The 72,089-nt window shown below is 45.9% G+C and overlaps 2 long non-coding RNA genes across 3 annotated transcripts; one reads left to right on the plus strand and one right to left on the minus strand.

The window, feature by feature from the left end:
- The first annotated feature begins 9,030 nt into the window (after positions 1 to 9,030).
- LOC123386637 lies at positions 9,031 to 25,103 on the plus strand. Of its 2 annotated transcripts, XR_006600852.1 has the most exons (3): positions 9,031 to 9,168; positions 15,426 to 16,211; positions 18,183 to 25,103. It is a non-coding gene; the product is annotated as an uncharacterized LOC123386637 (long non-coding RNA). The 2 variants fall into 2 exon arrangements; XR_006600851.1 differs by lacking the exon at positions 9,031 to 9,168 and having other exon boundaries at positions 14,921 to 16,211.
- Positions 25,104 to 32,391: 7,288 nt separating this feature from the next.
- LOC123386641 lies at positions 32,392 to 37,087 on the minus strand. The gene is made up of 2 exons (XR_006600856.1): positions 36,680 to 37,087; positions 32,392 to 32,783 (listed from the first exon to the last, which is right to left on the minus strand). It is a non-coding gene; the product is annotated as an uncharacterized LOC123386641 (long non-coding RNA).
- Positions 37,088 to 72,089: the final 35,002 nt, after the last annotated feature.

Genomic DNA, 72,089 nt, shown 5'->3' on the forward strand with positions numbered 1-72,089 from the left:
AATGGAGCTCCTCAATAGTGACCCACGGGTTGTTGTCCCATTTTTGCTCCTGAGGACAAACCCTCTAGCCAGGCGACCCCCCCTTGCCCACACGCTCTGGTGGGCACTCTGAAAGTGCCACAGCCTTTACGCGACAGAGACACCAGAGTTTGTCAAACCGACAGGAATCACAGACATGTTGTCAAGCCGGGGCACAGGCTACCAGGGAGAATATTTGAACGTTTATTCACCAAGAGGAGCGCATGTGACTGTTTGCCCTGTGACAGCACCACAACCGGCCGCACACGCCCACGGCTTCTCACCCCAGCCCTCAGAAACCGGGCTCCACGTGTCACCCTAATTTTGCGGAGGAGGAAACTGAAGCTCCGAAGCCTCATCAGTCAATTCGCTTAAGGCTCGGAAACTCTGTAGCCGGTCTGGGGAAAGGGCCCGGGCAGCAGTCTGTTTTCAAAGCACTACCCGTGGGGTCTTGTGATCAAGAACTTCTTGACGGAGCCGGCACAAAGATCCTGTGACCCCATCATCACATAAAGCCTTGCTTCATGAACTGTTCCCCCCACAAATGTGCTTTTGGTGCCTGTTTCCCCTCCCCCCCCCCCACAAATGTTTTATGTCTCTGATCAGAGTATAAAGTCCCAGGAGTGATAAAAGACGTGAAGGCTTCAGACTAGGATTGCGCACAGTGATTGGACACTTCCCGTGTTTAAGGCAGGCTTTCCGTCAATTCTTCCATTTATTCCATGAAGTCAGTATTACTATGATTATTTCCATTTCACAGCCGAGGAAACACGGGCAGACAAGAGTCCAGGGACACAATACTAGTAAATGGCAGAGCTCTGAATTGAACACAGTCTGATTCCAGAGCATGGTCTAATTTATTATGATGTAATAGGAGTTGGGGAGAAGAGGGAGGGAAAAGGAGGGAGAGAGGGAAAAACCCTAAGTAGGAAGATGGAGAAAAACGTTAGCTTTCTAGGACTGCTGTATCCAAGCGCCACAGATTGGGTGGCCTAAACCACAGAAGTCTGTTGTCTCACAGACCTGGAGTCTAGAAGTCCAAGGTCAAGGTCCCTTGACCTAACGGGATCAAAGGTGGCAGCGTACTTTCTTCCCAGCCTGTGAGGAAGCATCTATTCCGGGCCTCTCACCCACTTCTAGCAGTGTGGTGGAAGTCTCTGGCGTTCCTTGGCATGTAGAAACATCATTTATCTTGCATTTATCTTCCTGATCTCTGCATTTATCTTCCACACGGATTCCGTCCTGTGTGTGGGTCAGTCTCCAAACTTCCCCTTGTTATAAGGATACCGGTCCCATTGGATTCGGGCCCACCCTCACGACCTCATTTTAACTTGATTACCTCTTATAAAGACCCTGTAGATGAGCAAAATTTGCCACCCTCAAATATGTCTCTCTGTCGTGTGGACTATTTTAGGCTGGTTATTTTTAAGAAACAAAATACTCAGGAAGAAACTTCAACTTTCCGCCTAACTGCCTGCAAGAACGTAGATAGAAGTCCTGCTCCAGGAAGAGAGCTATCACCACAGATATAAGTACAGTATAACATGAACTAGGGGCAGTAGACAGGGAGGAACATAGCAAAGTCGGTGAAAATTCCTCTCTTTGCCCCATTGTGTCTGTACGGCCCAGCCAACATTTGTTCACCAAACATTTACTCTTTTTCATCTTTCTGTGGATCGTCTTCCTTCCCAAATCCCTACACCCTTCTCTCCTTCTAAGCCTTAATTGCCTGACTGTCTGTGGGCCTTATATTCTTATGGAGCCCCTGCACATACCGAATTAAATTTCCTTTTCTCCTGTCAATCTGTTTGATGTCCATTTGATCCTTGGACCAGCCAGGAAACTCTTGAAGGGCAGGGACAATTTTTTCCTTTCCCAAAACCCTGTGTCCAAATAAAGTCACGATCTGAGGTCCTGGCAGTTAGGACTTCAACATAGGAATGTGGGAAGGGGACATAATTCATCCCATAACACAAGTTTCGGGCCACACGGCCCGTTGGTGAAGAAGCCAGAGCTCCACGGGAGTAGGGAGGAAATGAATTCCTGAGAGGTGAGACTCAGAGCTCCCTGGAGAACAGCTCTGGTGTCTTCAGATAAGGGTGGGTCAAACTTCAGCAGAGGCTGAAGGAAAGGCCTGCTCAGGCTTTCTCTGGCCCCAAGAATGAGCGCTCACCCACTGATTACTGGCATTTCCTGGCAGTGCCTTGGGCCCTGGGTTGCACAACCCTCTCATCAATGAAAACCAATAAGCTTTAAAAACGGAAAAAAAAAAAAAAAACACCGGAAAAAAAAAATCCTAAACAACAACAACAACAAAACCACACGCAAAAAAGGAGTAACTTTCTGTTGTCTGTGAAACCCTAAAAAAAAATGTCAACAAGTGCTGAGTCAGGAAATTCTCCCCTAATAGCTTTTGTTGGAAACGTTTAACATTTCAACTTTATCTCTTCTTGTCTTTCAGACAGCTTCTCAGAGGTATTCAAATGCAACAATACCATCATTCAGGACTTCTGGCTCCCAGAGGACTCTGGTCCTCCCAGAGGTCTGAGGCATGGCCAACACATACCCTTATGGGATCAGACCTGCTTAAACACCCGGAGGAGCTGTTTTCCTTCAGCCTTTCTGAGCTGGGGGAGGGGAGGACAATATGGCTGATACACCAGTGCCTTGTTGGATCTGGCCACCAAAGAGAGCATCCCCTACATAGGGACGCCTTAGCAGACACACACCCAAAGCTTAGGCATCGTCTCCGGCAGTGGGCAAATAATACCAGGGAACCTCCAGAATGGGCCTCTCCATACCACCCAGAAACTCGTGGTCACCCTCCCATCACAGATCAAAAGTTTAGCCAAGGAAGGACCACGGCGCTGATTAGCTTTCCTCACACCTCAGTCTTCCACGTGGGCTCCCAAGGCCACTCTGATATCACTGCCTCCCTATGCCACTTGCGACCCTGTGACTTTTAGCTTCCTGGCCACCTCCATGGTCTTCCCATTCACGTCTCACAGAAGTGGGGTGGCCATCTTCTTCTGAACCAAACAAGCAAATGGGGACAGAGGCAGAAGTGGTGAGTCACGTAGGCAGGGAGAGAATATCCAGCGGGAAGGGATGTAAGGCAATGTGTCCCCTCACAGAGCAGCTAGCGAGTTGGTGTGGCCTAAGCTGGTTGCTGCTGGCCCAATCAATATGTGCTCTGACACCACTTTCTGGTCAAAGGAGTCAAGAGGCATTTTCTTTTTTTTTTAATGCAGAGCAATGAACAGCAAGGAAAAGAGAAGCATATTCCCTTCCCACCACACTCAGGCCCAAAGGCACAGCCTGCTCGTAAAAGTGGATTCACGAACTTCCAGGTAGGCGTCCGGTGAGTCTTCCATGGAAAGTTCGTCCTTCCCACTAACTTGGATGGAAAAAATGAGCCCAATGTTCTCGACCTTGAGCTGAAAAGTAATATGTATGGAACAAAAGAGGTGCCAGTGTCAAAGGTAATCTTTGGCCATACGGTAATCGTGCTAAAATAAATACAACATCAACATACATTGATTAGGATATTTATTATCTAAATATGTGAGAGTTGAAGGAGGAAGCTGGGCTAGCAACCTTCGCCCTTTTCAGCATGAGCATAAGCCATCACTGAAGACACCGAGGAAAGGGCTGGGCTCGCCATCTACACACAGACTTGCGAGCTCAGCCCAGCAGTCAGTGGGCTGGAGCCACCCCAAGAAAGGCTGGGAGACTGAGTCACAGGCAATCACTCACGCAAAATTGAGAATTTTCACATTTTTTCTGACCGTGCCATGTTTTTACGCTCATTGGCCCGTAAAGAAAGGGCAGGGAAGTAAGTGTGTGCTGGGCGCCTGAGCATTTCCTAACCCCGTGAGCAGGTGCCATCATTCTCATCTTCAAGATGACGTTCAGAGAGGATGGTCCCATACTCAGAGACCAGTTACCAAGTCAACATCATTTTCCTTGCTGAAGAATGTTCGGGTAAGATTCAAGGCCAAGGCAAAGGGTTAGGAGTTTGGTGTTAGGTTGTCGTGAGCACAGAATCTCTGGCACATAAGCAGCCTCACGGACTCGTTGGAATATAAAAGAAATCCCGCTTATCCTTAGGCCAATCCAAGCTATCTGAGACCCCCTCGCCCCCATACAGCATCCTGGGTTCACCTTAGAACTTTCTGGGCTGCTTCCACCTCTATCAACAAGCCTCACGGTGGCACTTAAAATCTTTTCAGGTATTAAAGACAAAAGTTTTATTTAAGTCAAAACTTCTCTCTCCCTCCACACTGAAGCTTTCTTCTTCCTGTAGCGGAGGAGTGCTACCACTCAGGTCAGAAACGGCCGAGGAGAGGTGCCGGGGTGGCTCCAACCGTTGAGTGTCTGACTGTGGCTCAGGTCACGATCTCACGGTTTGTGAGTTCGAGCCCTGCCTTAGGCTCACTGCTCTCAGCACAGAGCCCGCTTCAGATCCTCTGTCTCCCTCTCTCTCTCTGCCCTTCCCCCACTTGCTCTCTCTCTCTCTCTCTCTCTCTCTCAAAAATAAACATTTAGGGGCGCCTGGGTGGCGCAGTCGGTTAAGCGTCCGACTTCAGCCAGGTCACAATCTCACGGTCCGTGAGTTCGAGCCCCGCGTAGGGCTCTGGGCTGATGGCTCAGAGCCTGGAGCCTGTTTCCGATTCTGTGTCTCCCTCTCTCTCTGCCCCTCCCCCGTTCATGCTCTGTCTCTCTCTGTCCCAAAAAGAAATAAAAACGTTGAAAAAAAAATAAAAAAATAAAAATAAAAAAAAATAAACATTTAAAAACAGATAATAAATGAATGAATGAATGAATGAATACTTTTTTAATGGCAAGGGATGCGAGAACGTTCTTCCCCTTATTCCAGCTAGCTTTCTGATTTCGGGGTGCTCCAGGCAAGCTCCAGGCTGTAGGGTCCCATATCCCCCCGAACTTTCACGGGGAAGTACAAACCTCTCCCAAGGTGCTGGGTGAACCTCTGCTCTTCTGTAGCTTAAAGTCAGCCAACCAGAGGACAAGGGGTGAGCCTCTCCTCCTGCAGGCCCCCAGGTCTCCTTGAGGCAGGCCCACCCCTAATGTTGCAGGGCCCAAGGCAAGAGCCCAGATGGAGGCCCACATACCAAATATCCAAATGTTTTAAAAAGTTACAGATGTAGCTAACAATACTGTTAAGTAAAAGTACCTTCTAGCCTCCTACCTTGACATGTACCCCTTCATGATGGCCTGGAAGGTCCGTTTGAATTTAGGATTCTCATTCTCCTTGGCATTTAAATCTGTGAGAGATGCGTCTCCCATCCCAGGGCCCTGCCCCTGGCCCATAGCCTGCTCTGTTTCTCTTCCTACCCTCAGCTGTGTCCCTTACCAGAAGCGTCTCACTTCGTAAGTGTCTCACACACTTATGGCCACCCAAGCTGCACATCCAGGATCCTCCCACGTCCCCCCAAAACTGCTGCCCCCTGGCCATGCTCAGGCCCAGGGCTGAGCACCTCCACCTTGGACTGATGGACCTCAACAGGCCCTGGAAGGCACTCTGGGAGAACTGGCTACTTGGAATGTGCTGGGGAGGGGCTCCAAGAGGACATGTCCCCTAATGCCACAGATTGCCTGCTCCATAAGGAGTGTGCTAGGGGAATTCCTGAGATCCTCTTTCTAAAATGTAGAGGTCAGGGCAGGGACCCCACTTTAGGGTGGTTCTGATAAGTGTTTTCTTGGCCTTCCCTCATGAGACTTGAGGGCACGCCATGGGAAGGGGAGGGAAAATCCACAGTCTTCTCCCCCAAAGCTCTTAGCCCACCACTCAGGGACTCCCCTTTCTATGACTCTGCTTGTATGGACCACATGGGATGGTGCAGGTGGAGGGCCCAAGGCCAGCTTGGTGGCCTCTGATAAAAGCCTAGAGGGAGCCGTTCTGCAACCCCTTGACTGATTTTGGTAGATTACGGACACAACTTTTCGCCTCCTGTCCTCAGCTTCGGGGCTTCAGCCACAAATCTGAGACCCCAGTTCCATCAGGTTACGGAACGGACAGGCACAGAGCACTAACGTGACACAGACTTGCAGTTAAGCAGAAGTGTTTTACACGCCTACATTTTAACACTATGTGAGGTGGGGGGGGGGGGGGGGGAAGAAAGCACGGTTCACATATGGGCAGCTTTAAAACCAAGCTCTATTCTGTGACAGAAATAAGTTTATGGAAATGTGTTCTGCAGTGAGGAAGGAGACACCAAGTTGCTGCTAAAGGAAACTGCACAAAGTCTTTGGGAGAGAAATTTGCTGTTTCCTTCCTCTCGAAGGGCCTGGTGACGTCCGGAGGCCCCGAGTCGATCACCGCCCTCACGCCCTAACGCCAACACTAGGTCAACAGCAGCACCCTCGAGCACCCTTACTTCCTCTGAGGAGAGGTGAGGCATAAGAAAGCATCATTTTCTTCCATCCAGTCCCCAGCCTCCCTGGCCTCAGCTTCCCACACTTAGGAATAGCCGGCCTGCTGCTATCTGTAGACTCAAACCTGGTCAAGGGAGAGTTGAGGACGTTAGCCTAGTAAATGCCTCAGCCCACAGAAGGGAGCAGAGAAAATAGAACTCATTAGGAATTGGAGGCCCTGGATTTAAGTTCCGATCTGTCTGCTTAGCCTTATTGGCTCTAAGATTTTTAGACGCTGGTGAATTTCCTAGGCTTCATCTGGAAATGGGGGCGATGATGAGTATCTGCTTGCCTTCCGTGGAGGTTGAAAGATCTAATAGTATCATTTGGAAACTGATAAATTCCGAATTATTAACGGTCCAGGATCGTGCTTTGGGGAGGGGTATCACGGTCTTTGTCTCTTAGAACCATGCTTCTGCCTAAACTGGCAGATCAAGTAATGTCAAGAACCTCTTGAAGAAGGAGAAATCTTTCATGCTACCCATAGTCTTTTGTCACTGCTGTAGTCCCTCCCTACGGAATGTGGTTAAAAAAAAAACCTCAAGACGCGGGAAGGCCACCTGGCTACGGGTGCATGCACAATATTCCTCACAACTCTGAAACGTAGACCGCGCGTTCAGACTGGATGTTACCATATACGGGAGACAAAGGAGGAAAAATTGTACGAAAGGCTACACCCCGCTGCGCTCAGGGCTCAGGTTTTCGGGTGTGAGCCCAGTAAACCCGAGCCGGCGCAACGAGTCAAGCGGCTTCCCGGGCAGAAAAGCCTCGGTGTCCCCTCTCCCCGTGCGACACTACTACAACCAGTACCTGGATTATTAGTGCTGCTGCTGCTTCTAGTCCCTTCCAGCTGAGCCCTGTTCCGGATGATTGCCACGCTGACCACAACAGACACACCGTCTTCCTAATCTACACCTGGCCAACTGAGAGAGCCCACTGCCACTCCCCCGTAGGCCCTTTAATGCCTCCTCCAACATCCATTCCAGCCTGAACTGACTTTGAGCTCCGTCAGTGGCCTTTGAGGGGGCACGTGTGTCATTGCTCCCTCCCAGGAGGGCAAGTCCCTTTGGCCACCGCTTCCTAAGAGCTCCAGCTTGATGCTGGCCTTGGCTCTCGTACCCCTTCCGAGTCAGCATGGAGCTATTTGTCTTACCCATTTATGCCACTGCATTTATGACACCCAGCGTGGGTCTCACCAAAGCAGTTGGGCCAATCTCTAGACTGCTCAGTACGACGACACTTCAACAGAGAATTCCAGGGCCTGGGCCAAGAGAGGACTCCGCTGTGTGATTTGCTAGCACTGTGAACTCTGGGCCTCCCTTCCCCTCTGAATTCCTGTGAGATGAAGTTAAGAGATTCTGCTGTGTTTGTTGCACAGGCTTATCCTCCGGCTCAAATTAGGTGTATTGTGAAAATGAGTGGAAGGCTGTAGCATGTAACATGTAGTCGCCATTGCTTACAGCTGCCCTCACGCCATTTCCGTATGCTCTTCCCCTGCCAAAATATGCCCTCTCGGCCACCCCACTCAAAGCCCAAGAGGTCACCGATTCCTTTTCCTCCTGTGCATCCCTGCAGTGAGACGGCTATAGTGGGCACCGTGCCGTCCCTCCTCTCACCGGTATGACACGGGCAGTGTCAGCCTCCTTGCCACACCCTACTAATGCCAACCAAGGATGAGGTGATCTCACACACGTGGACAGGCTACACTGTGAGCAGTCAGGCCATGGCAGGGCCTCCCACCATCTGGGCAGAGGGCTTGCTCCGCATCGTGTCCCCCACCCCCTCCAGTCCTGCCTCCTGGGGGGGGGGCGGGGCAGGTGGGAACCAAGACCGTGGGGACAGGCTAAGGCCACCAGGGCGACCACGAGTGCGTATAGATGAGGGAGCAGAGCCCAGTTATGTGCCTCGTTCCTCTCCCACGAGGCTCTCACGGGCCACGCCTGGGACCAATTCCCAAGAACACTGCATTTTCTGCCTGTGTGGACAACACCTGGCGGGAAGAAAGCCTTTTGAAGCTTCCGACTTGAGGCTTCTGGGCTCTCGGCTTTTTCCCTCGTCCTCATTTTTCCCACACAAGGAAGGGGGATGCTGGCCCAGCTCTCCAGATCTGGCATGGTTGTGGTATAAAAAGATTGATTCCCAGCTGCGGAAGTGCCAATCGTGCTGGAGGGCCTGAGAAAAAGATGATGGCACTGTTTATCTTTCCAGAAAACCCAGAGGGCAGAAACAGTCAAAAGATTAGACCGAGCAGCTGCGCCGCCAGAGACAGGAGGGCAGGAGGGAAACCTGCCTTAGAGGCCACCAGGATCCAAGGTTTTAAGACTTTTACAGACATGTGTCTTTCCTCCTCAAAGTAGCTTCAGGGAGAGGAAGAGTGGCTGTTGAATCTTTCTGTCCTTGCCAATCTGTATTTCCTGCTCCCAAACCACCCCCACTGCTGCCCACCCTCCCTAGAAGGGCCGCCTGGTGTCGACGAGGGCCAAGCGGTGGTTCATGAAAAACAGCTGGAGCACTGGCCACAGCTGACGCTTGCTTAACGTAAAGAACCTTGGGAGGTATTTAAATGGAAGCCAGTTGGCCGGCTCGTGGGCGATGGTGGATGTGTTGGGGGGGAAGGCGCAGCCTGGGGAGAGAAACCAGACAGAGATCCAAAACAAGTGAACAGGCTTGGAAGGATCGGGAGGGAAATGGCTAAAGCACACAAGCAGAGGGAAGGTGAAGAGCTATGCCCTAAAAGGAAAGACGGGCCGGCGGGGGGGGAAGGAGGAGGAGAGGTGAAGGGGAAGAAGAAAGTTCTCCTAAGGAGGGAAGAGGAAAAATAAGAAAAACGCTTGGGGTGGGAGGGGTTACAAAGAGATGTGACAATAAGAAACAAGCAAGGAGGGGAGAAATCTCCAAAGTGTAAGCGGGCTGAGGCCTGTGAGAAGCTTTTTCAGGCAAAGTTTAAAACTAAAAACTTGCGTCCGTCCGTAAACCTGGAATCACGGGTTGACTAACGCAACCCCCAAAACAGGGCCGATTTGCACCGTCGTGAAAGCGAGCACCTCCTTCAATTTGGCCCCCAGATGCCTCTGATGCCTCCCTCCGGTCTTGGCCTGGCTGCAAAAACCCAGGGCTCTTCCCGCCCCCCCCTCCCTCCGTCTGCGTTAGAATTTCCAGAGAAGATCGGGCGCCTGGGTGGCTCAGTCGGTTAAGCGGCCGATTTCGGCTCAGGTCATGATCTCGGGGTCCGTGGGCTCAAGCCCCGCGTCGGGCTCTGGGCTGACAGCTCAGAGCCTGGAGCTTGTTTCAGATTCTGTGTCTCCCTCTTTCTCTGACCTTCCCCTGTTTATGCTCTCTGTCTCAAAAATAAATAAATGTTAAAAAAAAATTAAAAAAAAAAATTTCCAGCGAAGCTTGTTAAAAGCACCTGTCCCAGGGCTTCTGCTAGGGGTGGTTGAGTCCGACTGTGGTGAAGGGCCCCAGGCAGGATTTAAACGCACCCCCAGGTGATTCTAATGTATAGTCATGGTCTAGAAACCACGAATGTAGCTTGTACTACAACGTTGAGCGCTGTGAAGGTAAAGGGGGCTTGCAGGCCTTCACAAGTAATACTGTTCTGTGGGAAAATGCATTTAGACTTCGCTTGTCAGACGCAAGCCAGCCCCCAGCCCACCCCCGTGTCGCACCCACCCACAGAGTCCAAAGCTTACTCAGCCAGTGAAGGTGGGGGACAAATAGGCCGGGGGATCTACCCCCCCCCCCTCCTGGGACCCAGTCCAGGGCCATTCAGTCACGTATGGGAAACCTCTCGTAAGCTGTTTACAAGTCAGGGGGGAGTTTGATTCGAGCTCCGCTCAAGCTGAGAAGAAAGGGGGGGGAACGTGTCAACAGAACGTAGGGATGGAGCTCTGTAAGAAATGGCAGAGTCTTCGAGTTAATAAATAAAGAAGACACATGCCTGGAAACGAAGCTGAAATGTGGCTTAACAGTTCTGTGCTCGGAAATTTGCCGAGCCAAAATGTCAGGGAAGCTAGTTCTTCAAGCTGTGTTCCCTGGTGTCACAGCTGCCAGACAGCACGAGATCCTCCCGAACAAATACCCCCATCTCTCCTGGGGGGTGGGGGGGGAGGAGGAAAGGAAGAAGCCAGAAGGAGAGCGCTAAATTCTGCAACTTGGGGGGCCCCTGAAGGGATTCCTGGGGATCCTCTGTGGCCCACACACCCCACCCACGTGCCTGCAGCTGAAGGGTTAGGTCCCTGTCCCACGTCCTAGGGATCCCTTGGAGATGGGCGCATGGGAAGCAGGATGCTGCTTGTGAAAAACACCCGGGGAGACCGTTGGCAGCGATGCAAAGCTTCGTGAAATCCTTAAAGCCAACAAGACCGAACAGAACAGGCCAGAGGGTACAGCCAAGAACCTGTTGTTTCTTCACCTCGTCCAGCCTCCCACAGTATGAAGTCAATCAAGTAATTGAACTACACAAGCAACAGCCTAGGAGGGATTATGTAAATGGAGCCAGGGTAGGGTGGCAAAGCGGGTCACTTGAATTCCCTTCCAACGAGACTCCTGGCCCATCGACAGGGGGCCGTGGGGCCCTGGGGCGCAGGCTGATGAGCCACTGGGACCGCACAAAACAGAATCTCCGCCCGTGCTTGCAGAGGTTTCTCCCACCGTGACTGTGGCTGTTCCATAACAGCCAACAGGTGTGGGAGAGGCTGTGCATTGGGCTCCCTCGCTCGTTCTCCGTTAGGAGCAGAATAGCACGCTTCTCCAAGTGCTTTGAATTCTTTGGTGAGCCAGGCTCAGCAGTTACAAGGGTTGGAGACTTTTGCAAGTTACCCAGACTGGGGGGGGGGGGCTGATAGAGGGACATGAGGGGAGCAAGGAAGGTGGTACCCGGCCAGGATACAATTGGAACAGGGCTCAGGACCCAGGGTAGCTCCAGCAACCTTGGATAAAGCAGCAGCTTCAGGTGTCTGATCTTCTTGTCCCTACAGTACCAGCTGCTGTTCCCATCACGCTAACTCGGCCCCTCTCTGTTCTGTTTCTACAGCTTCTGCAATGGCCTCAGCCATTTACCTCCTGGCTTGCACCTACTCATAGCTTCCGTTCCTCATGACCTCTGCTTACTTGTCCCCTCACTGGGCCCCTTAGCTTCTGTAGAACTCTAAAATCTTGCATTCAAGGAGTGACTCTAAGATAAAGGGCCTGGGACGCCTGGGGGTCTCAGTCGGTTAAGCGTCCCATTTCGGCTCCGGTCACAATCTCCCGGTTTGTGGGTTCCAGCCCCGCGCCAGGCTCTGTGCTGACAGCTCAGAGCCTGGGGCCTGCTTCGGATTCTGTGTCTCCCTCTCTCTCTGCTCCTCCCCGCCCCCCAACACTCTGTGTGTCTCTGTAAGAAATAAACACACAAAAAAAACATTTTTAAGATAGAGGGGCTGATGTAGGTCAGTTAATTCCTGAGCCGAGCATACACAGGAAAGTAATGATACTACCATAAGGGGATAGAAGTCAAACAGTACCAAACGTCCATGATTCCAGGTTTACACCTACGGTTGAAAATCACTGTGGTGAGGTTGAATCAGGTGCAAAGGAGAGGAGCTCTGGCTCCGTCTCCGTGCTAAGCCCTCAACTAGAATTCGCTGTGTTCCCCCTGTAACCTCCTGCCATCACGACGGGGCCGCGTGTCGCACCTGTTCGCTGGCCAACCCCGTGGCGCTCCCAACCACTGGTACAAAAGCTGAGAAAGACTTTGCCGCCTTCTCTCACAGAGGAGGGGCCTTGTGGCCCTGTTCTGGCCGATGAAATCGAAAGAGAAATCCTTTGGGAACTTCTGGGAAGCTTTTCTTGGAGGAAGCAGTCCTGAAATACCGACCTTTCCTCCATTTATACCATTTTTTCCCCTAAATCCTGCTACCACCACCCCCTGCTTCTTATGAAAGAAAAACCCTATCCGGAGAGACCTCCATTGTCTTCTAAAAGCAACAAATAGGCAGGAAAATTTTTTAAGATGGTCAAGTTGTCATAAAAAGCCTGGATCCCTAATAAGTCTCTAAGCCCCTGAATCGATAGCTGCTACATATCCAAACTGAAACAAGAAGTTATTACTCTCCCCAACTGACAGTAAAGGAAACTGAGGCACAGAATAAGCAAGTAAGAGTCTAAGATCTTAGCTACAAAAAGGCTTAGTCTGGATTCAAAAGCCAGCTTGCTGATGTCAGATTCCCAGTCATCAAGACCCACTACTCTCCAGCCAGAAGAAATCTTACAATTAAAAAGCCCATATTTGGAAAACCATTAAGGACTCTGTTGCTCCGTTCCTTTTAACTAATTGATAAAGCACATAGTGGTTAAATGCTGGGCCCAGGTCCTATTGGCTTTGCCCTCTCGCAGTATTGGGACTGAAGCCTGACTCCCCGGCCAGGGTTGTTCACATCAATTTATGCTTTACGTTGGTCTGTGCTTTCTCTCTGGAGAAAAACAACGGACTATAAATCCTGTATGGAACCATGGTAGCTTCTATGTTTCCCTCGCTAAGGATTTATCGTCTTGACTCCTCGTGGACTTTTGAGGCTACGGAAACCAGGATAGCCGTAAAGACCATAGCTTTGTATGTCAGAACACTATCGTGTTGACCACATTATAGTTCAGTGTGTTTAGACTATATGAATCCAAAATATTTTATGCCAGAAAATGTTACCTGAGAAGGACCATTATTAGTGGCTTTTATAATATTCACCCTGGAAGCCTGTGGCACAGCCCCTTAGGGGGGACAGTATTGCATGGCAAAGCAATGACAGACCCCATTTCTGAGGCAGTTTCTATTAAGTTGCTCAAAAAACAAAAAAAAAAACCTCTCCAATTTCCTAAGGGTCTCAAGAAAATGAAGAGTTCTGTTTACACGTCAATTTGCCATCTTTCCAAAGGGTGTTGGGCATGATGGAGACTCTGGTTTTGAAAACCAACTCTAACAATCTTTTTATTCTGTGCTCTGGCTTCTTTTCAAACATCCCTTAATGTTCCCAAAAGGCTGCCATCATCCCGTGATTGATGCGTTTCTGGAGATTCAGCTGAACTTGTCTGTTCACATTACCCAGCTGCTCAGCGCCTGTGGTTTTCACTCAGGCTCGTTACATTGGATCATTCCCTCCTTGCCCCTAAACTTCCTGGCAGTGCTCAGGAAAAATCTAGAAGGCCACTGGTACTGAGAGCCTTGCAAACTTAGCGAGGTTTGGGATAAGAAAAGGCCTCACCCTGGGAATAACATAGAATCAAGGGAGCAAATCAGAAGAACCATATGTTCATTTCTACTAGTATTCATTGAGCATTCCCACTGTGGTAAGCTCTGTGCTTAAAACTCGGATGCATTAGCCCATTTCACGATGCCTCAAATGAATGAGTTAAGCACTAATATTATACTAATTGTATTGATCCGGAAATAAGGCTGAGCAAGATGGAGTAAGCTATAATCTTAAAGAGAAAGCAGGTAAATGCACAACACATAGGCACATACAAACTCCAAAACAAAAAATAAATCCGATGATCCAGATGTCAGGGCTCAGAGAAAAGATTGCCTTCAGATCTCAGAGAAGATTGCGTTTTAACGAGGGTCTAGAAAATGGATAAGATTGCAACAAAAAAGAAAAAGGAAAGGGAAATCCAAGAAGACCTATGACATAAGAGATCAAAGCAGAAGAATAGGGAGCATATTTGGAAATGATGAGCCAGCCAGTTTCATAAGAGCATAAGGAGTAAATGTGTTCAGATTGGTCAGGTGGAGCATGGGTCATGGAGGACCTAGAATGTCAAGGTAAATCTGGAATTTATGAGTATCCCAGAGAGGATCCGCTTTGCCAATTGGAAAGCTAAGAAACTCCCAGTCTGACCTCAATTAAAGTGTAATTAAAGTAATTGGGGGTGGCGGTGGGGGGAGAGACGGGTGGCTGGGATCCCAGCAACCACAGAACACTTGGGCAAATAGTGAAGACCTAAACCACCCATGGTGGAAACAGTGGGGATGGAAAGATAACCACACAGAAAAGACAACTTTAGGTGTCTGGAATGATTCTGCTCCCAGAGTGCCATCGACACACACGGAGGCAGGCTCGGTGTCTGGGAGGAAACTGTGAGCAAAAAATAGCAATGTGAAGACTTTCCAGTTTAAAACGATCCCTGGGCGGGGGCGCCTGGGTGGCTCAGTCGGTTGAGTGTCCGACTTCCGCTCAGGTCATGATCTCATAGTTTGTGGGTTCGAGCCCCCTGTCGGGCTCTGTGCTGAAAGCTCTGAGCCTGGAGTCTGCTTTGGATTCTGTGTCTCCTCCTCTCTCTTCCCCTCCCATGCTCATGCTCTGTTTCTCTCGATCTCTCAATAATATAAAAAATAATCCCCGGGGAGGCACCCAGGTGGCTCTGTTGGTTAAGCATCCAACTTCAGCTCTCGTCACCATCTTAAGGTTTGTGAGTTCAAGTGAGCCTGCCACATCGGGTTCTGTGTTGACAGGTCAGTTCCTGGAGCCTGCCTCAGATTCTGTGTGTGTGTCTCTTTCTGCCCTTCCTCCACTCAATTCTCTCTCTAAAATATCTTTAAAAAATTTTTAATAAAAAAATGATCCCTGGCTAGCAGCCCCTGCCGCAACTTCTCCCAATTCCCCACTAAACGTGGCTGAAGGTAGATTAGGAGAAAGGGTGAGCGGCCAGGCTGTCATTTGCTCTCCCGAAGTGGAAAAGCACACACAAGGCGAAGAAAGTGAGGTGGGCCCTTGTCCTTGCCCACCGTCCGCCCTTTCCGGCAGGCCCAGGTTCAATGCCAGAGGGAAAACTGTGTAACTGTCCCGCTGCTGTACAGGTGTTTCTTTCTAAGGTGCCTGGCCCTCTCTTCCGCGTGGTGTCCTCTTTCCCTCATTCCAACCCACCCAGATGTCTGTCCCATCTATGGACTGACCACAATGATCAGGGAGCTGAAGGGATGTACCTGATGCTTCATATCCTAGGGACTGGAGCCCTGACACTGAAGCCAGATCGCAAGAAAGAAGGCTGTATGGAGTTGAACAGCAGTGCCTGCTCAAGTTGTACGTTCTCCGAGCCCCTGGGCTTCAGAGTGCCGGAGAAATCCAGCAAGGAGGTGAGAAGATCCCATTTGTACATGGCAGAGCCGCAAAAATCTGTTGGCAAACCTTGAATCCAGAGGGAACTTGTCTAATCTGCGGGTTAGAAAACAGTAAGTGGCACAGGGAGGCCTATGAAAAAAGGGCCAAAGCTCAAGAGAAAGAGAACAATACCCTAAAGATCCAGAAGATGCACGCACCTTTGAGAATGATTGACTCTTCGTAACAAAGTATTATGAAATGTTCTGTATCTTCACTAGGATCTAAGAACTTAGGGCCTCTTAGAAGCAGGCGCAGAATGCCAAGCAGCTCAACTGCAAGAGCGTGAGCAAATGAAAAGGCAACTAGATGCAGTGGGGGGAGCCAGGGGAGCTGGGGGCAGGAATTAAAATGCAAGACCTCCCTGAAGACGGTGAAACAGACACTGGGAGCTCAAGTCCGTCGTGTGCAGAATGCACCTGAGAAGCTCTCCCAGAGAACAGGGAAAAGGTGGAGGCAGAAGAGGGAGGCAAAAAAAATGTGCTGGTATTTTAAGTCAAAAAAAAAAAAAAAACATGTGCAGAGGATGAAGAAAAGAAATTCAATCAACAAATGATGGTTGTCCATAAAAGCCAGACACAAATGCTGTAGGACCGAGGCCGGGAGCACACGTAGAAATGGCAGTCTGCAAAGGTAAATTTCTCCTACAGGAAATTGGCTTCATTTCCCTGTGTCTAAGGGTTGTTGTCTCTAAAATGGGGTGTGAAAACAATAGAGTTTTTATTCAGAATGTGAGGTGCCTGGCGCCTGGTCTGGTGTCTAGAAAATGCTAAGTAACATCGATCGTCCCTTATTGTCACCCTGTAAATAGCTCACACGAATCGATAAGCAAAGTTAAGTAAACAAATAACGGAAAGCCTGAAGAGTTCATCCGTGCAAGAACTACCAATAGCCTATAAGCATAAAAACACATTATCAAGAGACTGTTAAAAACTGAGAACAAACTGAGGGTTGATGGGGGGTGGGAGGGAGGGGAGGGTGGGTGATGGGTATTGAGGGCACCTTTTGGAATGAGCACTGGGTGTTGTATGGAAACCAATTTGACAATAAATTTCATATATTGAAAATAAATAAAAGAATATTGACCACCACCACCAACAACAACAAAAAACACATTATCAGTTCTTTCCCTCTTTAACGATCATGCTCTGTGTTGATAAAGAGCTACTAGAAGCTCTCCCCACCTTGCCGGTGACCCTTTAAATTGGTTCAACCTTTCAGTTGATCAAAAAGATGAAAATGGTTACACTCCTGGTATGGGCTGCATTGTGTGTCCCCCACCAAAATCGATGTGTTCAAGCCCTAACCACTGCCCCCTCCTCCTCCTCCCCATAACACTGCATTTGGAGATCAGGCCAATGAGGGGGTGACAAAGGCTAAATGAGGTTACAAGGGTGGGATCCCAACCCAAAAGGTGGAGTTTTGACAAGAAGAGGAAGAGTTTTGTCATGCAAGGACATGTGGGGGAAAAAACAAAAAACAAAAAACACCATCTACAAGCCGAGAAGCACACTCTCACCAGAAACTGAATCGACCATTTGGCACTTTTGATTTGAGCTTTCCAGCTCCCAGCATCGTGAGAAAATCCATTTCTGTTGTGTAAGCCCCCCAATCCATGATATTCTCTCATGGCAGCCCTAGCAGGCTAATACAATCCTTTAAGCTGAATTTCCGTTTATAGGAGTCTATCCTAAGGAAATAGTCGGTGAGGTTGACAAGAATTTATGGATGTGTCCTATGGCATTATTGGAGTAGTTAAAAATAACCTAAATGTCCAACGATAGAGGAATCTTTAGAAAAAATGCAAAGTGCCTATTTAGCAACCATTAAAGCCAGGATTTTAAGCCTATTTGGTGATATAGGAAAATGATTGACATACACTTAAAAAATCAGTAGAGAAAACAATACCTGATCCCTATTTTGTCAAATAATGTATTTATCAAGTACCAAAAATATTAACAGTAATCGTCTCTCTGAAGGTGAGATTACAAGTAAGAATTTTAGTTTTTAAGACGCTCTATATCTCCAATCTGTATTTTTACAATCATAAAATACTTTAAAAAACAAAGCACGTGGATCCTACTTCTGTCACTGGTTTAGAATAGCCTTTAAAGAAAGCTTTGTTGGGATGCCTGGGTGGCTCAGTTGGTTGAGTGTTCAACTTCAGCTCAGGTCATGATCTCACGGTTTGTGAATTCGAGCCCCACATTGGGCTCTGTGCTGACAGCTCAAAGCCTGGAGCCTACTTTGGATTCTGTGTCTCCCTCTATCTCTGCCCACCTCTCTCTCTCTCTCTCTCTCTCTCTCTCTCTCTCTCTCTCTCTCTCTCTCTCTCAAAAGTAAATAAACATTAATGAATAAAAATAAAGCCTCGTTTCTTCATGTTATGCTTGTTTCCTGCCTATAAAGTTGTAGAAATATTATCGTTCACCTGCATTCATAAAATAAATTATAAAGAAATTGTCGCTACAGGATGCTGGCATGGTTACTTTGTTAGTAACTTCTGAATTATCTTTTATCCACCGTCCCCAAACAAATGTGTTGGGTTCTAATCATAGAACCCCTGGATGGAAACCAAACAGAATTCTTGCTTTTGTCTTTCAGATGCATCAGTGCAAAATCACACTCAGCTCCTTGGAATTTCAAGTGTTGAAAGAAGTAAACATGTTTAAAAAAAAAATTTTACCAACATGAAAAATATTTTATGGAAGAAAGAAGAAACTTGGTCTATACTGTTGAATGACAATCAAAGAGAGCAGGCTAGGAGAAGGAAGATTCTGATGCAGAACCAAGAAGTCCTGAGAGTTTCCTTGCCAAGTAGTGAGCCCTCCACTGCTTGTTTGGAAAAGGGGAAAAAGCACAAAAGTAAATTCTATATTAAATTGGAAGCAAACTAAAAGCTGGACTGGATAACATTTCAGGCAAAATAACCATATAACTTGAGGTCCAAACTGGTCATGTTTGGGAGAAGAAAGGCAACATTAATTACTACTGAGACAAGGGTACCCTAATTAAATGTATGGTCACCCTGCTCTTGGGTTTCTTCTAACTCTTAAGCATTAAATGAAATTCTACATTCATAAATCTTAAGTCTTTAATCTATGTTTCAATGGCTAAATTCTTCCAACATCTACGTTTTAATGGCTTAACGGCTTAATGTAATGGTCAGACATTCTGGTGCATAACAACCTTTCTCTGAAAAGATGGGGATGGGAGATAGAAATGCTGAATTTGCCTAATAATTGGCCCTTGGAGAAAAGTTAATTGGAAGCCTACAAAGCATAGGGCACTGGCAACCCCAGAATTACTTTGCCCTGCAGTTAGCATACCTAGATGATTACTAGTTGGATATTTGAGTGTTTCCTAAGCATAGCTGGAATGTGTGGCTCTGATTTGTTTTCCAGCTGGAAATGTTACAGAAACAGGAAGACTTTTGCTTTTGTGTGTCTTGTTGTATCCTGCCTCTGTTTGGCAGGAGCTCTGGTCTGATGCTCCTGTACATCACTTCCGCTTTGCTCTGGGCTCAACAAAAGTGATTTAGAATGAGCTCTAGCAACAGCCATCGAATCCCTCCAGCAATGGATGGGCCCACTTACAAGTTGATTCCATGTGGTTTATTGTCTATCAATGACTACAGGGTCTTCAGTAGGAAAGGTGTGAGAGAGAAGAGGTAGGGGGTAGGCTGTTGTAGACCCCCATTGATGTCCTATGATTTTTACGGATTTCTTCCTCTTCTGAATATCCCCATTGGTCTACCAAAAATACCATTGGGCTAAGTCCTCCTATTTCTATAATTTCGTTATGACAACGTGGAAATTCTTTTTATCTTCTTGTGTGTCCTCGGGGCTTGGCCCAGTACATGTTAGGAGGAATGGTGATGTGTTAGTGATGATAGTGGCAATTAAAATGGCTATTTTTTTTCAAGGGAGGTTATGGTTTGCCATTAACAGAAAGAGAAGGGCTGCCAAGAGGTGAATTTTGAGGGAGGAGTCAGTCTAGTAATAACCCAAAGATGCTATCAAAGGCAGACCAAGCCGGGGCTGCACAGCAACACTAGTGAGCAGGTGGGAGGTACTGGGCCCATGACGGGAAAGGGAAAAATCTAGAAAGTGGAGAAGACTCTCAAGTGGAGACTGAACAGAGCGAAAGACAAGTCATACCTGGTTACAAATTCTGCCTGAAGCTTGGAAAATATGCAGAGGGAACAAAGGTCATCCTTGACCTAAACAGAGAACCAGGTCACATTTCTAAAAACCAAGAGTATGAGCTCTTTCCAAAAAGTCATGTATGTCCATTAACAAGCTTAAATTCCAAGAAAAGAGTAGATGTTGTTGGGCATCGTTATTAAGCTCTAGCCGTTGGGAAGCTGGGGAGAATAAAGTGTGCAAGTTGTCGACAAGCTAACGATGGTATCTTCTATCTTTGCACTTTTAAGAAAACCAGCATGCTTTTTTGGGTGATTGTAACGTCAATCCTCCATCAAGCTCCTCACCAGAATCAAAAGCAGAGAGATTTCACATCAGCAAAACTCAGATATTCCACGGTCACTCTAGACCACTTAAATCAGCCTTCTCTCTGAAGCTTTCAGAATGTCCGCCAATAAGACCACAACACCAAAAGTTCCTGGAATGAAGCCAAACTATCAGTTGCAGAATAATGTCCATCCCTGAACACCCCCACAAGAGATGAACTCAAAGGAGAGAGAACAGCAGTAACCAGAGGAGAGCATTAGGGCAGGTACATGTTGCAATGCCAAAGTTGCCCTTCCCAGGTGCCTAAGCACAATTTCATGCAGCTCAAAGTAGCCAGATACCTCTGGAACCTGAGTACCCTGGGCAGACCGGCAGAAAGCTCCAGAAATGGGTCCTATATAGCGCTCGGGCAAAGGCTGTGGAGTATCCAAAAACTCCAGCAGGAAAGGTAAAAATAACCTGTCATGACATGCTGTTGCACACAGATGCCATTCCAACAAACTGAACAACAACCTACACGAGAGTGTCCTCTTAGGAAAGCTCAGTGTACCCCTTGCACTAACCACAGATGGAACTATCCTTAGAAAGAACATCAACAGATAAAGAGTATCATTAAATATTGCCTTCTCTGGTACAAAGATCACTGTAGTAGGCGTCAGGAGATTTTGACTTTGCCACCAACTGGACATATGACCCTGGTTACTTTTCTCAATTTATATGCCCACATCAACAAAATCACAGCTTCCTTCCCAGTTCCAATTAAGTCATGCACACAGGAGTATTTGAGTATTGAATGAGATAACTACTCTGAAATTTATGTGGGCAAAGAAAGTAACATTCAAACGTAAGGTACTGTTATAATTTATCTGAAGGCAGTTTTGGAGGATAACAGTAAACTAAATAATGTGCTCAAAGAGGCAAAACAAAATCCTTGCTAACGTTCCCAGACAAAACAAATTCCGATCATTTGCCTTTTAAACAATGCCTATCACCATGACAAGAGCCTTGCCAATTTGTCTTCAGAACAACCCTATTTACCACTTAAGGCTCGGGCAATAAGGCTGGAATGGACGAGTCCCTTTACTCTGGGCTTCCCATCCCACCCCGCCCTCCCCAGGGCTGTAAACGGAAGTGTGTAAGTGTAACTGCCAGCAAATACACAGACAGGAGAAGTACCAGATTCTGGTAGACGGTTACCTCCCTCTCACCAGCTCCCACAATCCAAGAGTTTTCTGACACTTGCATTGTGAAGCAGTGTCAAGACATCAAACACATTTTTTTTTTAATGCAGTACTGTTATCCTGTTATCTTCAACAGTTTTTACTCATTTCTACTCCGCTTCCATAATTGAATAGCAAAGAAAAAATGTATTCATGCCTCCGTGGATCTGGGAGAAAAAAAAAAAAAAGGCAGTTCCACTAAGGCAGCCTGCGTTTAAGCAAACCAGAGAGTGCTGATAGAAAATTCTAGGCCCTAGAAGAACTTGAGAATGCATGCGTTCTGCCTCTACAAAGACCAGCTGCTCCAAGCCATCCATTGGTTGGCATAACTTGCACTGAGCTACTGGCACAAACATTTTAGCTCTAAAAGTTTCCTTTGGTTCTATCTTTAGGCTGTATCACCCATTTAAAAGACCAGGAATCAGCCCCTAAAACTGAACTCTGCAAACTTGAAACTAACGAATATCCTTTTTTAAAAGCTCTCAAGAAAATAAAATGGATTAGGCAGGAAAATTTTGTAAATGGAAACTATTGCATATACAGAGTCTGGAGCAATCCAGGACATTTTAAACCAGAAAGCAGATGGGATAAGAGCAATATAAATTAGTGTAACTGTATTTTGCCAAATGCAAAATGACTCTAACTCCAAGCAGCACTTTTTCTCCCCAACTTGTTGATGGCCTATATATTGGTTTTTAATTACCAGCGGGTAGAGTTGGTGAGATGTTGGGAGTTAGAATCCTAGAATCTAAAGGTCTAAGGGACACCAAGTTTGGCCAAACCACCCATGGATTATCAAACTAAGAAAACAAGCAAATAAAATACATGCAAAATATTTGCGTTGGAAATATTTATGGTATATACAAATATGGTATATAAGTCAATTAAGAAAAACTACGCATGTGGCAATTTCTAAGAAATGCCCTGCAAAGAGAAGGTATGTTCATAATGAAGAGAAGGGCAAAACTTTGTAACCAGTGCTTCCTGGCCTTGGATCTGCCAACATGACCTCCATCTTGTCTCTTGGACATCTTGGCAGCATCCCAATGGAGGAGTCTTGGCCTCTGGGTGTCAAGTCTAAGCCACTCCTTTTTTCTTGTCTAATTTTTTTAATTTTTTTGAGAGACAGAGATAAATCATGGGGGGGGGGGGGGAGACACACAGAATCTGAAGCAGGCTCCAGGCTCTGAGCTGTCAGCACAGAGCCCAACACAACATGGGGCTTGAACCCACAAACCGAGTTTGTGCTGTGCTGAAGGTGGACGCTTAACCAACTGAGTCACCCAGGCGCCCCAAGTCCAAGCCGCTCTTAATCCTGATTCAGTCCTCTCTAGGCCATCAAGCCAAGCTCAGGAAGATTTGTCCAAATGACACTGGTTGGAGTAAATCAACTGCATCATAGTAGAGCAAACTAACGAGGTATCTAATTTATGAAGGAATGAGGGAGGGATTGACAAACTTCTCACTGCAGTACAGAGAACCCGATTACTTCTCAATGAATCTGTCCCTTCTCCAAATTCCTGCAAAGGTGCCCAGGCCTGGAGCTATTTCCCTGAGCAGGGATATGATCTGACCAGCAGCGTTCTTCAACCAGGGCAGCCTGAGGGGAATTCAGTGCTCTAGTAAATTCACACCGTTGACTCCCTGGGCCACTGACTAGCAAGACTTCTATTTGGACAGAGACTCTTGCCCAGTATCCTAAACCGTGGCTGGCTCAGGTTGTCAGAGTCCAAGTTGTTAATGACAAGTCACTTTTAGAGGGTGGATGATGATCGTGGAATGAAGATTTCCCCTGCACCTGCAGTCTCTCTTGCCAACCACACACCATAGAACTGCATGTTCATGGTACAACGGAAGCACTACAAGGTGTTTGCTGCGTTCTTATTTTTCTTGGACATACAAGACCTCTATACTCTTATCTCTGCCACAAAGCCCTCTTCGCACCCCTTGCCCCGTCTTCGATCTCCTGCCAGCTGCTACTCTCGGGTAGCAAAGCTCAGGAAGAAATGAGCATCTGGAAATAGGTTAATTCTGCATGGAAGTAGAGGATGCGAGCAGAAATTAGAGACTGCCAACTGGAGACACGTGCTCATTACTGCGTTTAACACACAGCCACAGCACGATACGGCATGAGTGAGGAAGAAGGCTCAGAGACCCACAGGGGTGACCAGGGAAGGTGCTCTCCAGCCCAGACTCAAACACAGCAGGCACCATCGGAGGGAATTGGGAGAGCCAAGCCAGGGAAGTGACCCTGGCTGAATGAACTCCAGTGTTGAAGGGCGTGTGCCCTGATACCACAGGGAAGGTGAGAGGGCTCAGAATCGCCAGTCGCTGTAGAGCAAAGCTTCCCTTCTCATTTCATCTCTGGACAGCTCTGAAAAAGGACCAAAGGTCGAGTCTTCCCACGTTTCCTTTCTGGGATTCTGAAAGACGGTGATTCCAATGCAACGCCCGTGTGTGCAAGCACTCAGTTGGGTGCCAAGGGAATGCAAAGACGTGGACTCCTTTCCATTCGTAAACCAAATTCGTGTTCTGGGACCACTTCTGAAGCTCCGAGGGTCCATACTCGGCCCAGTGGCCTTAGCCTGCCGTGAGCCTCTGTGCTTTGCTGCTCAACGGGCTTCTCTGCAGCTACTTCTGGAATCAGCAGGTGCGGTCCACCCCTGGAGCGTCCAGGAAGCTGGGCAGCTGCAGACACTTCAGGTGGCTTCACTTGGCAGGATCATTCTTACCATGACAAACCTGTACACTTAAAGGAGGACCAAGTGTTAGCACTGTCCTAGAAATTCACAGTAGCATCACATAGGGACTAAACCTACCCCCGAAGGTTTGTAAACGACATTTCCTGCAGAGTTGCCGTGGGGGAAAGAAAAGTGGGGGGAGGAGGGGGGCTGCAGAGAGCAAATATAACAACGCTCACGGACCTCCGAGGACAGGTGAGAGAAATGGCTAATAAAAATTATTACAAATCCCTACACACATAGAAAGTGCTTGATAACAAACACTAATGCTTTAATCCCCTATGGCTTGTCTTGTAGGCCTGAAGCTTAAGTCAAAGTTGAGCTGAAAGCGGTAAGCGAAGCCAACTTCATTTTCTGTCCTTTGCTAGTTTCAAGCAAAGACCAAAAAAAGGCAGGAAGAAAACCCCGAGAAGTCCATTTTTAAATCGCTGCTTATGTAACAGGAGCCTGTGAACCGCACCAGAATTTAATTGAAGGAAAAGTAACTGTAGGGGAATTGCTTGGAGAACTGCCAGGAGGGTTTTAACAGCTGGAAGTTGAAAAGTGATTAATTTTGACAGCAATAAAAGCCTCATGTTCATACATAATTATGCTTAGATTTGTGGACTGCTGGAATTTTTTTTTTTTTCAAGGCACTATTAACCTTTTGCTGTCCAAGTTGCAATTTAGATACTTTAAATGAGTCCCTATTTTTAAGCTGAGTAATACTTGGTTTTCGTGGCTTTGACTCCTCTCCACGCAAGGAAGACTGGGCAAGAAAGTGTGGAGTAAGCTGGGTGGGTTCAAATACTCGTCCGAGCATTGTTAGAACGGGATAGAAATAAGGTCCTCTCTCGTCTTACTGCATGCAGGAACAGTAACCAAAAAGGGTTCCAGAAAAAAGACGTTCAGAGCCAAGAAAAAATGAGATGAAAGTGGTGGTCCATTGTCAACTGTATGGCTGAGCTGAATCCCTACCAGTAGGAGAGAGAAAAATCTGTAAGGGGACACTACAATGCCACATGCAAAAAGACTGTGTAGATCAAGAAAGTAATGAATTGAATTAAACTGAGCTGTCAAACTGGCAGCGTTGCTAACTAGGTATAAAAGTTTCTAACTTTTCCATTCCCCACATAGGAAGACAGGGATAGAGCAGATAACTTAGAAGATCTAACACCTGAACTCTACAATCTAGCTATTTTGAATCGCCATCTTTGGGACTAACAGATTCTGAAGTTTTCCTTTTAGTCGCCTTTACCATTCTTGGACCAAGCAGTTTGACCAGATAAAGTGAACATTGGGAATATAAACTATTTCCAAGTTAATAAGAAATAATAGTAATAACTGTAGCAGTTGGCAAGGCATGATTCTAAGGACTTTACAAAGGTAGTCTATTTTTTTTTTTTCAACGTTTACTTATTTTTGGGACAGAGAGACAGAGCATGAACAGGGGAGGGGCAGAGAGAGAGGGAGACACAAAATCGGAACCAGGCTCCAGGCTCTGAGCCATCAGCCCAGAGCCTGACGCGGGGCTCGAACTCACTGACCGCGAGATCGTGACCTGGCTGAAGTCGGACGCTTAACCGACTGCGCCACCCAGGCGCCCCAAAGGTACTCTATTTTAATCCTTACAACTAGTCTATGAGGCAGGTCCTATACTTCTATTATTTTATTTTACAGAAACTGAAACCATAAAGAGGTCGCGTGGCTTCCCAATGTCCATCTGTTACCTGATGGGAAAGCTAAGATTTGTGAGCTCTACTGTCCTTTTGTTCTGAAGGAATTATTATGAACGCATTTAATCGGTGGCATCAAGGGTAGAATGGAAAGAAAAGCCTAAAACCCGAAACGAGAGAAATGAATTCGGTTCTCATTCTTCCATTTCCTCAATTACCTTGGACAGTCCCCCCCCCCCCCATTTCTCCTTTCCAGCTTCCTTAATTGTGAAGGGCAGGGGTTGTCTAAATCAGTGGTTCTCAAGGTGTGGTACAGGGAACCAGAAGTATTAACCGTACGTGTGAACATGTTAGCAATGCAAATTCTTGGGCCCCACCCCAAACTTACCGAATCAGAAACCATGCCCTTTCACCTGTGTCTTGGCATGCCTTCCACGTGATCCCAATGGACGTGAAAGTTGGAGAACTTTGGGCCAAAATGTTCATTAAATAACCTTCTGATGGGGCGCCTGGGTGGCGCAGTCGGTTGAGCGTCCGACTTCAGCCAGGTCACGATCTCGCGGTCCGTGAGTTCGAGCCCCGCGTCAGGCTCTGGGCTGATGGCTCGGAGCCTGGAGCCTGTTTCCGATTCTGTGTCTCCCCCTCTCTCTGCCCCTCCCCCGTTCATGCTCTGTCTCTCTCTGTCCCCAAAATAAATAAACGTTAAAAAAAAAATTAAAAAAAATAACCTTCTGATTCTCACATGCTACGATCGCCTCTATAAATGTCTGATTTCAGGTGGTTGGACTAAAAACGGAGGTGGTTTTACTACTTTTAAATTCTTCTTCCCTAGTTCATCAGACCTTGAGCCTCTGTTGGCAGAGGATGGGATAGATCCCTAATGTTGGCTCACGGAAATGATGCTTTCCTGAGTCATCATGAGAGTATTAGGAAATTAGAAGGCAGAGAGGAGTCCTGAATCTCCATGGAATGTTACTATGAATGTTTTATTACCTCAAGCAAAAGTGTAAGATTGAAGTCCACGTTCAGAGCCTCAGCATTATCTGAGTTCTTAATCCAATGGCATGTACCACGTGGGGGCTTAATGAATCCTTGTTGGTCCCGAGGCAAATGACATCCAAGCTGTGATTAGCAGCCCGGAGGAGTCGGTCTATGGTTAATCCCATTTTACCAGCTGTGCCAAAACTCTGATCTGTCTTTCTCCTTTGAGTCAGAAAGGACGCTATCCCATAGAGGATGCTGGATTTACCTCTTAGCACTCCATTGTCGTTGGATAACTTAGCAGACAAGCACAACTCCCTTAGAGTCAGAAGCCTGGATACCCCATAAGAGACCATTCCAAGGGTTCTCATGAGCACCAAATTTAAATAGGTCTTTGCCTTGTTCTCTTCAGGTAACCACCTGCTCATCAGAAATGGCATGGGAAGACCTCTGAGTTTTTTGGTCAACTGAGATATAAATGTCCAACACCTCCTTAATAAACCCACCTGTAGAAGCAGAACATCAGGTGACCTCATGTCCCGATGTACAAAACTAAAAACAGCAGGAGAGCAAAGACCTCTTCCCTACTTCCTTTGCATTTCTGATGATTAATCTTTTTTAAAAGCTATAACCCAGGGGCGCCTGGGTGGCGCAGTCGGTTGAGCGTCCGACTTCAGCCAGGTCACGATCTCGCGGTCCGTGAGTTCGAGCCCCGTGTCAGGCTCTGGGCTGATGGCTCAGAGCCTGGAGCCTGTTTCTGATTCTGTGTCTCCCTCTCTCTCTGCCCCTCCCCCGTTCATGCTCTGTCTCTCTCTGTCCCAAAAATAAATAAATGTTGAAAAAAAATAAATAAAAGCTATAACCCAAAGAAACAAAGAGGCAGAAATACCAACTCAGAGTTAAAGAAGTTTTGGGGGTAAAAAGAAAGAAAAGAAACTTAAGAAGGAACACTACATTGAGGGGGGGGAAAAAGGTGGCCACATAAATATGAACTTAGAACTATAGCTGTTAAACAACCAGGTTCCACTCCTTAGAGCAGATTAAGGCTAGGACTTACATGTGGAATAACTCTGCTCTTTGGTTTAATGAGACTGGAAAATCCCAAACATCTATTCCAGACCATCTTTGAGACTCAAGATTTTTACATTTGGCCATAATAAATATGAGAAGAGTTGAAAAAAACTTACAAACCATTTCTCAGTCCAAGTGTACTTAAGGTGTTACCAGAGATTTTGCGTTTTTTTTAAAGTTTATTCATTTTGAGAGAGTGTGAGGAGGGGAGGAGCCGGGAGGGAGAGAGAATCCCAAGCAGGCTCTGTGTTGTCAGTGCAGAGCTGGACACGGGGCTCGATTTCACAACTGTGATGTCATGACCTGAGTCAATACCAAGGGTTGGACGCTCAACCACTGAGCCATCCAGGCATCCCTGCATTCTTTGATTAAAAATAATCTAAGCACAATTTTCTAACTTTGGACACCTATATATTGATAAGACCCCACAAAAAAGGTCAAGCTGATGTTTATTTCTTCCAGACTACCACACACAACCTAGGAAGTAATAGCTATTAGCTTCTCCATATTACATATATAGAGAAACTGAGGTGCCGAAAGTTGAACCCAACCAAAGTCGCAAAACTAGCACATAGAAGAGCTTAGACTTAAACCCAGGCAATCTGGCTCGAGAGTTCATTGCCCTGGATAATCAAGTCACTCTTGTTCTATTTATTCTGTGTACCACTTAGGAATGTTTTTGGTGGTGTAAGCAAAAATCAAACTTAGTATAGCCTTTAAAAGTAGGAATTCATGGGGCGCCTGGGTGGCTCAGTTGGTTGAGAGACCGACTTCGGCTCAGGTCATGATCTCATGGTTGGTGATTTTGAGCCCCGTGTCGGGCTCTGTGCTGACAGCTCAGAGCCTGGAGCTTGCTTCTGGTTCTGTGTCTCCCTCTTTCTCTGCCCCTCCCCCGTTCATGCTCTCTCTCTCTGTCTCAGAAATAAATAAACATTGAAAAAAAATTTTTTTTAAAGTAGGAATTCACCTTTATTACTTAACAGTAAGTATGAAGACCAGCGATTGCTAGAGGGGTTCGGTTGCTCACGTTGCCCTCAGGGACCCAGGCACCCTCCATTTTGCTGATCTAGCGTCTTAGCACCGTCACCCTTATCATCTCGTGGTCACTGCACTTCAAGGCACGATCTCCCCTTTTTAGGAAAGTATAAAAAGCAGGAGAAAAACAGCTTGTGGGGAGACTTTACCTTTTCATTTGGGAAACTGAACTTATTTCAGTAGACTCCCCCTTACATCTCACTAGTCAAAACAGGGTCGTGTGCTATCCTTCAGCCAAAGGCCGAGCAAAATGAGATTATTGTGGGCTGGTCTTGAGTAATCATGGTTTATATTTTGGGACTGGGAAAGGGGCTGAACCCGTGGGTCTCTAGCTAGCTCCTGTATAAACTAGACTTCTGTCAGTGAAAACGAGTGGGCAGGAAGGGGGATGAGTATTGGGTGATACCAAACACTGCCTGCCGTTCTCTTACTTTGGAGTTTGGGTTCTTGCTCATGGTTTAATTTTTTTGAATTGTGGAAAGGCACTCTTCTAAGAAGTAGGGGATAAAGATAAAAGACGTGATCTCTATATAATTATCAGTTACTTGAAGGCTTTGTTTGAGAGAACCCAACTCCTATTGGATTTTAAATAGAGGTGAAAGAATTTGAATCCTGCATAGCTGGGGTGGCAAATGACTGTCAATAGAATCCAAGAGACCTTACCTCCGCCATGAGTACACAGCAGGTGGGAAAGAACAAGCCCCAAGGTACTACTCCTAGACTATAAAACTACAGGGGCGCCTGGGTGCCTCAGTCGGTTGAGCGTCCGACTTCCGCTCGGGTCGTGATCTCACAGTTCGTGGGTTCGAGCCCTGAGTCGGGCTCTGTGCTGACAGCTTGAAGTCTGGAGGCTGCTTCGGATTCTGTGTCTCCTGCTCTCTCTGCCCCTCCCCTGTTCCCATGGTCTCTCTGTCTCTCTCTCAAAAATAAATAAACCTTAAAAAATTTAGACTCTAAAACTACAGATCGGGCAAGCCCTGGTTAGGTGCTTAAAAAAAAATTTTTTTTTTCAACGTTTATTTATTTTTGAGACAGAGAGAGACAGAGCATGAACGGGGGAGGGGCAGAGAGAGAGGGAGACACGGAATCGGAAACAGGCTCTAGGCTCTGAGCCATCAGCCCAGAGCCCGACGCGGGGCTCAAACTCACGGACCGCGAGATCGTGACCTGGCTGTAGTCGGACGCTTAACCGACTGCGCCACCCAGGCGCCCCCCTGGTTAGGTGCTTAAAAACAGAGTATGTGTTCAGTATCTTGACGTAGTCAACACACAGAGTTGGTTTGGACCCACATGTTTCTCCTAGCCTCACCTGCCACTGGGTGTAGACAGGATCAAGCAATACTAACAACTCAAACCTCATTGGCCCCTGCTCCCACCAGTCTCTGAAAATGCCCTGTTCGGTGTTTCTGGAGGTCCCAGTGGGATTCTCAGATTTGCATACACTTCCTCGGAGGGGTAGCCCCTGCTCACATGGCCAAGCCCAGCACCTCCGCAGTGTTCCATCTCCGCCTGAAGCAGAGCAGGAGGAAGCCACTCTGCCCTCTCCTCCTTCCCTGACCCCCCTGTTAGAAGGCTTTGGAAGCCGTGTTGCTTGTATCTTCTCTCTCACTGGAACTCAGACATGTATCCATAGGGCTGGGCTGGGCACAGATTCAAGCGATAGGGACTGTGATAAACTCACAATCTTTTCTCTTCCTCAAATACTGTAGCTTACTGCATCAGGTCATCTTGTCTGGCTCTTTCTTCCCTTAGGACAGCTGACTGGTTATCTCTGTTCTAGGAATTTATTCTTAGGAAATAACCAGACCCGTGGCCAAATATATGCATAAGGAATCAATTACAGAGTTCCTTATAATGGTAAAGAAAAAAATCTTAAATTTTATCAGTAGGAGAGTGGCTAAATTAATTATAGCACATTCATTTTGAAGAATAATCTGCGTCCTTTTAAAATTATGTAGATCTACACGTGTTAACATGGAAAGATGTTCATGATGTATAGTTGAACTGGGAAAAAGTGTGATCTCATTTTTGTAAAAATAGAAATCAACACTTGTGTGAGTGAATGTGCATCAATGCATGCACACACTCACATGGAGAAAATATAAGTTATCTTTGGGCAGCAAGATGAACATGTTTTTACTGTCTTCCAAACGTTTTTCTGAACAGCATGAATGTTTTCACAAGAAGCATGAACTGCCTTCACAAACATAAAAAAATAAAGCCGTATCCATTTTGGAAAATAATGTTTTTAATAAAACAGGCATTAATAATGGATGCATTCTTGAGGGTGAAAGTGTGAGGGGGTATAAAATCTCCACTTGATGATATTATTTAATAAAAGGAAGGTCTGATCACTTACTGGAAATCGCTGGGTGACGGGGAAGAAAAAGAACCTTGGCGGAAAGATGAATCCTGTACATCTCCCCCAAAATAGGTCACAATGGCCATCATTGTAGTACGCCTAACATTGCTGCTCCCAGAAGCCTGAGAGATCAAGATTTCTGGAAGGAAAAAACGGCACATGGGACAAAGCAAACAAGGCTCCTTCCAGCCTTGCCCCACTTTTCCAATTTGTTGTTTATCTTTTTCTTATTGACTTATAAAAGCTGAAAGCTTAACAATACCTGGCATTTGTGTTACATATTTCTTCTCTGTTTGTTTTTCTTTCAAGTTTTTTGTGAGTAATCTTATACTCTACAGAATTTCTCTTTGTGTGATCAACTGTAACAATCCTTTCTTTTATGATTCTTAGCTTTGGTATCCCACTTGGACGTGCCTTTTCTACCCCCTAAAGACGCAAAATATTGACCCATATTTTATTTAACCTATAAATTCTCATTTTTACAATCAAATGTGAATTAATCAGAATTTATTTTTATGTGCGGTAGTGATATAAATAGTCTGCCCCAATGGGTTGGTCATTTCCCCCAATAGCATTTATAAACTACTCAGCCTTCCCCCAGTGATTAGAAATAAAATGGGTCTCCTGTACCAAAACAAAATAAATGCACAAGGGTCTACACATACTTATCCTTGGGTCTCTTCTGGACTTCTGTTCCATCATCTGGCTGCCTATTACAGTTACTAGAGTTTTAAGATGTTTTATTTTCTGCTAAGACAAAGCCTTCCTCAATAGTCTTTTTCAAAAAGTTTATCAGCTCCTCTGAAGTGATCATTGTTCTGAATAACTTCTAATTATTTTGTCAAATTCTGAATAAGTCTCCATTTAAATTAGTCTCCCATTAAGATTTTTAAACCTTCTTCATATTTCTAGACATTTCCTGGTAAGTTTATGAAAAGTTCATTTTCTTTCCCTTCCCACCCCCACCCCCATTGGGTCACATGCAGTGTAATGGAATCTCCTTATCAGATTTACAGTTGCAGGACAGGTTTTCATATTTACAGCTCCCAGGCAAAGTTCCACTTCCCACAGACTTTACCTCTGTCATCTTGAGGTGGCACCTTCCTCTGACCTCCACTATCTGGCTGCTAGTTTCTGAGGACCCACTTAATCGCGCTGATTCCCAGCATGCTCTCCTCCCAGGCTGCTGCTTTATTCCCCACACAATGCCTACTTTACAGAGACTGTAACTCACTCTATTACTCCTCTTTCACTACACAACCACACACTCAGCAACTGAAAACAACATACGTTTATTACTTCAGCTTCCCTGGGTTGGAAGTCTGGGCCCGGCTTGCCCGTGTCCTGTGCTCAGGGCCTCCCAAGCTGGAATCAGAGTGTTGGTGAGCTGCATTTCTTTCTGGACGTTGGGGCCCTTTTCCAAGCTCACAGGGTTGTGGACTGTATTCTGCTCTAGGTAGCTGGGACTGCGGCCACACTTGCTCCCCATTTGTCCACAGGGGGCTGCTCCGCAGGTCCTTGTATGTGGCCTTTCTCAGTCTTTCTCACAATATGGCGACTTCCTTCTTCAAGGCCAGCAGGAGACTCTTGCTCTGTAATATCCTCACAGCGGTGACCTCTATCACCTTCGCCGTACTCCACTGTCTTAGAGCCAGTCACAAGCACTGCCTACATTCAAGGGGACAGGATTATTCAAGAGTGTGACTCTTTGGGATCACCTAGAGTATGTCATCCACAGGTCTCGGGCCATTGCCAACACTCCATTATTTCCTGGACACTTCTTTGCGGAAATTTGGGATGTTGGCCAAAATTCTAACAAGACGGAAACCTAAGTGGGGATAAGAGACAGAGGGACAGGTGGTGGTGGGAGGAAGGACAGAGAGAAACAGGAAGAGAGGCACTCTGCTTTCCTCATGACACCAGGAAGTTTTCTGTTTGATACAGGCACCACCTCTCCAAATCATGGAGGCAAAGTAGACGTATGACATAAGCTGAAAGAGACACTGGTTATTCTTGGTCATCTCCATCTGCCTTGCAATTATCATCAGTTCCTCTAAAATTTTGGAATTTGGTGGTTCCAATGTTGTCTTTTCAGTGTTGTCTTTTTTTTTTTTTTTCCATGTCTTTGTATCAATGTTAGAATGAAGTTAGGGAAAACTGCTAGCTTCATGACGCTTTGAACCAGATGTCTCAGCCAAGTCCATTTTCAGCAGGCCTCCACTTCTGTCTTGAGGTGAGGTTGCTGCCTGGTTTCTGGCCCTTACAGAGCAAGTGCAAGGTTGAATACAATGCATCTGCTAGGATGCTCCTTGGATCCACTATAATACCACAGGGAAACCAAAGAGCGAGCTAGTCTATGCCTCAGGACGCTGTGGAGGTCAAAAGTGTATGTGTGTTATTGGTGGCCATTTTGTCCTCATGATAATCTAGTGAAATAAATATTAGACCACTTTTTTTTTTTTAATTTTTTTTTCAACGTTTATTTATTTTTGGGACAGAGAGAGACAGAGCATGAACGGGCGAGGGGCAGAGAGAGAGGGAGACACAGAATCGGAAACAGGCTCCAGGCTCTGAGCCATCAGCCCAGAGCCCGACGCGGGGCTCGAACTCACGGACCGCGAGATAGTGACCTGGCTGAAGTCGGACGCTTAACCGACTGCGCCACCCAGGCGCCCCTAGACCACTTTAATAGAAGAGGAAATGGAGGCTTTGACTAGTCTGATAAATTTCCCACTATCACACAATCCGTGAATAACCCACGGATTTCTGTCATGTCATGCTCTCGGGGCAGGGGGCATATCTACCGAAATGTTAAGAGGCATTTAAGAAGAGTCCACACTTTTCTCCCCATTTTTAATTCCGTCTATAACCTCACAACACTAATGCAGCAATCAACTACAACTTTCTGCAATTTGGAGTTTTTCGTGGCTACACAGAGACAAAGTTCTCATTTCTGTGAGGATACCACACCACCTTCGCCACAAATCTTCAATCCTCAAAAACAAAGCAAGTCAATTATCAAGGGATTTGATAGGCATTCAGAGCAGTGCTCACAGTTGGGCTTTCTATTCAGCCACAACTTTGATACCTTGTCTTGCGTGGCCCTGAAACAACCCACACAAAATAGGAACATGAGCAGGTCACAGTAGACTCCCCCTACCTCCGCACTTGGCTCCCACTGGGGGCCTCTTTAGGGGGCAGTGCAGCTGGATGGGGAAGGACATGGGTGCTAGAATGAGAGTGCCTGGGTTCGAATCCTAGGCTGTTGCCTGTCAGCTGCCTTAGCAGGAAGGTTATGCACAGGATGGTGGGACTGTAACAGACAGCCACTAGAGGTAAGTTCTTAAATAGCAAATGATACCAAAAATTTGGGAGGTGCCTTACAAAATAGGAGACCACACAGCATGGCCCCAGGTGGGCGTACAGACTCCTCAGGTACAAAAACCAACCCCAGCACTTTCTCTTTTTTTTTTTTTAAATGTTTATTTACTTTGGAGAGCGAGAGCACACATGTGCAGAGGGAGGGAGACAGACGACCTGAGGCAGGCTCTTCAGTGACAGCAGAGAGTCCTATGTGGGGCTCAAACCCACCAACTGTAACATCATGACCTGAGCCAAAGCCAGACACTTAACTGACTGAGCCATCCAGGTGCTCCAACCCCAGCACATTCTTAAGTGTTTATAGATCATCAAAGGTCAATTTCTCCAGCATACTAGTCTCATGAGGCCCAAGATTGAGGCTCCCCTTAGGCCCATTCCTGCAGAAATCTTGGTAAATCACAAAATCTTGCCAATTAGCCATTTCCTGAGGGTTAGTAGTTCTCGAATGTCGTTCCCAGGCCAGCGACATCAGTATTGTCTGGGACTTGATCAGAAATGCAGATCCTTCGGCGACACCCCAGACCCTACTGAACCAGAAACTCTGGGGATGAAACCCAGTGATCCGTTTTAACAAGCCCTCCAAGTAATTCAGATGCACACGAATGCGAGGGTAATACATTCTGTTCTTCTACACGTGTGTTTCCGTAGCATGAATGACCCCATCAGTGATTGGCCATTGAGGCCTGGTGCCACTGACATGTGAAAACTGCATGCTATATGGCACATAATTGCACACTAAAATTTTACGCTGCCATGTGCAAATCGCATGATGGTTTCCCCCATATCCTAGGTGGGTTTTCCTGAGCCAGAGGGGCTGGAATCTCAGGAGAAGAACCATAACCTTCAGTGGGAATGGAGAAGGGCCAAGGGGCCACTGCTGCCTTACCAGCAGGAACTGTTTTGCTGTGTTCTGAGGGATTTTCAAATGAGCACCTGCATCCAGGGTTCTTCCTTCCCCAGTAGGTGCACCCTAGGCTTATGGGCTCTTAGCTTGTGTGAGGTTGTCCTGCCTCCTGTGTCCACCTTGACCATAGCCCCGCTGACTCAGAGTTCATTTCCATTTCTCTCTCTCTACCCATGCCAGCACTGGTGTGGTTGAAGAGTTACCAGCTTCTTATCTCTATAGCTTTTATGCATTTTTTAAAAATGTCTATTTGAAAAAGAGAGAGAGACAGACCGCGAGCAGGGGAGGGGCAGAGAGAGAGAGAGGGAGACACAGATTTGGAAGCAGGCTCCAGGCTCTGAGCTGTCAGCACAGATCCCCAGGCGGGGCTCAAACTCATGAACCAGGAGATCATGACCTGAGCCGAAGTCGGACACTCAACCGCTTAAGCCACCCAGGCGCCCCTCATTTTATTTTATTTTATTTTATTTTATTTTTTTCAACGTGTATTTATTTTTGGGACAGAGAGAGACAGAGCATGAACGGGGGAGGGGCAGAGAGAGGGGGAGACACAGAATCAGAACCAGGCTCCAGGCTCTGAGCCGTCAGCCCAGAGCCTGACGTGGGGCTCGAACTCACGGACCGCGAGATCGTGACCTGGCTGAAGTCGGTCGCTTAACCGACTGCGCCACCCAGGCGCCCCCAGGCGCCCCTCATTTTAATATCTTCTGGCAGCTTGCAGCCACTCAGCTGCTGCCAAGGTAGTCCACGTGACCTCAGATAGCAGTGGTTGTTTTGGTTCATCAGAGATGCATGAAATTTGAAAGGTCTGCTTTGGTCCTATTTTTAGGTTAAATTTTGCAGAGGACAAAATATTCTGGGAAGTGTTATTTTGCGTTACAGTAAGAAATGCCTGTATGTGTAAAGTCTCTGGCATATGGTAAGGGCTCAACAATTCTTTTCTTTTTAATTTTTTTAAGTTTATTTAGAGAGCGCGTGCGCACAATCGGGGGAGGGGCAAAGAGTGAGGGAGAAAATTCCAAGCGGGCTCGGGGCTGTCAGCCCAGAGCCTGACATGGGGCTTGATCTCACAAACTGCGAGATCATGACCTGAGCCAAGATCAAAGAGTTGGATGCTTCATTGATTGAGCCATCCGGGCGCCCCTCAATAATTCTTTTATTAATCCATGTCTACCATACTCTCTCCTTGAAATGCTGACCAAAAAAAGGAGCCAAGAAAACCCTGCAGTGACCATTTCAATGCAAAGCAAAGGAATTTTCATAACGAAACCCTGCTTACCCTCTTGGGCCGATGTGTGCAACGACGTTCATTTGGAGCAACTCCTCTGCTTTCTTTGCATTTTTCTTTTTCCACTTTGAGCAGCTTTTTCTGAGACCTGGGCCTCTTTTATCTACTTCTCTGCACTCAAATCCTTAATTACATTCAATCCCTTTCTCTGTGACTGTAGAACATCAGGCACTTATTCTTAGAGAGAAACAGCCAAGCAGAAAGCAATTATCTTGGCCATAATTCCCTGATGTTTACAGAGTATGGCACTCGGACTTGAAATCTCCAATCACCTTTGCTGGCAGAGGCTAGTTTAGTCTCCTCATCTGCCGAGAATGGGAACTGAGATCTGGCTCCAGGTCTAACAGCAAGATGGTCTGGCCGTGAAAGCCAGCCAGGTGTCCTGGCGCCTCACCAGTATTCCAGTCTCTTAATGTGTGCTCTGTAGTCACACCCTGCCTTATGAGGTCAGTTCTCAATTGTTTCCTTGGACATGGGGGTCACTGGTCACAACTGGCGGTCTGCAGGTCAAATTCAGCCCACAGACCCGTTTTGTTCGCCGTGGAGTATCTTAAAGACTGGGAAATTGCACAATTAAAAAGTCCACTTCTCTTAAAAATTTAGAACATCTGGCAACGCAGTTAAGATCCCCATATGGGTCTAGGTATAATCAGCAGGAACTGAAGGGCACCCCCCGCCCTTTCCCATCACGACAAACGCGCTCAAAACTTCCATAGTGTCTACCACTCCCTCTTGTTTTACATACACACACACACACAAGCACCTACCCACACAAAAGCACACACATTCTATATTAGTCTTCTAGGGCTGCTATCACAAAGTACCGCAGGCTGGGTGGCTGAAACAACACAAATGTATTTTCTCACAGTTCCAAAGGCCAGGAGTCCCAGATCAAGGTGCCAGGGCTCTTGGTTTCTTTCGGGCCTCTCTCGGAGGCTTAGGGATGGCTGCCCTTCTCTGTTTGGGTTCGCATGATCTCTCTTCTGTGTCTGCATCTTACAAGAATACCAGTCTTCTTGGATGAGGTCCCACCCTGATGACCTCCTATTAACTCAGTGTCCTCTTGAAAGGCCCTATCTCTAAATACAGTCACGTTCTAAGGTACTAGGGGTTAGTACTTCACCATAGGTATTAGGGAGGGGGACACAATCCATTACCTATTCCTGCCTCTTCTTAGATCACCTACATGACCCCGAAGGCCTATGGATCTGCAACTCTGACAAGCAGTGACACTCAGAGACCATTTCCCCCAGTGGAAGGAATCGTTTTCAAATCATTAAGCCATAGAATCTTCTAACAAAAGTTAAGATACTGGGCCTCCCTATGGGAAATTGGATTTGAAGACCATGACCTAATCCAAATTCTTCAGTGTATGTATGAGAAACCGAAGGCCCATCCACCTGCCCAAAGCCACGCAGAGCTGTCCTGTCTGCTGCCTCCCACAGTTCCTTCTCTCTGTCTGACTCTTAACAGGTCAGAACATCAGTGGAACTGGACAAAACTATTGTAAATATATTCTAAGGCCACAGAAATCCTGATATTCTGTTGGTGGGAGGAGCCCAGGTTCTAACTGTGCTTTGCCAGGACTGGCTGTACAACCCTAAAGACAAAGAGCTTGACCCTCTATTCCTCTTCATGTACAACACAATAGGACCAGACTCACGGGCTTTAGTGTCCTTTCCGATGCCCAAATCGTAGGGTTCCCGAATGTTACACTTGAAAAGTAAAGCTGAGCAGAATTACTCTCTGTTTGTACCAAAGAACCCTGTGCTAATTCTTGTCCCAGATGCATATTTCCACAATGGGCAGGCTCGCCTTCCCCATCTACAGAGCTCCTTGCAGAGTAGGCCCTCAGATCTTGTCTGCTCACCACCAAGATCACCTCCGCATCCATGGTGCCATCACAAAAAAAGGAAAAGGAAAAATGAAGAGTTATCTTCTGCAGAAGAGGTAGCCCCATGGGACTGCTTGGGAACTGCTGCTTGGGAACTGCAATTATAGAGCTCCAGAGGAGAGATGGCAGGAGTTTGTTCTCCAACCAACTTTCCAGTGACCGTGAACTTCTTACTCCATAAGTTGGTCTGTCATGAGCCATGCTAATTCACACAACTAATTCCTATCCTTTTGAGCCAAAGCCTATGGCCCCAAACATCTAAACTTTGGCGACCACGGACACCCGTGCTCTCTTCCTCTTCACAGATGTACAGCTAGACTACATTTTCCAGCCTCCCCGCACTTAACTGCAGCCAGAGAACTGAGTTCTGGCCAAGGGAATGTGAGCCAGGTGTCCTGTGTCTTTTCCAGGCCTGGTGCATGGAAACCTCCCCATGTGTGATCCTCACTCCTTGCTCCTCTAGCAACAAAATGGAAAGGACTCTGGAGACAGAGTGGAGGGCTAGACCGAAGATGAGGGAGCCTGGGTCCCCGACTAACTGTATGTGACAGTGACCTACCCCTACCTGTACCTTCAGCGGCCTGTGATACGGGCAAGAAATAAACTTGTATGCTGCTTCGTCCCTGGGCTGTGGGCATCATCTGCTTCAGCGGCTAGCATATTACTTCCTTTCATACACGCATCCTTTAAAGTACATGACAAACCTACTCCTTGCCTACTTGCCAGACCCTGAAATAAGTGAGGCTAGCTTTCCTCTGAAGGTTACAGGATGACAAGTCTATCTTCTCCTCTAGTATTTTCCTCCTCTTACCCTGGTTTGAGCCATGCCTTAATAGGCTATCCTGGACACGTTGCTTCGGGACTGGGTTTTGCACGGGAGAACTCCCTGAGAATCTCTTTTCTGGCAAGAGTTTGTGAAAACCTAAGCCCTTGGTAGATCAGAGGAGAGTCCCAACATCATCAGCATAGTTGGGAGACATGTCCTCGGGTGGGGGGGTGGGGTGATTGAGAGAACTAGAACTTCTCCACCTCCAAGCTAGAAGAATATTCCACAAGCGAAGTCTCTCTTTCCCTCCACAGCGGAAACAAGCCTCGATGCCCTAGGAGATCCACTGTATCTAATGCATGAACCTATCTCGTACGCATCTAGAAGAGGACTAGTTATGTGTTGCCCTTGGGAGAATTTTAAAATTTGCCCCCGAGTACTGTGGTTTGGATGAGGAACTCCACTTCGAAAAGGCTGGTTAGAGGGAAGGACAGGAGAATCAAGAGATTACAGGCAGGGAAGGGTCCCAGTGGGCGGGGAAAGGTGCTAGGGAGTCAGCAGAGTGCCAGGTGGATGCGACAAGAAAACCTGGCCTTGTGGAGCAGGGAGAGTCCAGGGAGGTGGCAGGACCCAGTGGAGGAATAAGCAGCATGGGAAGTCACAGGTGCCTTTGTAGACTCTGGCCCTCGGGGGCCATGAGTCTCATGGCCCCGAGGCCATGAGAGAGGCCTTCTTGAAGGAGTGAGGCTGGCAGAAAGAGGGTCGTCCAAGCAGCAACCTGCAGGTCCAGTTAAGGATTCTCGGGGGCAATGAACATCTCTGTGGATATCTTTGAATACAAGTCAAGCGCTTCCTAAAATTCCTTCGTCTTTTCCATTTGCCTGTCAGATACTCAGAAGGCCTAAAATGGTTAGGTGGGGTACCGTTGAGTCCATGCTTTCGGATGGCAAAGTCTTGACGGGAAACAGCCTCTTTCTCAGGCCATTTTCTCCCTGTGTTGACAGAGGAACTATCCAAGATACTAGCACAATCCTTCAAGTGCAAAATCAGCCCTTGGGCCTCCTAGAAAATCTTGCCGGACCACCAGTGTTCTCCTGACAGGATGTGGCTGTTCCTTCATTTTATGTTTTGCCAGAGGAATCTCTTTCCTTAATGTAATCCGACCCTGGAACGTTATCCAAACAGCAATCCTGTACTAAGGGTCATGAGAAAAAGAGTTTTGCTACAAAGATTTCCAAAGACAGGCCCTGATAACAGTGCACAGGGCAGGCAAACCCATCGTCGGAAATAAATAGGTAGCGAGGAGATGAAAAACAATGAAGTAATAATCGTAAAGTGTTTGCAGGAAAAAGGCATTTAATAACTCTAAAGTGTTAAATGTGGGAATTAAGTAATCTTTAATAAAGTGTGCACAGCACATATAAATATGTAATTATATGTATAGCTTGAGAAAGATTGATGTGTCATCTCTAGCCTGGGGCTTTGCATTCTAGGTGGGATGTGGGAAAAAGAGGAGACGGTACGGATCAGCCTAGGATATTTAAGACCCTTGAGGGAGGATTAAAAGAGTAGAGATGGTTTATTATGATCGTGAAGTGAAGGGAAGGCTACATACCTGTTTTCAAATATCTTAGATGTTTGTGTCAGGACACAGGCCTGCTGTGGGCCATGTGGGCCATGGGCCTTCCCAACTCCAACTGTTGGAATGCAAATTCTGGCTGAGAACTTCTATCTGAAGTGGAAAGGGTGTCCTGTGCTCTCCATTGCCCTGGGAGCTTCCTCCTGGGATCTCCATATTGGTTCTCCACATCACTGTCTCCCCATCCCATCCACTGAGTTAGCATCATCCCTGCCTCCCCAAACCATTCTACCCAACCAGTCCCTGGAGCCCTACCAAATCTATGTCCAACTCACCTGCTCTCCTGTCATCCTGCCCCACCCTCTGGAGTCTTTTCCACTTTGCGACGGCTGTTTAATGGGCCTCCCTGCCTCCCATTGCTCTCCCTGTCCTCATCCAGCAGGCCATTTCTCACTGCCCCAGAGTTTGCATTCAAAAGATGTATTTTAATGGGATCACTCACCAGCATAGGCACTTGCAGTGGACTGCATGCAGGTTTAGAATTTTTCAAGATAAATAGTATCTTAACAACATCTTCCTTGCCTCCTTTTTGCATCCAGTCTCCTTGGCAGTGTTCTTTTCACAACCTGGCCCAGGCCCACCTCTCCGCTCATTTGCCCCTTTGTGCCCCCACTAAATACTGTGTTCCAGCCATATTAGACACTCGGCATTCCTTTTCTTTAATTTAATTCCAGTTAGTTAACATACAATGTAGTGTTGGTTTCAGGAGTAGAACCCAGGGATCCATCACTTACATACGACACCCAGTGCTCATCCCAACAGGTGCCCTTCTTGATACTCATCCCCCATGTATCCCCTCCCCCCACCCAGCTCCCCTTCAGCAACCCTCAGTGTGTTCTCTGTATTTAAGAGTCTCTTAGCGTTTGTCTCCCTCTCTGTTTTTATCTTATTTTTCCTTCTCTTCCCCTATGTCCATCTGTTGTGTTTCTCAGATTCCACATATGGACGCTCACCGTTCCTTGAACATCCGCATGCTACTCTGCCTGTCTTCTTGCCAATTCCTACGCCAGCAATGAATGCCATTCTGGTCTCTTCCGCGTGGAATAGGAGTTCTTTTTCATGGTGCACGCCAAACTCCCCTCCTCTCTGAGACCTTCACAGACCTAAGCAGAACTCCCTACTTCCTCCCATGGCCTCCGTAGTGCTTAGCCATGAAATAGCACTTGTCACATATTATAATGATTTCTGTACGTGTTTGTCTTTCTCACTAGACTGTCAACTTCTTAAAAACAGGAACCATATCTCATTTGGGTTTTCTTCTAATCCTTAGCACAGTCTCTGGTATTCAGTACACGTTTGATGAGTGTTGACTGAAAGGATAAGCCCCCTGTTCAAAGATTCTCTTCCTAGTTTACCAACATACCCAGTGTGGCTGGGAGCTGGGGATGTTCAGCTTGGAGGAAGAGGTAGGGGTTAATGGGAAGAGAGCTACAACTGCCCCTAATGGTCCCTGCTGGGCATTGTTTTACATCCCAGAGTCTGGATCAAAGGCTGGGAGTTTCCTCACTGTCTATTCCTAAGTGTCATGGCTGGGGCGAAACTCGTTCATCGGCCAGTCTGGCCACACCGCAAACACGTGGGTTGGAAAGCAGAGCCTGCCTCGTTCTTTTCAGGTTCCTATGGATACAGTGCCATGACGAATCCACTCAGATTCATCTGCGTGGGCAGCTGCCACTTCTGGACTGTAAATACGCAGCCAACAGGAGGGGTGGGGGAGGAGGAAGGGAATAGAAAGGGCAAGTAGGGGGAGGGCAATAAGAATTGAGAGGGAGCATATGGCAAAAGTGTGGAGCAGGGGGAGGGTTTGGTATGTGTTCCTACATAAGATAGAATGTATTTGATAGCTTCTTGAGAATCAAACTTGGGAAGTTCCTTTTGCTAAACAGGAAATGTGAAAAACACCAGTGGAAGATTGCCTTCCTTTCTGCAGCCAGGGCAGGGCTCCTGGATATATGTTGATCAGAAGCTTCTAGACCCATCCTTCACAAACAGAACTAGGCAGCCATGCATCCTGATGTCTGGCTGTCCACTTTGCCTTAGTTAAGCAGTCTGTAAACCTATAACGTGGGATATTTTCCTCTCTTTTGATCGTTTCATTGATAAACATGTACATTTATTCACACAATCATAATACCTCTTTATACAGCTGGCTCGTTACACGTCATAAAAAAATTTGCTGAGAGCTTTCAACAGCCTGATAAGATAAGCAAACTGGATATTCTCTTCTTTCCTGATGAAGAATCTGGGGCATTGACTGGATAGTTCACTGTCTGGGAGCTGCTCAGTGGGGGTAGGGCCAAGACTCACACCCAGGACTTCAGTCTCCAAGACTGGGATCCCCACATTCTCCACCTGATGCCGTGCCTGGCGGCCATCTAAGCCACAGGCTGCCTCTCCCTTGGAGCGTAAGAGATGAAGAAAGAGGTGATGGATGAATTGAGTAAGGGTGGGCACGCTGACAAAGTTTTTATAGCCTCCTGGTTTTTGAAAACCCTACATGAGAGTAAAGTAAATAAATGGATGTCTACTAATCAAACCACTGGCTTCTAACTATTTTACTCACCATTTTCTCTGAATTTATAAGTACGGCTCTCTGGCCGACACATTCAGGGCTTTTGAATGCAGTTCCTTAGATGCATCGTTCTTGAGAATCGAGATGGTGGTATCTGTCCCATGGGAGCCTGGAAGTTTAGTTCTCTGTGGCAGCCTGTAAGTGCCTTCTTGTCCCCATGAGCCATAGGAAGCCTGGATGCAACAGGTTGTCTCCTTTTCAACCAAGTTTTATCTATAACTCAAATATCTGTATTTGTGGGCATGGTGATGACAACACAATATGTTTCTAGGACCTTACAATTTATGTAGAACTTCACTGTTTGCCATACCATACACCCTACCCCCTACTCCCTCTCATCACAAGGTCCCCCCTCCCCTGGCCATGAGTTGGACGGTGCACATGTCTCTATTTTAATTTCACAGACTGGATCATGGGACAAAGAGATTAAGGAATGTGTCCATTTAGTACAACTAGAGAGTGGTGAACCAAGAACCACTACAGCCTAAGCTTCTAATCCCAAGTCCGGAACTCTCGCCAGTCTGCCTATCGATTTTGCTGCCGTCTCCCACACCACCACCACAAAAACTCTGATGAGACGGGAAAAGTCTACCGCCATTGACAAACACAACTCCGAGCATATGCTGGACCATTGGTGAGGCGGCAGGGTCCTCCTTCCAGATGAAAAGTGCAGCACTTCCTCTTCTGTAATCCATAGCACCTGCATGTGTCTCAGACATAGAGCATCCTGTTCCACTGTGATTTACATTGACTTATCTGTGCCTCCCGAAGGAATAGAAGTCCTTCAACCTGCCCATTGTTGGTTAATGAATACCCTGCAACTGAAGGTGTGGTTTTCCTCAGAGAGGAGGTCCGTAGTTGCTGTCGGATTCCCCAAGGAGTAGGAGAGAGGTTAAAAACCACTGCTCTGCTCTATAAACTCAAGAGTGGTATGTCTACTCTTACCCCGGGGCCTTTCCTATACCAAGTGCGGGCAGACTGGATGGATGTGTGTGTGTGCACAGCTCTTTGCTTTTTGTAAAGCCCTTATTCCACAATTGACTGAACTATTCCGCAAACTAAAGGGCACTAAACAGGATCCAAGCAATGGGACCGAATTTTAGGGAGAAATATTTGAAATTCAAAAAAAAAAAAAAAAAAGTTGACTCTCCATGCTATTAAATACAATCCAACTGATGCCCCCCCCCACCGCTACCTCGTTCTTTCAGTCTTTCCACCAACTTAGTCTATCACCAAGCAGAGAGGAGGACTTACATATCCCCAAACTCAGCAGAGCGGATGGAGAAATTAGATGGCATGTGTTCCAGCCCTGACTGGTTATACATTTTACATTTTACAGCTATTTCCCTGTCAGAATTACAGATCTCCAAAAAAATTCATTTTAAATGAAGCCTATCAGAAAATCACAGATCAGCAAAATGTGTCGTTTTCTTGACAAATACTGAATAACTAAAGAATACATACACATTGTGGTTTTACAGACTCTCCGAACTAGGGAGCAATTTGAGACTTTGGTCCCTCATCCCTGAGTGCTGGACTGATTTCAAGAAGATAATTAAAGCCAACGGTACCTGGCATATGAAATCAAACACCCATCGTCTCCTGTCCGGGTTTGGTAGGTCAAAGATAATAAATCCATCATAAACCAAGACAAAGGGCCACCAGGGAGAGACCAACCCCTCTCAAGTTTAAATGCTGTCAGAACAGTCAGTGTAGATACAGGATTGGTACACACGCCAATCCTCTCTCTAACCTAGACTGAACAGCCTTGAAGGAAAACTGGCCAGGCCTTTCAACATGTTGGCCAGACCCAACCCCTGACAACCTGAAAACAAGCAGAGAAGGGGAGAGATGGGCCAGAGAACAGTGCTCGTCTGTCCTGCCAACATTCAACATCACTGTGGCCAGACTCTGTCGTTGGATGTTTTCACACAGCTATCGATAAGCTGTACACGAAAACTACCTGGAGGCTGAATCTGACTCTGGGATTTGGTGTTACATTCCAGAAGGTATAAAGTATCCCGCCAAGGACAAACTTTTACAACCCTACATTCCTCTCCTAGTGATTTGTATTCTTTTCCTTGTTAGATTATGACAGGGCGGCACAGTACAATCAACGGATTGAATGTCACATCAAAAGTCCTAAGGTCTAGTATCTGTTTAACTGGTGGACAAAAGACAGCCTAGTGTTCCGGAGGTCAATTCAACTCACTTCTTGCAACATTGTGATAAGAAGAAGGCAAATTCTTTGTAGTTGACCATCTCATTTCTACATTATCTTATCTTCACAACTCCTGAGGTAAACAGAACTGGTATTAGGGTTCTGAGTGTACAGATATGAAATTGAAGATCAGAGACCGCGTGGATCACCTAGGTTCACCTAGCAATTTCTAGAGCCGGGTCCCAAGTTCTCTGACTTCAACTTGAGAATTCTTTCCAACATAGACTTTCCTTAGTAGGCTGTAAGGGCTCTGCCCACTCTTCCAGTGGTCCCTTACACTGGCCAGTCGTCTTCTAGATGAAACTCCTTTTACAAAGAGGACCTTTTAGCAATTGGCAGATAAATCCTTTGGTTGGATCCAAAAGGTACGCATTTGGTATTGTATTCTGTTCCCTCTATAACAGTTGAGGGTAAGTTTTATTTTTAGTAGTTTAATTATAAAATATAGCCACATTTATTAATATGCTAATTTATGCCTTTAGAACAATTACCAAGCTTTATCTAAGGCCTTTGAAAAAATGTCAAACATTTGCAAGTCCTTATTTAAGGAAAAGCTTGCATTATTCATGCAGTTCCAAAAATAATTATTGAGTGCCTACCGAGCACTGTCCAGGGCTTTAAGACAAAAGTGGTCAAGACAAGGTCCCTTCCGTAAGGAGCTTAACACAGAGAGGAAGTCAAATAAGAACAAGTAAATGCATATTTTGTACAAAGAACTACACTGGGACAAGGGCAGAGAGTTCTGAAAGGAAAACGGCATTCAATTCAGTACTGGTGGTGAGAAGAAAGCCTTCCAGAAGGAAAACCATCAATGCCAATAACTGGGAAGAGTAGGATTTCGGAGAACGTTTCTAAAATTTGTACCTCTAGGACCCCTGGAGAACACCAGTCAATATTTAAAAACACTATATCCTTTACCACTTCTTTGTTTTACCCATGATTCCCTTAGCCAGCATACCTTCTCTGGAATCAGATCCTAATGTCCTCTTTTTCATCCTTCAAGGCTCAACTTTAATGTTGACGTTGCTAGAAAGCCTTCTTTGAACTTCGTTTCACTTCTATTTCTTAAAATAAAAAGATTCTAAATGCAAGGTTCCAGTTCTATTACATTTCCCTTGATCTTTCAGAAACCTTAAGCTGCTCCACTATATTTGGTCATTAAAAGATCTCAATGTCCACTATGTGCTCCTTGAATGTTTTAAAAATAAGATTCTGTATGCTACCTGAGTATTACCTGGGAAGCCTAGAGGGGAGAATTATGGCCATGCCTGAATTCTTCCAAGGTTTGTGTTATTATAGCATTTTGGTCTTTAGCCAAAGCCAGAGGAATGAGAGATGAAGTTGTCATTTCTCTATGTTCCGTTGGGTCCCTCGGGATATGTGAGGTAGTCAGAAGGGTAACCACCATCTGGATCCTTGGTCAACTGGCAGTAAATTTTGGGTGAAACATGTCAACATTGCATTGCAGAAGACCTCAATTTTTTCACTCTAGAATTATACACTGGTTCTTTAGGCCATCAGCGAATCTTTACAAATGGGACCAAAACAACTTTCTTCAAAGAGACACCATGGGGACTAAAGAGAGAGATAATATTCATATTATACAGTTTTGCAAACTCTCCGGATGTCATAATAATAAGTTATAGATGTTGTTTAATCCTAAATTAAGAAGCTAAGTATAATGTGGACTCTACAAATGGCAATTTTCTATAATTTGAGGAAAATATTTGGTAGCTCAATGCCCTCTAGAAATGTCTGGAAATGGCTCTGCTCTGTTAAATTAAACATCCCTGACAGCTTTCTCCAGGACAAGATTATTCAAAGAAGAACAGTAAATTAAAAAAAAAAAAAAAAAAAGTAGAATTGATTAAGAAACTAATTTGAACCTTGCCCTGGACATGTAGATGCTACTTTATAGCAAGGATAGTGACAGAAAATCAAGGGACCTATGTTCATATTTGTATTAATTCCATTGAACCATTTCCTGGCTTTTCATAATCTGTGTTATTGCCTTGTTCTCTTTTATTTTGAAAAGAAACTTTATCAGTTTTCCTGTGGCATGCCATTTTATCTCTTCTGTTTGCAACAAGATATCAGTCTGATATTGGCGGAGCAACTTACTACAATGATTCTTTGTTCCAGGGGGGGGGAAATGCATGAATAGTACATTATTAAAATAGAGAAGGAAGTATATTTCATTTCATTTGCTATTTGCCTAGTGAATATTGTCATGGTACCAGGTGCTTACAAAAGACAAAGCAAAGCAATAATACAGTGTATTTGGATCTTGTATCTGCTGTGAAGATCTCAGAGCATTAACCAAACACTGACTCATAAGTCAACTCACTTCAGGTAGAATGCAAATGTTGCTTTAAATTAGTCAACTTTATGGAATCTCTATGCTACCAAGCACTGTATAAACTACCTCACTGGGTCTCTGAGAAAAGCTGAAACCAAAAGAGGGGTGGGTTTAAGAAAGATACTGAGTTTCAAAAGAAAGAAAAAAAGTAACAAATAGCTTTCAGTTCTCTAGTTTCTCTTCTAACGCAGCGGATTTCATAGACAACTGACCGATAACTCCGGATTCTAAATCAAATGCATACTTCACAGCCGTCAGAGTAAATGTTTTACTTATCTTAAACTTGGCTCTTATCTGTGTCTAATACATTCATGACATCTGAAGCTGTTTTTTCTGCATAGGAGAAATTTCTTCCCAATTCTGTTTAGATAGTTATAGCCTAGATTGTATTTTTATATTCACAAAATTGAAACGTGCTCTACCCTAAATCATAAGCATATATAATTTGCCACACATCATCTTGATGTGAGAATCGAAATCACTAAGAGCTCATCAACTCCCATCTCCCTGAATCCTGAATTTGTGGGAAGATAAGCCGACATCGGTGGAAGATGATGCTTGTGAGGTTTGTCAGGTGATGCTCACGGGGGAGGGGGGCATGCTTGTGATAAAGCAGAGACTAAAGGCAAGGGGCAGCAGGCACTTAGGGAGTCCCTGACCTTTGGAGACACACTGTTGCCTCCGTAGACCTTCCTGGAAAGGACCCTCACCCCTGATTTCTCTTGGGGAGAGTTGGGTGAGCCCAACACTCAGAAACAAAATGGAGGGACGGAAAGCCCACAGACCGCTCTCCCAGTTACTATTTACTAGTTATTTCAGAACTAGGAACCGGAGACCACGGCTGTACAGGAGGATCTCAGCGTTAGCCTGAGACCCGCTGCCATCCACTGCCTGGGGTCAGAGTTCTCTGGACCCGGGCTGGTGGCTGGCGCCTGGTGGAGGCCTGGCGCCTGGTGGAGGCCTAGCGCCTGGGGACTCAGCAGCTTCCTGGGAACAGTGCTGGAGGGCAGGCAGTCTGGGTACGCTGCAACCCGGTGCGCTACCAGGCAAAATTCCACCCTTGGGCGGGACCGGGGAGCTCTGGGAAGCAGCTCATTCTGCGAGGAAGGAGCCAAGAATAGGGCTGAAGAAAGCAGAGTCTCCGTGTTCACAGCGGATGTGGGAGGAGTCCGCTTGCGGCAGTGTGCCCACCCCCACGGGCCACGATGGCTCCTAGGGAAAGAGAATGATCTGCCCACACTCTCTAAAAACAGCTTTTCAATAAATGCCATTGGCTCAAGCAGAGCCCATGCCTCCCCTTTACCACCGTGTAACACAAGGAAGGGAGCCTTGTCTCCGGGGGTACCAGAGATCGTTGCACCTTCAAAAGGTGCTCAAAGCAATGCTCGAAGCATTGCTGTGCCTGCCAGGGTCTCCAGGGGAGACTCCGGGGCCCCGGAGAACAGGGCAGAAGAGCTCCAGTCCCGGGAGTTAACCTCTCCCTGGGGACGCCCCAGAATTATTGGAGAGAGAAAACGGAACCCTATTGGAGCTCTCATGAGAGCTGTTGGAGAAAACAGTATTTTAGATTAGGATTCAAATAATATTTCTGAACGCTTAGAATTTCTCCACGTTGGCAGTTTTCATGATGATCTGTTTTAAAACCAGTAGGTGACAAGGGCTTGCACATTTGGGGGGAATATGAGGAACGGATAAGACCAACTTCACAAGCCACGTTAGGAGGAACAGAACAAAGGAATGCCGTGGATTGGTGGGAAAAGGGTGAACAGGCTAAGATTTTAGGTTCTGCGTTAAGAAAGAGTAAAGTTTGCAGACCCTGAAGATCCCTAACAGGACTTGCTAAGAATAGTAACAAACATTTAAAAAATTTTTTTTTCAACGTTTATTTATTTTTGGGACAGAGAGAGACAGAGCATGAACGGGGGAGGGGCAGAGAGAGAGGGAGACACAGAATCGGAAGCAGGCTCCAGGCTCTGAGCCATCAGCCCAGAGCCCGCCGCGGGGCTCGAACTCACGGACCACGAGATCGTGACCTGGCTGAAGTCGGACGCTTAACCAACTGCGCCACCCAGGCGCCCCAGTAACAAACATTTTAAACACTGGGTTGAGAGATGGGGTGCCAGAGTGGCTCAGTCAGTTAGGCCTTCGACTTTGGCTCAGGTCCTGATCTCACAGTTTGTGGGTTCGAGCCCCGCATCGGGCTCTGTGCCGACAGCTCGGAGCCTGGAGTCTGTGTCAGATTCTGTGTGTGTGTCTCTCTCTTCCCCTTCATTCGCACTCTTTCTCTCAAAAATAAACATTTAAAAAGTGTTTTCAATTAAAAAAGCACATAGCTAGCTTCCTCTTGCCTGGTCTGGTATTCCAAGAACAACAATGCTCATGATGAGGATGCTGTCTATGCTCCATACAAATGCACCTTATTCTTCTTGCCTACATCGTTATAGCTCCAGATCTTCCGGCTGAGTTCTTGGCAGGTCTATGCAGTGGTCTGGACTGGCTGCTGTTCTCCACTGGAGAATGGGGTCCCCTGCAGAGTGCAAACCACAGTAAGACTACCCTCATGAAATGCGTTAACTTCAATGGTAGAGAAACAAATCAGCCATTTTACAATTATCTGCCAAATAAGATTTTTCTTTGCATTCTGTTTACTTCCGCTTTGTAGTTCATGTCCATCTGTTTGGGCCCCATTTATCTGTTTCTGATAGTCCCCCTTTTCCTTCGAGTGCCCAGGACCCACAGCAAGTGCTCCCCCCCCCCCCCGCAAAAGAAAGGAAGAAGCAATGAGAAACTTCCACCTGCCTTTTGACTCCTTTGCCTGAATCTTCTCCCTCCCCCTTTCTTCAGGCCTCTTGACTTCCAGGGAAGAGTTTGTTTTCAAAGCACTTCCACCTGCCTTATCTGTATCCAAAGACTTAGTTAGCCTTCAGCCCCGTGAGTTTGAGGTTAAAAATGAATGTGCTCATGTGGCAAAGTTTCCCTTTTGATTGTGTCTGTTTTTCCTAAACAGCTAATAAGATCTATTCAGAAATGCACAAAGCTATGATGGGTAACATTACATCTTTTTGAACTTTTTCGTGATCTGAGTTCTTCCACAGTTGTGTGACCTATAACCGGTCTTCAGTTCTATTTCCCCAAAAGACTTTCCAGCTTTAATGCAGAAATTGGAGCAAGAAACAGGACATGAGCGATTCACTGTGAGTAAAAAGGAATCAGGTTAAGATCGAAGAATCCCCTGAGGATAGGATCTTCAAAGAACCGAGCTGTAGATTCCATCTACCCAGTGGTCCACCTCTCTACCCGTTTTCCCGTCTCTCTATTTTTGCTGCACATCGAACAGGAGTTCCTGCTATTTGCCTGCAATAATGGACACAGTTTCACATTCTTGGCCCTCCATAGTTGTATCAGATTCTTCTCCTGGGAGCTCGGGAGCAGCACAGCGCTCCCTGTCAGTTTGTATCGTGATTGTCACTCACGAGCCACTGTCTCTATAGACCTTAACATTCTTCAAGGCAGATTCTTGCTCTCGATTTCACACACCCCTGCACTCCAACCTCGGCCTCTCCCTTGGTAACCTTGAAAGACACGGTGATTAACTGTGGGTGCGTACCCCACTACTACTGGGGGGAGCCTAAGGAGAAGGGGAAGGATAAAGACCTAAAGAGGACAGGGGCAGTCTGATGCGTTTGTGTTTGTGTTTTGTTCAATATAAAGACGATCTCCAGAAAAATCTTACCCTCAACTCTAATCATCTAGTTTTCTATTTAAATTGCTAAGAAAGAAATAATCATGTAAGCAAGCTTTGAAAAACACCCTGGTTTAAAAACATAGGCTACCTGACAGTTGGGTATCTGTTTCTACAAGCCTCTTCTCTCTGTACCTCTTTCTTACTTTTGTTGATGTCAAGGGTAAATCTAAACAGGAACGCTGCTCAAATTAATGAACTAGCCTGTCTGCCCTTTCATACAGTGTTTCAGTCTCCTGATCTCTCTCCTATAAAATACAATCTTCTAGAAAACCAAGGCAGCTAGGTTTTACTGGCAACCTCAGACATGCTCATCAAATTCAGTCCTGTTTCATATGCGTTTCTTGTTCATCCGCGAGACATAACATACTTCATTATGAGAAGAGGTCGAATCTGGGTGTTAATTTGCAAACGGAGGTCAGGAAGTTTGAATAAATGATTTCTGTGAGTCTATGTACATACAATGTCTAAAATGTTAGCAAACCAGTGAATAAAACCTTGCAAAGAACAATCTGAAGCTAAACACCTTGCCTTGGAATAATGTTATCACAGTCCATCTTCTGTGAGCTTCTTGAGTAATCTAAAGGGTGAGGCTAGACCCTCATTATGAACTACTTACGTACATCATTTGAGATGATGGGAAAGTAATTTCAAGAATTCGGAGACTCGTAATGAGGTTCCTTTGAAGTTGGGGAGGGGTGGCAGTGGGAACAGAATCTGCGATAATTACTGGTTGTCTCCAAGGAGGCCAAGTGTTGACGAAGCTTCTATCCTTAATAATTGAAGATGCTAGCCTCAGAGATGGAGGGACGTTGTCAGTAACCCCTGGATGTTTCAGAAGCCTGCATCCCAGTCTGACAATCTACGATCTAACCCCGGTTCCCTTCACTGCTCCTATCCCTGTATTAGGTTTGTCTTCTACCAGAGGTACTGGGAAAAACCGCTCAAAGCCTAAAGAATGGAAGAATGGAAACTTAGGAAACTTGACTCAGGCAACATCCCACACCGCAGTTATAAAACCTCTATTCCCTTGCCCAAGGTGCCCTTCTGGAGAACAAGGGTGACGAGGATACCTCTTCCAAACATGCTCAGGAAATGGCAAGTGTTGGCCCAGTGCTTTGAAGTTTACAAGCTCTGCGTCCAGGTTAGGTCCAATTAATGCATCCATAGGAAACCCTTTCCTAGGAGAAAGGTGCAACCCTGGGCGTGCTTTTTTCTTCCCATTCATTCAAATCTCTGCAGTTAGACTCGTGAGAACTTGACCCCAGTTAATCATGCCGTGCTTGAAATATTCTCCCAGGAGCTACTACCAAGAGACCTCAAAGTCCATTTCCAGCATTCTACATCTGGCCTGGGTGACCCTCAGTCCAATCAGAGTGCATTTGGGCACAGCTATGGGGGTTAGAGGAATTTTAATGGAAAGTACAAAGAGATGTGGTCATCTGTCATGCCGATTCCCCGAGTTTCTCTGGTCTAAAGGCATTTTATAGCTATGCCAGCAGATAATGGAGGATGAAAGGCGTGGCCATGGATTGCCTCAAAACAAGGTCTAAGGTATGACCTCATCTTCACTAACTGCATCTGCGACGACTCTGTGTCTACATAAGGTCGCCTTCTGAGCTCCTGGGGGTGAAGACTTCAATATACGAAATTGGGGAGGTGGGTGGACGATGCAACCCATACCAACATCTAAATCAACTCCCAAATCCTGGTGGGGGGTCGAGACGGATGAAAAATGCAACCTCCATGTCCTACAGATTTCTCCTATATCGTCTTGCCTGCTGTGTTTTAGGCCTCCTTCTGTCACCCTGCCCCTTGAACACAGCTCCCTGCATCCCTTCACGTACTTTGCACTGGCCAGGCACCTGGTCGGCCACCGCCTGCTCTCCTCCCAACCCAGAGAGAGGGCAGGAGAAGCCACTGGTCATGTGGCTCTTGGTTGTTGATTTTTCGGGGGGCTCACACAGATTTTGGACCCTGCTAAGGAGTCAAGCCAGCAGAATATCCTTCCCGGCTGTCAACCTCCTATACCACAGGAGTTCTTAAAATCACTTAAAATGAAATCATACAAAGAAAATTGTATTTACCTGGATGAATAGGGTTGAGCAGCACTCTGAGAGCATGTTCAAATCACAACAGCTGTCTCTCTGACTGTCTTCACAGGAGAACAACAGATCCTGCTAGCTAAAGGATTTGGTTTTGTTGAGTAGGATTTTCAAGGTTGGGGGCAGCTTTTGCTGGTTCCAATCAATCAGAGCCAAGACTGAGTTCTGCCACCAATTTTCCTTCTCTGTCCTTCCTCTCAGTGAACACCACTGTCCTGCCCTCCACCTTAACAAAGGCTGAGTGTGAATCTTACCAGTGGGAAGGTAGTTGAAACTTACACGGCCGCAGCCACCCACAGGTACTACCCTGCCCAGGAACTTCCAAATTCATTGAAATAACCCCAAAGAACGAGGATTCCATTGACATAGTTTTGAGAAACTGGATTTGGGGCACTGAAGATGGTTTTTAAATGTTGTTCCTAGAAACTGACTATTTGGTTTTAAATGTTCTTAGAAACTATTTGGGTTCCATTCCATGCTGTAGAACACAAATCTGCAAATCGACAAACCTGTAACAAGTAAACCAGTTTCTAACAGTTACTATGATTAACTGGGATGTTCCTTCATCGTTCTGCATTCCAAAATTTTAAATCCATTGTTCTCAACATTTAGAGTTGTTGACTATGTTTCTTAGGAAGGATGGGCCTGTACCGTGCTCTTCGGGATTAAGTTGTCCTTTCAGATTTGAAACAAGGAGGAGATGTTTAATGTCTGTATTTGGCAAAAACAAAAACTAACAATCCTAAAGAGATCTGCCCCATCCCTTCTCACACACACACACACACACACACACACACACACACACACGTCATTTACTTCTTTATTTTTTTTTTAATGAGGCTGTGATAGCCAGAAATCCAGAAGCACTGGTCAAATTGACCAAAAAAATAAACCGATAAACCCTAAGAAATGGTTCGGATGATACCATCTGCCTACTGCCAAAGATGCTAACCAACATCTGATGAGGGAACAGAACAAGAGACCTGGTTTCTTCAAAAAATTCCTCCTGAATAGGCAGCCCCGCCTCGCTCCAAAGAACATTGTTTCTTAATCCCATCCACACCTGAATCTGCCTGTGATGCTAGTCGTTCCTGCCTGCTGCCATGGGTTTTATGCACACTACAATATTTATTTCTCTCTGTCTGTGACTGCTGGCTGGTGAGCAGCCTGTCTCAGACTGTCTAGAGAGCAGGAAGCAGATGGGAAATAAATACAGTTGCAGAGCTCTGGGGGCAAAGCATCAGACAGGACAAGAAAGCCAAGAAATAAACAAACAGGGAGGAGTCTGGTCTTTTCCGCCTTTCATCCCTGGCTCTGATAGATAAGACTTAAGCAGCAAGACACCAACTGGGCTCAGTTTCAAATGCTACTCCGCTTCTACTCCACAGTAGTTTTTCCCTTTGAAAAATCTCTCTGTGCCTTTTTAAAAAGGGATGATTGAAATAAGCTCTTAATAAATCGTTACGACTCCCTTCAGATGCTATGATCATTACATTTGAGAGGTACAGTAGGTAAGAATTTGAAAATATCTTCAACACCTATATTGCACGTGTATATAGTGCACATAGGCCAAAGGTCGAAACGCATACTTAGACATATCTTAGGTCTAGTCAAACAGCATCATGCCCGGGTCTAGGAAAGATCTTTAAGCGATTGAAAACCATGACGGTACTGCCTTCATCATTCTCCCAGTGCCCACCATTCTTCTTTTTCCCTCTCCCCTTGCCAAGTTTAATGGCAGAAGATAAAACCAATCCTGTATAGCTGATAATACACTTAAGTCAAAACATCTCTGGGGTGCCTGGGTGGTTCCGTTGATTAAAGCGTCCGAATCTTGATGTCGGCGCAGGTCATGATCTCACGGTTTGAGAGGGAGCCCCAGCATCGGGCTCTGTGCTGTTAGCTGTTAATGGAGCTTGGGATTCTCTCTCTCTCCCTCTCTCTCTCTCTCTCTCTCTCATTTTTTCTCATTGTAATTACTTTACCCTCAAATCTCTCCCATGTGATTTTCTTCACTGAGAATTTCTTCCTTAAATTTTCCTACTGCTATGTAGCATATCTTCAATACTCCCCACCTCATCCCTGGACCCTGGACCAAGTGCCTCCATCCTGGGGTTTGTTCAAGTGGGATCAGTACAAATGGTCGTTAACCCTTCAGGGCTGGGATGCCCAGGTTCAAATCCTGACTTCCCCACATACTAGGTTATGACCTTGTCAATGTTTTTTATTCTAGCCTCTGTTTCCTCATCTGCAAAATTAGGACCGTAGCACTACCTTCTTCATAGGATTATCATGAAGAGTATCTGGCAAATGTAAAGGTCTCGAAACAATGCCTACCTCTTTCAGGATTAGCTAGTGTTATTACTTTCATGGTATCCTTAGAAATTATTAATGTGAGCATATTTTCCTCGATATTAAAGAAACGAAAATTTTAAAACAACCAGATCAGCATAAAATAATGAATAATTTAATCATTTATTTCTTAAGGTCAACATCTTTTTATAGAATTCTGTCTCCATGATCGTTTTATGTCATGCAAGACTACGTTAGTCACATTTTTAAAAAGCATAGTATTTTAAAGAATCTTCATGTAGAAATACGTGTAGAAAGAAAGTCTCTCAAATTTTCATTTTTTCTAATATAGGCAATGATCACCTAGTCTTAGTAATCTAAAACTTTAGTATACTTAGCATATCTTAATTCAATACAGGCCTTCGTTTCTACAGAATCTGTTTCAATCTCTATTAATTTAACATGCTATTGACTAGGAAGTTTTCTGAAGGGAGTTAGCAAAGGGTAAATAATTGACTTCGTCTTAAAATGTTGACATTTTACGTCTACAACACAGCACAGTGGCCACAGGGAAGGAAACCATGTCTGTTAGACAAGGTATTCTGGCTTTGGCAAGTCGTGTCCTATATTTTTAAGGCCTATTTTTACTCTAGGCAATGGAACAAGATGCATTTTGGTAGCAGAGTCTTACTTCAAACCAATGTACTTACATGTTAGTGGGGCGCCTGGGTGGCTCAGTCAGTTAAACATCCGACTTCGGCTCAGGTCATGATCTCATGGTTTGTGGGTTCGAGCTTCACGTCAGGCTCGGCTTATCTGTGCCAGATAAGGCTGGCAAAAGGCAAGGATTAATTCTGATGTAAATTAAGCACATTATTATTTTCCATCAGACATAGACTTGTTAAAGTTAAAACAAATTTTCTTGGGGTGCCTGGGTGGCTCAGTCAGTTAAGTGCCCGATTTCAGCTCAGGTCATGATCTCAAGGTCCATGCGTTCGAGGCCCGCATCAGGCTCTGTGCTCACAGCTCGGAGCCTGGAGCCCGCTTCAGGTTCTATGTCTCCCTCCCTCCCTCTTTCTCTCTCTGCCCCTCCCCGGCTCACACCTCTGTCTCTTTCTGACAAAAGTAAATGAAAAAGCATTAAAATAAATTTTCGCACGATTTATCTTGTAACCGTGAAAGAGGGTGAAGTTTGAGAAACAGTGCAGTGAGAGTTATCTGTCTGAAAGGCCAGGCTTTCACGGAATGTCCACTGCAACCATGGCTTGTAGCCAGGTCATAACTTCCTGGTGCGTCTCTTCTGCAAAGTTCAAATTAGGATATTTAATTATTTATCAAGGATGTCCTATGGACTAAGTGTCAAGGATTTCAGGAAGATGGTATTATGTGTTCACCTCACATCTATTTTTACATCTGCTCTATAAATGAGACCACCACAGGTCTCCTTATGTACTGAGACCGCTTTGTAAATTGTATTGCCATTCTCCATTGTCCTCCAGATAACCATCGTGGTTTAATTATAGAGTCTTGAGTTTTCAACAGTAGCTGCTGAGTCAAACTTTAGGGTCTGTGTTGTGATCCGAGAGACGTAATCTGCCTAAAGCCTTGAGTTTGGCTAGTAATCACCAAGGCATCATAAGCCTGTGAGTTGTAACAGAGACATTTTAATAGTGACTTTAAGGAAAGATCAGATGGGAAGCTGAGAAGAAAAGCCAGGCTGAGGGGAAAGTAGGAATGATGACTATATCCTAAGCTCCAAATTAAATCCAGCAGTTGGACCAAAGGTGTTATAAGCCCTTTAGAAGAGACTTTTACAAATATAGACCTTGCAATTTCTTTGATTTCCGTCTCTCTGATTCTAAACATATTTGGAACACACTAGAAAAACGGTGCAAGCATCTCTGTCCTAAGAATAAAAAGAGGCATGTTGCATACAACCAAAACTAATGTAACAATGCATGTTAAGTACATTGGAATTCAAATTGAAAAATAATTTTTTAAAAAAAGGCTTGCTTCATTTACCCAGTTTTTCACTGGGAAAAAGATAATAAAGACTAATACTGAGCAACAAAATGTCCAGGTCCATTCCCACCCTGGCCTTGACCCATTCAGAGTTGCCCAGCAGGTCCTTGAATCTATGTCTCTATCACATTCCCCCTCTACCTGAAAACAATGAAATTAAAACAAACCCTCTCCGACTTCACAGGGGAAGTCATAAAGATTAGAGTTAGAACATTGAACCTCAAAGATGAAAGGCTCAATAAAAATTCCAGCATTGTTGTTCAAGACATCAGTGTGAACTGACAGATACGTGCTGCTGAAGCAATTCCCACCTGTCAGCAGATCGAAACCAGGATGACCTTGATATGCACAGGGAAGGGCAGGAGTGCCTCCGACTGAAAAACACATTATCTCCAGGCCAATCCTTGTTATCACACCGCTTAATCTTCCCTCCGGGGCGGCTCGCCACAAAGACTTAGTGCTACAATTTAATGCACACTTGCTACTCTCCCCAACCCCAGGAAGAAATAAACATTTATCTTGCGCCTACAATGCTCAGGAGTGCATTAAGCGCTGGAAATACCGAAATTAAATAATACATAGTTCTTACTGCTGCAGAGCTCAGACTTAAAATAGGAGACCTATGCATTCTTTATATAGTGTAGAGATGAGTCTGTCCGAAGCTTAGAGCATCCCAAAGAAAGACCTTCCTCAAAAACACCATCAAAATTTTGTAGCTGACTTCCCCATCAGCAATGACTATATTAGGCCATGATCTATACTATGACAAATTCAAATTTTGCACCCGGTTTCTGTTTTCAAATCAAAAGTGTATTAGTGCTATTTGAATCTACAAATGCTGCAAATTATCATATTGTATTTTTATATTTTTATTTATATTTTATACTTATTTATATACTTGTATTTTATATATTATATTTTTAAAGGGGTTAAGCTCCATCACTCGCCTCTCAGAATTCATAAGCTTGAAGGGGTCCTTCAACCCAGATGACACATGATTATACCAATGTTTGGCAATTGACTAGCTTCAGGATGATTTTCAGCATGGTCAGAGACAGAGACGACGGAATCCTTTGTGCATGCATGTTGATTTTTCTTCTCTAAATTCCTTCCAGGTTTTCCCATGTGTCTTTTTAAAACTACACATTTAAGTTACCTGGGAGAATGTGGGTATCCATTTCCCCATCTGTGAAATGAGACAAGATGATTCATATGATTCACATTGCTCAAGGATCTAAATTCTTGAGAAACTCTGCACAAGAGTCTAAAGCAGGGATCAGCAAATTTTTCTGTGAACGGCCAGACATTAAACATTTTAGCCTGGGTGGCCATAGGATCTCTGTAGTAACAACTCAAAAGTGCCATTGTAACGCAAAAGTCACCATAGACAGTACAGAAGCAAATGAAGATGACTGTGTTCCGGTGAAGTTTCATTTACAAATCTGGGTGGTGTGCTAAGTTTGACTTTGGGGCCGTAGTTTGCCAATGTCGGGTCTAAGAAAACAAGATTTTATTCTATATCACTATGCCACCCTACCTGTCCCTGTGTCCAGGCTGATTTTGTGAAATGACCCACAACCATTCAGCAATCAGTGGAGGTAGGAATTCCTGTTGCCTATGTATATAACATACACCACACACACACACACACACCCACACACACACACACACACACACACACACACACACACACACACACACACAGCTGGATGGCTAGGAGCCAAACCTGAAAAGCAAATGTCTTCTGTTTTGCTTTTACATCAATCTATTTCTGACTTTCAGGATAAGTGGAAGCCTACATTTTTGTTCACCGTGTTTTGTAATGAGACTCAATTTTTCCATCTCTGGGGCTAAATTTGCCAACAGCTCTACCAATACAGTTAATAAGGGAAGTGCTACTGTTTCCTCCTCAAAGCGCTGTCCCCAGGCCAGCAGCTTTGGCATCATCTGGGAGCTTGTTAGAGACGCCAACTCTGGGGCCCCACTCCAGATCTACTGAATCAGAATCTGCATTTGACCAGACCCCAGGTGACTCCTAGGAACATCCCATTTGAGACGCACCACCATTTGTGATGTCTTAGTCAAGGTCTTGCCGATAAAGAGACCTCAGCCACCATGAGTGGAACAAAAGGAGCGGTGCATTGAAGGGACCCCCTGGGAAAGTGGGGCCAGAGAGCAGAACTCACGGGGATGGAGAGGAATTTTGGACCAGCAACAGCTGCCACTCTTACAATCCCTGGGGCTGAGGGAACATGAAGGAGAAATAGTGCTATTTGAGTCCATTCTGCACTAGAACCATTGAGGAGAAGCTGCCCAGGGGAGCTGACTTCAAAGAGGAAGCAGCCCAACTCTGGAGACATCACCAAAGTAGGGAGAGATACTTCCGCCTTTCCTCCTGTTCTTGGTCAAACCCAACCAGAAGACGGAGCGCAAGAGAGCCCGGAAGGCACGGTCCCCAAGGTCAGGCGCCCAGGGCACAGAGCTGACAATGAGAGAAGGCAGCATAGAATAACCAGTGCAGCTAGAGAGCTCTTCCAGTGGGGTTCCCTTGCCCCATGGGGCTCTAAGCTGGTTTCTCTCCGGCTGGTGGCTGCCATCTGCCATTGCCTGCCTCATCGGTAGTTCTGTGTCCTTAGTTAACGCTATAATATTGGCTTTTCCTTTCATCTGGAATTCAAAACTGTACAAGTATTATTGCCGAAACCAAAATATCACTTAAAAAAACTTTATCTCCACATCACCTCGAGAAAACTATACCTCCACACTGTTTTTCACTGTCACCCCCACATCCCAATAAAATTAAGTCAAGCCTGATTTATGCCAGATGATAGGAAGTACTTCCTGCTTTCGCCAACAAGACGTTTGGCTCAGAGAAGCTTCCTTCCCTCTCCTACCTGCAGCAAATTCCTGGAGATAGCTTTCAAACAAGACTTCACTTCGTTTCTTTTTTTTGTAAATTTTTTTTTCCCCAATGTTTTTCTTTATTTTGGGGACAGAGAGAGACAGAGCATGAACGGGGGAGGGGCAGAGAGAGAGGGAGACACAGCATCGGAAACAGGCTCCAGGCTCCGAGCCATCTGCCCAGAGCCCGACGCGGGGCTCGAACCCCCGGACCGCGAGATCGTGACCTGGCTGAAGTTGGACGCTTAACCGACTGCGCCACCCAGGCGCCCCTCACTTCGTTTCTTGATATACACAGTGGATCTCATTATTTCTTAGCAAAAGATAAGAATTAATAGTGTTGAAAAGAGTAAAAGAAGGAGGCAATAGATAGACTTAGAAGGAAGAGTCTGCCTCTTAGTCACCCTGTCCTTGGGCAAATAACTTATTTGAGATTGAATACATAAAATGGAGATACCATGTATATTATGGATAATGATACTACCTATCTTACATGTTTGAAAAGAATAGCAATGCCTCATACAGTTGAAATGAGATGATGCAGAAAAAGCACTTAGCTGCCCGATTAGCTGTAATTATTATTACTCCTCATATTGAGCAACATCTCAAATGCTGCTAGAGGAGTTTCCCATCACCCAAACCCAACCTCCACTTGGGTCATTGAGAAAGGGCCAAATACGTAATCTTTACTCAGGGACAGTGTATCTACCACTATTACTATCATGCCAATCTGAGTCATATGGACAACTTTGAAAGAAACCAGAGGACCCGCTTCCTGTCTCTCCTGGAAGTGATAACAAGAGCCCTGGAGTGGGATCTCCCTTGTCCCAGCCTTCTGGCCTCAGTGGATCCACTGCGTCTTCGGGGGCAAGGTATCTATCAGGTGGAAGCACAATGCCCAGTCCCCACCTAGGCCACTCGGGCCATCTCAAAGAGAAAGAGTAAGCACTACATGACTGTCTGTTTTCCTTGGGGCCCCATTCGTTTTCTACTAGGAAAGTCTTTTCTGTATAGGAATTGAGAAATGTTGCCAGAAAAGAAAATGGCAGTCGGGGAGGATGCCTTCACACGCTCCCTGTATTTTCTTTTTTTTTTTTTTTTTTAATTTTTTTTTTTCCAACGTTTATTTATTTTCGGGACAGAGAGAGAGCATGAACGGGGGAGGGGCAGAGAGAGAGGGAGACACAGAATCGGAAACAGGCTCCAGGCTCCGAGCCATCAGCCCAGAGCCCAACGCGGGGCTCGAACTCACGGACCGCGAGATCGTGACCTGGCTGAAGTCGGACGTTTAACCGACTGCGCCACCCAGGCACCCCTCCCTGTATTTTCTATTTTCAAATGACGCTTACCATCCATTAGGCCAACTCCTTACACCACCCTCTACCTCTCCCATTATATATTATTGTAGCCACCTATAATCCTCGCCTAAAGACATGACAACAAACCAGGACAGATAATTTTATTTGGCATTTTGTTTTGGCCCCTTTGGATGACACGAAAGGCAGACAAAGCAGCACTCAGGGTGCATGCATTACAAAACAAAGATAAAAGGGAAGAAGGATGGAAGGAGGAAAACAAGGAGGGAGAAAGGAAGAATACTATGAAATAGTTACTATTTGATATTTTAAACAGTTCTGAATTAATCATTAGGGAGAAATGCAAAATACCTATATATGTAATCTATTGTCATATCAGCTAACAGTGTATACAGAGTGCTCTTGGTTTCAGGAGTAGATTCCGGTGATTCATCGCTTACATACAACACGCGGTGCTCATCCCAACAAGTGCCCTCCTCAGTGCCCATCACCCATTCCCCCCCCCATTAACCCCAGTTTGTTCTCTGTATTTAAGAGTCTCTTATGGTTTGCCTCTCTCTCTGTTGAAAATTTTTCCCCCTTCCCTTCCCCCATGGTCTTCTATTAAATTTCTCAAGTTCCACATATGAGTGAAAACATAGGATATCTGTCTTTCTCTGCCTGATTTATTTCACTTAGCATAATACTCTCCAGTTCCAACCACGTTGTGGCAAATGGCAGGATTTCCTTCTTTCTCATTGCCAAGTAGTATTCCGTTGTGTATATAAACCACATCTTCTTTATCCATTCATCAGTTGTTGGACATTTGGGCTCTTTCCATAATTTGGCTATTGTTGAGAGTGCTGCTATAAACATTGGGGTACAAGTGCCCCTACGCCTCAGCACTCCTGTATCCCTTGGGTAAATCCCTAGCAGTGCTATTTCTGGGTCGTAGGATAGTTCTATTTTTAATTTTTTGAGGAACCTCCACATTGTTTTCCAGAGCGGCTGCACCAGTTTTCATTCCCACCACCAGTGCAAGAGGGTTCCCGTTTCTCCACATCCTCGCCAACATCTGTCGTTTCCGGAGTTGTAAATTTTAGCCACTCTGATTGGTGTGAGGTGGTATCTCAATCTGGCGTTATTTTTATTTTAAACTGCACTAAAGAGATGCTTCTATTCTCGCCATACCTGCACCCCACATTATGACAAGGAACGCAACCTGGGTTGCCCTGGGAAGTCTGGGCAGATGTGATGTGACAACCCCACTGCATCTAGGTCCAGAGGGGCAAGGTGACTCCCTAGAAATCACCCAAGAAGCCTACCAAGTGCTCAGGGCATCTGGCCACCAAATCTGCGTTTATTCAACCCAAACAACAAACTCCCATTCCCAGGGTGACCAGATGGTATCTCTCTTTCAAAAGTTCCACATGACAATCGGCCACAACATCACCTAAACCAAGAGGAATCCGACTGCCTGCTTTGTTTCAATCAAAGCTCCCTTTCGGAGCGTGGCTACCTGGAGGGCACAAACTTCCTATGTGAAGTAAAGGAGCCCAGGACAAAAGTGTCCTATCATGCGTGGGCATGAATTACAAAATCCGGGTTACCCAGCACAGCTCCAAGGTGTTACCATGGTCACCGAGTTTATTTGGTAACTTTTGTAAATACACATTCGAATCATGGAACATGTGTTCTTTCTTAGATAAGTGTGCTACAGGCACAGGAAAAAAAATTGCTCAGTAGGAGGGTGTACTTGAGTACTGTTTGAAGAAGATTTTCTCACCATTACTCAGAAAGAAGAAAGTACACAAAAATAGGAACCACGCTGATAGGTAATCTCAACAATTTTTGTGCCCCGTTTGACATTTTTAGGTGTACCTTGACCAAAAAGTGAATGCGAATCATGGCAAGGCCAGCAGGCCATAATTTCCATATTATTTGTTTTAATTTTTTAAATGCTTATTTATTTTGGAGAGACAGCATGAACCGGGGAGGGACAGAGAGAGAGAGGGGGAGACACAGAATATGAAGCAGGCTCTAGGCTCTGAGCTGTCAGCCCAGAGCCCGATGCGGGGCTCAAACCCACGAACTGTGAAATCATGACCTGAGCTGCAGTCAGATGCTTAACCGACTGAGCCCCCCGGGCACCATACTATTTTTTAAATATTTTTTTTGTGAAAAGATATACATTAATTTTACCATTTTAAGCATTTTGAAGCATTAAGTACATGGGTATCGTACAACCATCACCACATCCCATCTCCACAGATTTGTCAGCTTCCCAAACTGCAACTGTGTACCCTTAAAACGATAGCTCCCCGTTCCCCTCACTCACCCTCAAGCCCCTGATAACCACCATTCTACTTTCTATGAATTTGACTCTTGCAGGTGTCTCCTAGGAATGGAATCCTACAATAATTATCCTTCTGTGCCTGGTTTCTTTGACTTAGCGGAAGGTGTTTAAGGTTGAACCACATCGTAGTATGTATCAGAATTCACTTTTTAAGGAAGAGTGATGTTCTATTGAGTGCATGTGCCGCATTTTGTGTACCCATCTACCGGTAGACATTTTGGTTGTTTACACATTTGGCTATTGTGAAGAAATCCGCTGTGAACATAGGTATACAGATATCTGTGCCAGTCCCTACTTGCAATTCTTAGGGTTATATGCCCTCCATTTGATTTTAATTATTTTTACCAAAAATGTCTTCGTCTATCAGAGAAGGCCATTGCTTCAATCTAGCATGTGTCTTTTTTTTTTAATTTTTTTTTTAACGTTTTATTTATTTTTGAGACAGAGAGAGACAGAGCATGAATGGGGGAGGGGCAGAGAGAGAGGGAGACACAGAATCGGAAGCAGGCTCCAGGCTCTGAGCCATCAGCCCAGAGCCCGACGCGGGGCTCGAACTCACGGACCGTGAGATCATGACCTGAGCTGAAGTCGGCCGCTTAACCGACTGAGCCACCCAGGCGCCCCTTGTGTGTGTCTTTGAAAGAGCCATCATTAGCTTGGTGAGAGAGGAGGTAGGAAGCTCTTCCTCACCATCAGCTAACTCTACCCACCCTGGCAAGCAGCAGAGTGACAGAAGTGGCCTGGGGACTTCTTTGGAAAAGATTGAAGTTCTCTTCACCATGAAAGTGTACGGTGTGACCTACCAAACAGTCATTTGATAGCAGGAGAAAAAAAGGCCGGGCTGGGTAGACCAGGAAGTCTCAGGTGGGCGCCCTGGGTGGTTGGTGCTGAAAGGGAAAGTGCTAGAAAGAGCCGAGTGGAGTTTCCTTGATAAAGTCATCCAGGACAGAGAGGGGGGGGAGAAAAGAAAGGAGCAAGAGTGACGAACAGACCCTCTGCAGCATCCAGAGGCACAGGAATCCAAGAAGGGCAGATTGAGAATACGCAAAAGTATGAAATGTACCTGCAGCCTTTCAAGCATTGTCAAGGGCAGAGACGGAAGATAGGAAGCCAAATCCCTGGTGAGACCCCGGTGATGGAGAAGGTAACTCTCACTGGAACTCAGCCGAAGGCTCACAGAAGGTGCAACTGGGGTCTGAACAGAAAAGACTTACTTGCTCCAGAGATCAAAGAAGGTCTGAAGGCTGGGCCCAGGCCCAGGCCCAGGCCAAAGAGCAGAAGTCGAGGGGCAGTCTCCAGAAGGTCTGACCCCAAGAAACCCAACACAGAGCATGAAGAGGAATGAGTAAACGTAGGGATTATATAGCGCTTCCAACACATTATCAGGGCGTATGAGTTAAACAAGAGCTGGCGAAGATCTTTCTTGGATGGGTCCCCTCAGAAGGCCTCACAGCCCACTCTGCTTGAATCACCCACAGAAGCCAACTATTCATGCCAGACTTGATCAGACCACAGTGTGAGGGAAGAAAATGGCTGGACCCAAGGAACGTGGGGATAAAAAGATGCTTCCTCACATTCCCTCACAACCCTTTCAGTTGGTATCACCAGAGTGTGACCTCCAGTTTTTTAGCAGGCCAGAAATGGCAGATACACTTCCTTTGATCCATCCCACCCTCTTGATCCATTTGAAAATTCCTTACCTGGCCCTGATGTCACCTGTTCAGTCAACCAGTGGTTGTGTTCTTACTCCCATGCCAGCCACCGTGCCCACTGTTGCTGCTGTAACACGTTACAAACTTACTGACCTAAAACAACACAACTCTATCGTGTTAGCACATCAGAGATCAGAAGTCCAAAAATGGGGGGCGCCTGGGTGGCGCAGTCGGTTAAGCGTCCGACTTCAGCCAGGTCACGATCTCGCGGTCCGTGAGTTCGAGCCCCGCGTCGGGCTCTGGGCTGATGGCTCGGAGCCTGGAACCTGTTTCCGATTCTGTGTCTCCCTCTCTCTCTGCCCCTCCCCCGTTCATGCTCTGTCTCTCTCTGTCCCAAAAATAAATAAAAACGTTGAAAAAAAAAATTTAAAAAAAAAAAAAAAAAGTCCAAAAATGGGCCTGGGGGACTATAATGCAGGTATTAGTAAGGCTACAACCTTTCTGGACACTCTAGCAGAGAATCCATTCCTTGCCGCCTTCAGTTTCTGGAGCCCATGGGCTTCTCTGGCTCAGGGGCTTATGCCCTGCTTCCTCCAATGGCATCACACTGACCTGTGCTGCCTTCTGGTGTCACATCTCCCTCTCTCTGACTCTGACACTCCTGCCTTTTCCTGACAAGAACCTGCGATGACGTTGAGCACGCCTGGCCAATCGAAGATCGTCTCTAATCTCCGATCCTTAACTCAATCAGATCTGTAAAGTCCCTCAGCCATGTAAAAGCACACATTCACAAGTTCCAGACATTAGGATGTCGATCTCTTTTGGAGGGCGGGGGACGTTACTCTGCCTGCCACAGAGTTGATTCCTACAAAACTACAAGTCCTTGGGTGAGCAGTTCATATCATCCCTATCCTTGTGAAAAGACTACCCTCCTTTTTCCTTTATCTTCTTTTATGGGGAAAAAGGACTCACACATAGGTCCTTCTGTTTGAAAACTTGCCGCAAATGATCTAAATTACATGATAAAATCCTTGTGGATACCGTCCGCAAACATCAGACATCTGCAAAGCCAATGTTCCTTTTACCACATACGGTTCCTCCGACCTGTCCTTCCAGCTCTGATTCTCCACATGCTGGTTTTGTCAAATTCCGGTCTCACCATCCTTCTCCCTTAAGGTGTTAAAACTCGTGAATCCCCTGAGCAGACTTAGCTTTTCATGAACCGATAAAACAGATGTTAGTCGATTTCATTTCATAAATTGGGCACAAGGATGGAATTTAGAATTACTTCCTGAAGTTGTTTATTGGCACCTATAAAATCGTAAACTGAAAGTCTTAAGTTTCTAATATATTAATTAGTATGTTTCTATGATTATGCTGGGGGTGGGGAAACAGGGAGAGAAAAATTATAACCCAGCCGCTACCGGAACCACTTTGCCCACAGTCACAGAGTTATTAATGGTATAACTTTGCCCACAGTCACAGAGTTATTAATGGTATAACCCAGACAAAAACCTCAGCCTCTGGACTCCAGACCCAGTGCTCTTCATGCTAGCCACGCTATCTTTTCTATGCCGTTCTTCCCTTCGAGATAGAAAATTTGGTAGGAATTCGCTTTCAGATAAATACCGAGTGGAAATACTTGTCCTGCTTTTCTCGTTCATTGAAAACTTCCCACCGATAGAAATAATTGGTGTTCCATAAAGGGTCCTTCCTGTTGGTTGCTGTCTGACTCTGTGAAATCTAAACAAGTCTCAACAAGAAGACAGAGTATATGTAATCAATATACCTTGGCTCCTGTTCAGAACGGCCATGCGTCTGGCACTTGATATCTTTACAGAAAATGGATATTGGAAAGTAAGGTCGCACTTCATTTAAAAGCAGAACAACAGATGTAGGGGTGATGGTGTCAGTGAGATCAGTTACGTGTCTGATGAAAGTCTGTGAATCTCAAATAATGACAATATGGCGATCCTTTTGTTTCTCTCTAGAATTCCCCGGAGCAGCTCTGCCAGGCCCCCCTCCCCCTCCCAGTCTTGCCCTCAGTGCCAGATGGCCAAAGCCACTACCTTGTGGAGGCGATCAAGGCCAGCCCCCACCCACAACCTTGACATTCCTCCTCACCACCTCAGAATCACTCTTCCCTTCACTCGGTTTCTCTTCCTTCCCCCTCAGCTATCGTCCCCTCATCTTTGTTCAACGGGCTGCTTCCTCTGGATCTACTGACACCTTAAAATCCAAAGGCCGCAGCATGGTGGGAAACTCGCAAGATGTCTCCCGCCTCCACACTACTAGACTCCTTGTGCCCTCCGATCCAGCGTTACAACTCACTGACATCTCGCCATTCCTTTGCACGCTCGGTTTTCTCTGCCTGCAAGGTATTCCTCCATCCGTTGCCTACAGAACTCCTAGTCATCCTTCCAAGTCCAGCTCAGCCTCAAACCCTGTGATGCTGTTCCCAGCCACTGGCCCTCTCCGGGAAAGATGAATACTTCTTGCCCTGTGTGGCAAGAGCCTCAAACTCTCCCTCCCCAAAGCTCTTACCCCACAACGTCAGCATTATCTGTCCACATCTCTGTCTCCCTCAAAAAGTTCACAGACTGAGAGCTCTCGAAGGGCAGAGACTGCTCCTTTGATCTCGAAGTCTCCAGCACTTATCACAATCCTTGATACGTAACACATATCCGATGAATGTTTGTTGAGTGATTGAAAGACTGCTCAAGTCTTTGCATTAAAGGAAATACAGGGGCGCCTGGGTGGTGCAGTCGGTTAAGCGTCCGACTTCGCCCAGGTCACGATCTCGCGGTCCGTGAGTTCGAGCCCCGCGTCGGGCTCTGGCCTGATGGCTCGGAGCCTGGAGCCTGTTTCAGACTCTGTGCCTCCCTCTCTCTCTGACCCTCCCCCGTTCATGCTCTGTCTCTCTCTGTCCCAAAAATAAATTAAAAAACGTTGAAAAAAAATTAAAAAAAAAAAAAGAAATAAAGCTATCGCCCTGCTGCCTTCTGGAACCTCTCTCTACGCCTGGATCTCTGCTTTCCTTCTCCCTAAACTTCTCCTTACTCGGTCCCCACCCCTCTGCAAGTGGATTTCTGGTGCCACCTGGATTGCTTTCCTGATGTTACATTATTTCCCAATCACCCTAGTCAATATGCACGGTCAATACGGGCTGCTACGCATTTCCACTCCCTGCCCCTCTGTGGCATCTGATGCCTTGACGTTCCTGCCTTTTGTGTCACGGCCTTCTCCGAGTTTATTTTTAAGTCTCGAGTTCACCGCCCGCCCCCACCACCACCCTTTCCAGCTTCCCATACAGCCTCTTTGTCTGGGCAGCATTCTCCTTTCCAAGTCTCCCGCTGCCGACTCCATAAAGCTCCCAGCCCCAGTCACTCTCCGGAACCCCAGTGTAGACAGCCTGGGAACATATGTGAATTGAAACAAGCCTCCCCCTCAACAGATTCTGGAAGCTAGATGGTCATTAAATGAGGTAATGGCTTATGTATGCACTTAGCAGAGGGCCTTAGACACTTAGTGAGCCTTGTCCTCCTCCCCCTGGACAAGCTGGGCTCCAAACTGGCCACCCTGTTCCCTCCTCTCTTCCCTTTAATTCACTCTGAGCACCACTGCTGTCAGGATATGTTTAATGCAGTGTCAAAAGCCTCCAATGTGCTGCCTCCAGCACTTACAGAAAAGAAGGTTTAAATAAATAAAAATAGGAGCGCCTGGAGGGCTCAGTCGGTGCAGCATCTGACTTTGGCTCAGGTCATGATCTCACGGTCTGTGGGTTCGAGCCCCATGTCAGGCTCTGTGCCAACAGATCAGAGCCTGGAGCCTGCTTCGGATTCTGTGTGTGTCTCTCTCTCTGCCCTTTTCCCCCCTTACACTCTGTCTCTCTCTCTCTCTCAAAAATAAAAAACATGAAAAAAGAAGAAATAATAAAAAAGAAGAAAAATACAAAAGAAGGTTTCCCAAATGTCCATGAAGGGAAAATGAGAAAGATGAAGGCAGCGTTGTGAGCTTCCCACCACATTACATTTCTTCAACTTAGGCGATTATATATTCCCGCCTTCTAAAAAATGTCCTTTCTAGGGGCGCCTGGAACGTCCGACTTCGGCTCAGGTCATGATCTCGCGATCCGTGGGTTCGAGCCCCGCATCGGGTTCTGTGCTGACAGCTCAGAGCCTGGAGCCTGTTTCAGATTCTGTGTCTCCCTCTCTCTCTGCCCCTCCCCTGTTCATGCTCTGTCTCTCTGTCTCAAAAATAAATAAACGTTAAAAAAAAGTTTAAAAAAAAATTTAAAAAAAAATGTCCTTTCTATAATGAAACAGTGGCCATTTTCCCTTATTTCAGTATCCTTATTGGGAAATGCACTTTTGTGTTTTGGAAATCAGATCAGCTAGCCTGTTCGGGACATCTACCTGTGGTCTCTGGCTTCTTACCAGGTCAAATGAAGAGTTTACTATCACAGCATTTTAAAAGTGAAAATACAGAGACGAAAAGATGTTGATAATGGTAAACACCACGTGAGATGTCTGCAGCCCTCAGTTTCTTCCCGAGAAAGTGGGCTTCATCATAAAACCGAAAACTCAAGGGTTGGAATTTTTTTTCTGCCGTGAGTTGCCTCCTGTTTTATATTTGGAAACAATGCATTCAGTAAGAAATGAGATTTCCTTGACTCTCGTGTCCATAAAGAGGGCGCAAATGTCCAAATACCAAGAGCTTTTTTTATTTATTCACACCTTCCAGTTTCTTAACGATTATTTGTCTTTAGTTTTGTAGACACACACATACTAACAGTGACTGTCATCACACACACACACACACACACACACACACACACACACACACACACACACGTTAAAGCAGGCAACAGGCAATTAATCATTTTCTCCCCGAAGACCATATTTTACAGTCAGAAGTCAATTGTCAGCACACATGCTCCTAAATAAACCGACACACGTACCAGCTAATAGATTAATTCACATGGAGAAGGCGTCGTGGGAAGAAAACGTGTGTTCCCAGATTTCTCAGGCAGGTGCTCTGCCTGTTAACATAAAGATCCGTCTTCCTGGCTCCAACCCTTTGGGCACACTGCCCAAAATTACTTACAATTTCTCACACAGTTGATGCTAAGATAGTTCTGCAAAATGAGAGCCTGGTTTACCCAGTGTAACCTAAGAACGGCTCAGCCCGGGAGGAGCCGGTACCAGCTTTGAGTTTGGGGAAGGTTTTTTTGGCTTTGTTTTGTTTTCTGCCATCTGACTTTTCTAATACAAGATAACCATACAGCAGTACTTGATGCTTTCGCGTTTCCTTGCTGCGATCTGCTGTGCCTCCGATGCCGCCCGTGAGTGGGAAACGTGGGTCCCAAGGAAACAGACCTACTGGCATTAATTTGTCCAGAAGGGAGAAGGCTGGTTACATGTATGTTGTGCATTCGCGTGTGGACACCTATGCGCTCACAGACGCCTCCCTTAGCGTTCACACCTCCACTGTGATACATCCCCTCCCGCTTCCTCACTGTGTTATCTGCTGCCCTTCTGAATGGGAAGTTCGGCTCCCCTATAAATCACTTTATTGAAAGAAGG

Source organism: Felis catus, chromosome A1 (assembly GCF_018350175.1).
Source record: "Felis catus isolate Fca126 chromosome A1, F.catus_Fca126_mat1.0, whole genome shotgun sequence".
NCBI lineage: Eukaryota > Metazoa > Chordata > Mammalia > Carnivora > Felidae > Felis > Felis catus.